We start from the raw sequence: 72,089 nt of genomic DNA, 5'->3' as shown, positions 1-72,089 counted from the left end.
TCCATCATTTTTATTTCTGCTAGGGTACTGTGACAGTTAACCTTGATAGTCAATTTGATTGGATATGGAATCAATTAAGATAACTGCACAAGTATGTGAGTACATTTTAAGGAAGGATAAAGTGATGGGAAAAGACTTTCCCAGCTTATTTGTACATGTCATTATTCATTTGCAATGAAACATATTGTTATATTTAGCATGAAAATGCAATTCTATAACCGACATCATCATCATCATCTTTATTATTATTATTACTGTCATTATTATTTTTTATTGTTATTATTATTGTATTCTCTCTAGCACTTTATAAAATGCTTTGCATGTAAAAAGCGTAAAGAAAGGGATGAGATAACAATTTAGATGTAATATGAATAAATTAATAAAATATATTTTTAAAAAGCATAAAGAGCAATTAAATAGGGTTTATTATTTAAGAAGCTTGATAGATACCTCCAAAATATTCTTAGTCTACTTACAGAATAAAATTGTAAATGAACATGTCACTACCAGCAAATACCAGTAGCAAGACATTAATGAATTTCCAGGACAGAAAGAATCATTTTTACCTGGAAAGAGAAAGACTCAACAGATTTCCAGGAGAAAATTATCACATAAATTTATCCACACTCATATTTGGATGTGCCTTACCAGAAATCAAAGAATGCTAGAAATTAAAGATATTTTTTCATTATCTTATTTTACACATTGTGAACTTGGGATTGATGACGAAAATTATTTTTAAAATGTTATCTTAGAGACAAGTATTCTTTGTAGTTTTTAGAGATAGGGTTTCTCTATGTAGCCATCCATGGCTAAGCTTAGAGGTTTGCCTCTGCCTCCCAAGTGCTGAGATTATAGAGGTGTACCTCCACTGCCAGATGAGATTATTACTTTAAAACAACATGACACCAAATGCTTTTCACATTGAGAAACAATGTGTTTTTCATATAGTCAGTCAGAGATACTCTTTCTAGAAGGTCCATCTACTTGGGAAAGCTTGTCCTATTGAAGGTTATATGTTAAATCTATAGCTATTGCCTGTGTGTGCACTTTAGGTCTAAGACAGGAAACAAAATGTGCAGATTTTGTATCATACAGAAAACCGTACACTTATCCAATCAAGTATCTACTAAAATAATTGTGAATACATTGATTTGCAACATTTATATTTTGTGTTCTTTTAGTCACTGTTCTTTTGCTGTGAGGAAACACCATAACCAAGGCAACTCTTATAAATGACATCATTCAAGTGGGGGCTTGCATGCAGTTTCAGAAGTTTATTCCGTTGTTGTCATGGTGTGGAACATGGAAGCATGCAGAGAGACATAGTACTAGAGAAGTAACTGAGAGTCCTATATTCCAATCCACAGTCACCTGGAAGAGATAAAGGAGAGAGAGAGAGAGAGAGAGAGAGAGAGAGAGAGAGAGAGAGAGAGAGAGAGAGAGAGAGAAAGTGAGAGAGAGAAAGTGAGAGAGACAGAGAAAGAGAGAGACCGGGAGACAGAGACAGAGACAGAGACAGAGACAGAGACAGAGGAAGGGGAGAGAGATGCTTAGACTGGTGTGGACTTTTTGAAACTTCCAAACCTACTACCCTCAGTAACACACTTTCTCCAACAAGTCCACATCCTCTCCAACAAGTTCACATCCTCTCCAACAAGGCCACACCACCTAATCCTTCTAATCTTTTTCAAATAGTGAAACATGTTGAGTAAGCACTCAAATATATTAGCCTAAGCCCACCATGGAGACATTCTTATTCAAACTACCAAAGGTTTAAATAGATATTGTACTCTTTGAACATTATCTTCTTCCAGTCAGTGATGGGCATCCATTCCCAAAGTTCCCAGGGCACAATGTGTTTTATTTTATTTTATTTTTATTTAATTAATTTATTCAGATTACATCTCAATTGTTATCCCATCCCTTGTATCCTACCTTTCTTCCCTGCCTCCCTCTTTCACACTATTCTCCTCCCCTACGTATGTGACCTAGGAGGACCTCCTCCCCCACTATATGGTCATAGGCTATCAAGTCTCATCTTGATAGCCTGCTTATTCTTTCTCTGAGTGACACCAGGCCTCCCCACCATGGGGAAGTGGTCAAATATGAGGCACCAGAGTTTATGTCTGAGTCAGTCCCCACTCTCCACTCAACTGTGGAGAATGTCCTGTCCATTGGCTAGATCTGAGAAGGGGTTTGATGTTTATTGCATGTGTTGTCCTTGTTTGGTGCAGTAGTTGGAGCAGAACCCGTGGGCCCAGCTCCGTCCATCAGGTGTTCTTCTTGTTGGTTTCTAGGACCCTCTGGATCCTTCTATTTTCCCATCCTCCCATACTTGTCTCAACTAGAGTCCCAACAGGAGGTCCTCAAACTATCCCAATCTCCTGATAAGTGAAGATTTTTGTGGGCCATGCCTCTTGGGTTAGTGTCCAATTATAAGTGAGTGTATACCATGTGAATCTTTCTGCTTCTGGGTTAACTTACTCAGTATGATCATTTCTAGTTCCTTCCATTTGTCTACAAATTTCAGAATTTCCTTGTTTTTAATAGCTGAGTAGTATTCCATAGTGTAAATGTACCACAGTTTCTTTATCCATTCTTCTGCTGATGGACATTTAGGTTGTTTCCAGATTCTGGCTATTATGAATAAGGCAGCTATGAACATGGTTGAGAGTATGTCCTTGTGGTGTGTTGGAGCATCTTCTGGGTGTATTCCAAGGAGTGGAATAGCTGGGTCTTGAGGAAGCCATATTCTCAGTTTTCTGAGATAGAGCCAGATAGATTTCCAAAGTGTTTGTACGAGTTTGCATTCCCACCAGCATTGAAGGAGTGTTCCCCTTTCTCCACATCCTCACCAGCATGTGGTATCACTTGAGTTTTTTATTTTAGCCATTCTGATGGGTGTAAGATAGAATCTCATAGTCCTTTTGATTTGCATATCCCTGATGACTAAAGACTTTGAGCATTTCTGTAAGTGTTTCTCCATTGTTCAGTATTCCTCTGTTGAGAATTCCCTGTTTAGCTCTGAGAGCCATTTCTTAATTGGGTTATTGGGTTTGGTGGTGTTTAATTAATTGAGTTATTTGTGAATTTTGGATATTAGACCTTTGTCAGATGTAGGGTTGGTAAAGATCTTTTCCCAGTCTGTGGGCTGTCACTTTGTCCTGTTGACAGTGTCTTCTGCCTTACAGAAGCTTCTCAACCTCATGACATCCCATTTATTGGTTGTTGATATTAAGACCTGGGCTGCTGATGTTCTGTTCAGGACATTTTCTCTTGAGTCAATGTGTTCCAGGCTCTTCCCTACTTTTTCTTCTAACTGATTTAGTGTCTCTGGTTTTATGTTGATGTCTTTAAATCTTCTGGACTTGAATTTTGTGCAGAGTAATAAATATGGGTCCAATTGCATTTTTCTACATGTAGACATCCAGTTAGACCAGCACCATTTGTTGAAGATGCTATCCTTTTTCCATTGAATAGATTTGGCTTCTTTGTCAAAAATCAAGTAACCATATGTGTGTGGATTCAGTTCTGGGTCTTTGATTCAATTCCATTGATCCACCAGCCTATTGCTGTGCCAGAACCATGACTTTTTAATTATTTTTGCTCTATATAGTATAGCTTGTGATCAGGTATGGAGATTCCTCCAGAGGCTCTTTTATTGTACAGGATCATTTTAGGAATTCTGTTGTTGTTGTTGTTGTTGTTGTTGTTGTTGTTGTTGTTGTTCCTGTTGTTGTTTTTCCATATGAAGTTGAGAATTGATTTTTCAATGTCTTTAAAAAATTGTGTAGGTATTTTGATAGGGATTGCACTGAATCTATAAATTGCTTTTGGTAATATGGACATTTTTACTATGTTAATTCTCCCTATTCATGAACAGGGGAGATCTTTCCATCTTTTGATGTCATCTTCAATCTCTTTCTTCAGAGATTTGTAGTTTTTTTCATACAAGTCCTTCTCTAGCTTGGCTAGAGTTACTCCTAGATATTTTATTTTGCTTGTGGCTATTGTGAAGGGTGTAGTTTCCCTAATTTCTTCCTCTGCACAATTGTCATTTGTATATAGGAAGGCTACTGACGTTTTTGAGTTAATTTTGTATCCAGGCATTTTGCTGAAGGTGTTTATCAGCTGGAGGAGTTCTCTGGTGGAATTTTGGGGGTCACTTATATACACTATCATATCATCTGCAAATAGGGATAATTTGACTTCCTCGTTTCCCATTTGGATCCCCTGGATCTCCTTTTGTTGTCTTATTGCTCTGGATAGAACTTCAAATACTATATTGAAAAGATATGGAGATAGTGGACAGCTTTGCCTGTTCCCCAATTTTAGAGGAATTTCCTTGAGTTTCCATTTAATTTGATTTTGGCTATTGGCTTGCTGTATATACCCTTTATTATGTTGAGGTATGTGCCTTTTATCCCTGATCTCTGCAGAACTTTAAACATGAATGGATGTTGGATTTTATCAAGTGATTTTTCTACATCTAAGGAGATGATCATGTGTTTTTTTTTTCTTTCAGTTTGTCTATATGGTGGATTACATTGATGGATTTCCATATATTAAACCATCCCTGCATGCCTGGAATGAAGCCTACCTGGTCATGGTGAATGATATCTTTGATGTGTTCTTATTTTCATTTTGTGCATATTTTATTGAGTATTTTTACATCAATGTTTATGAGAGAAATTGGTCTGAAAATCTCTTTCTTTGTTGGTTCTTTGTGAGATTTAGATATCAATGTGACTGCGGCCTCATAGAAGGAATTTGGTAATGTTTCATCCATTTCTATCTTTTGGAGTAGCTTGAATAGTATCAGTGTTAGCTCTTCTTTGAAGGTCTGGTAGAATTCTGTGCTGAAATCATCTGGCCCTGGGCTTTTTTTTGGGTTGGGAGACTATCAATGATTGCTTCTATTTCCCACAGTATGTTTTATAAAACTAGAATCATTCATATGTCTGGTCTTAGGTTATAAAAACTTGAAGAGTAATTAGGTTCATTCTACTTCTAGGCCTCTCTCCTGACAAGTGCTGGAAATTTGTCTACTGTTTACAATGGAGAGGCCAATATATTTGATATTCTGTTGCCAAGCATTTCTTTTTTTCTTCAGAACTACTTCAAGCTTTATATTATAGGAATACGAAACTTAGAAAAGGTCAGAGTTGAGAATAGTTGTGTTTACTATTGTTTTCTTTTATATGTTTTAGCAATTTGGCCACATTGAATTTGATAGTGTTAAATTCTGCTATGCTTGCAGATAGGAGTCAATCAGACTTGTCCTCTGAAAGGCTTCACCCAGCTGTGGTTCAAAACAGATGCTGGGACTCACAGGCAAACAATGGGCAAAGCATAGGGAGTCTAGAGGAAAAGTGTGTAGGGGGAGGAAGATAAAAAGACATAATGATGACAAGAACTCCACAAGAAGACCAACAGAGCCAATTAACCAGTGCCCAGAGGAGAATGTGGAGTCTGAAGCACATGGTACAACCAAGGACCATGCTTGGGACTGGACCTAGGTCCTCTATATAGATGTAGCCAATGGGCAGCTCAGGCTACATATGGGTTCACTAGCAAGGGGAACAGGGGCTCTCTGACATGGACTCTGTTGCCTGCTTTTTGATAACTTTCCTCTGATGGGACTGCCTTGCCAGGCCACAGGGGAAGAGGATAAACTCAGTCCTGATGGGAAATGATGAGTTGGGGTGAGTGGATAGGGGGACTCCCTTTTTTGAGCAATAGGGCATGGAGAGGGAGAGTAGGATTGGAGTAGATAAGTTAGGGAGCTACCATTGGAATGTGAAGTGAAAAAATTAATTAATTAATTAAAAAATCCTCATTTGAGCATATAATTTACACATTTTTAAAGATTTTAGATGGAAGAGTACTGAAATATGGAAGGTTCCAAAATAGAAGCTATTGCTCTCATATTGATAGCAAAACCATCGACCAGTAGCAGAAACTCATTTTCAGAATATATTGGCCTTCAAAGGATGTTCTAGACCCAGCCCTTCACAGTATACCAAAAACAATGAAAGGTCACAAATATTTTTTCAAATATTGAATATTTCAAGAGCATTTAATGATTATATAGAATCAAATGAAAAATTTAAACTTACACTAATATGGCTTACACTCAGATGGCTCCAGTTTAAGTCAAGTTGATGACAAAATAACAACAATAAAAGACCAACAAAGACAACGGTACCATTTACTTCAATAGTAATTTTAGAAACACATAAAACCCTGGAACAACACATTCTTGTTAAAAGTCAGTCCTTACTTGAACAACTTTCCACAATCCATAAGAAGTCATAGTATTATAATATACTATATTATACTATACATATTGGAACTTTAGATTGTGTTCAGAGGCTTCTTTTTCTATATCAAACATCATATTTTCTTTGTTTTTCCATTTTATTTTTCCTTTTATTAAAAATAATTCTTTTCTCATGCAATATATCTTAATTACAGTTTTCCTTTCCTCTTCCCCATCCAGTTCCTCCCTACCTGCCCTCCCATCCAGATCCACACCCTTTCTATCTCCCATTAGAAAAGAATAGGCTTCTAAGAGATAACAACAAAATATAGCAAAACAAAATATAATAAGTTAAAATAAAAAATCATCACATTGATGTTGGACAAGGCAACCCAACAGACACAAAAGCCCCAAGCGCAGGCACAAGGACCAGAGACCCACTCATTCACACACACAGGAGTTCCATAAAAATACTAAACTGAAAGGCATGATATAAAATACATAGAAGACCTAGTACAGATCTATGCAGGCCCTGTGCTTACTGCTTCAGTCTCTGTAAGTTCATTTGAGCTTTGCTCAATTATTTAGGGGGACTTGTTCTACTGGTTTCCTCTATCTTGTTTCTCTGGCTCTTATACTCTTCCGTGGAGTTCCCTAAGCTTTAAGGAGAGTGAATTGATGGAGACACCCCATTTAAAGTTGTATTCAAACTTCATACTTTCAACATAAGCTATATTGGTTTGAACTTTATTCATTTCCCCCTCAGAACCAATCTGTACTATGGATTTAATACTTGAGAAAACCCCAAAATAATGTGGCTCAGCTTTCTGTATTTTCATTTGGCAAAGGTGATTTCAAAGACGATCAGTTCTGAGTAGTTTTGATGGTTTAGCTGTAGATCCTCAAGAATGGTTACTGAGCTATCATTTAAATACATTAATTACACACTAAAGAATGCTAAGTATGGTTTGAGATTATAAGTATTTGTTTTACTTTATTTAAAAATACTAATGATGTGAGTACAACTTTATATTTATAGGAGAGGAAGAGTATTTCAGAAGTTAAGAACTGAATTTTACACTACACATTTTCAAAATTAGGGTTCAAAGCTAAAATTACCTAGAGAGCTAATTCCACTGCACTAGTTATTTGTTTAACTTCCTTTCATTAATAAGAAAATAAATTTTTATTCTGAATTTGAAAGTAGGAGTAAGTGTGATTATGCATACGATCCAGTTTCTCTAGTATTCCAATAGGCCAATTCAACAATTAAAGCCATTCATGAGAAGAAATGGTCTTCTAGCCTATTTGTTCTATAAGAAGTCTATAGTCTCATTGTTAATGAACATGTCACTACTTACAAACTCCAGTTGTAATACTAGTGTATATATAATGAATTTATGGGTTTGTTGGAATAGTGTTGTGAGATTCTCCTAATCTAGTAAAAATAAGTATTTGGCCCTAAAACTGTAATTTCCATGTCTATCTATATAAGTCAAGTTTCTATGACCATGACAAATACCTGGCATAATTAATTTGCAGAGATAAGAGATTTATTTTGGGCTGCCAGTTTAAGAGGTGTTAGTTTATGATCAGTTAGTCCACTTATTTTTAGTGCTATGACAAGGCACCTCTTATGGTAGAAACATATGACATAACAAAATTACTCATCTAGGGGCCATAAAGTAAAGTAAAAATAAAGTGTCAAATACCACATACCTTATCAAGTACATATTCTCAATGATATAAAGACCTCAAACTAGTCCCTACCACTTAAAGTTTCCAAGGCATCCAAATAACACTTATCTGATAACTGTGCATCCAAGGCATGGGCTTATGTGTGAAATTTTAAGATTTACTCTAGAACACTGCTACCATTCTTCAGCCCTGTATCTTCTTGCCTATAGGCTACAGCAATAGTCTTTAATTCTCTCCTCTTCATTACTTCGTAAAACACAGTCTGATTTATCTTCTTTAAATACTTTTTAAAGTTTTCAGTTACCTGACCCAAATTCTTTAATGTTATCCCAGTTTATCTAACTATTGGTGCAAGGGCTAGCTGGGTGTAGTGCATGCACATGCGTATTATGCTTGTGGATGTGGAAGCCAGAAAACATTTTCAGCTATCCTGCTCTCTCATCCCCTTGCCTTATTCTCTTGGTACATGGTCTCTCATTGAACGCGTAAGTAGACTAGTAGCCAGCAAACCCCAACTGCCTTTCTGTCTCAGCAACTCATAGTATTGATACTATAGGTGCATGCCCAGAACTTTATGCATGTACTGTGGGTTCAGACTTGAGTCTTCTGCTTGTTTACATTACCCACTAAACTATTTTCTCACCTCATTTATTTACTCCTTTTAAAAATTATTATACACATTGTTCATGGCGCTGTTATGTAAAGACATTTTCATACACGTGTGTATTAGACACAAAATACACTCTTCTCTGTATCTTTTTATTGCCACACTCACCTTCCATTAGTCCTCTCTATTCCCCTTGACAGTTTCATACTAGATAAAGCACATCATCCAGTACTAATAACCACTTGGCTCTCATTTATTCTGATTTTATTTACTATTATTCCTAAATGTAAGCCATTGAGTTCAGTGAAACCTGTGCACTTTCTCATCAAATCACCATGCAAATGTATGATATACTAATCAGTTCAAAAATCTCTGCTTAGTTGAAAGGCTTAGGCATTTCCTGCACATCAATCTTCATTTTTTTTTTTTTTGCATTTTCACCCACTCCCACTCCATTTCATTTCTGAGATCTCAAAACATTTACAAAGATATACTATGTGGTATACCTCATAATATGTCTCATGTCTGTGGTAACTTAACCTTGCTTGTTCTGTAATTTGTTCTCCTCCAGCTAGTAAAAATCTTCCCCCCATGAGGAGATCATGCTGTATTTCTTTCCTAAAGCAAAGTTGCTTACATATAGTTCACACTCTATAAATATTTGCTAAATAAACAAATGAACAAACTCAGTAAAGAGGCAACTTTCGACATAAAGGACTTAATATTTCCAAACATAGCTCATACTACAAAGTAGAAAAGAGATATTTGGAAAGTAGCTTGTGGCTCTGGCAGTCTTTTTTGTATATATTGTGACTGTTCTGATTTAAATTGGTTATAAAGTAATTCAAAGATTTAGTACAGCATCAGTGTTCCAGTTCATACTTTTCTCTTCTATATTTCCTGTGAAAAGAGATAAGGACTTAAAATACTATTTTAAAAATCATATGTACATACAGAATCTCCCAAATTCATGGCTCTCACTTCCTTCAACCCTTACAAAAAGAATCCCTGTCAGCTTCCACAGAAGGATGGCTGAAGGGTAAAATAAACATTCAAATTTGCTTCCAACTTCTTTTACCTAAAGTTGAAAACCATTTGCTTGAGTTTTGGTTTGTATAATATTTCAAATGGAACATATTTCACTTGGGAAATGTCTGCTTTTTAAAGTTGTTGAAACATTTTTCCATTTTGAAGTTCTGTTTTGCTTGGTTGTCCCTCCCCCACTTTTCTATTAATACTTTGTTTCTGAAGTTGTAGCAAATAGTTTACAGGCCTAAAGGTAATGCTCCATGAATATATGAAAAATAGGTTTTGTTTTTTAAGAGTTAACATTAAATTCTTTGTATTTCTATTAAAACATGCTAGTTTTGTCTCATTCTGTAGTGTGTTTGTGTGTGAGAGAGAGAGGGGGGCCAAATATTTTATATGCAATGGATTACGTATTCATTATATATTCTGACCTGAATGTTAATAATTAAAGTATTTTAAAAGACATTTCATTGATTAATAAACTGCACTGTGAAACTGTGAATGCTGTGACAAGGAAAACGGCCTCCTTAATTTCCTTAAAACACCATGCTTAACAAAAGGTGTTCCTGTCCACTTTTAAATATATGCTGAGTAGAGTGACAGTTGCAGGCATGTTCCTGTTAGCTTTTTTCTTCATCCAACAAATTAAAGAGAAATAAGCTGTTTCAGGAGACAACAAAACTATTTTCTTAGCTCCAAATTCAGGGAAGAATATGGAATGACTTAATATTTAGCCAACTCTAATGTTCAGTGAAACTGTGTTTTATAAAATAAATACACACCAGTAGTAAAATAAATCACCTTTCAAAGAGTTTAAAAACAACTGTAAAAAGTTTTAATCAAAGACCTTTTATAATTTTTTTTCTTATATTTGGTGTCCTCGCGTCCCCTTGTGGTCAAAACAGGAAAAACACTGAAAGCTTTTGAAAATTTAAAATGGCTTACTTTGTAGTGTATTTTACCCTGTTCTTGTAAGTTTTCTTCAAGTACTTTATAAATGGATAACATAATAAATGTGGTATAATTTTAAATCATACTTTTTCTCATATGTAAATTTTAAATCTTTCATTCTTTTAATATTATAGAGAAAAATAATTATAGCTGTAGTAATCCATAATAAATTATGGCATGAAATAATCAAGGAAGTCAGTAAGACAAACTGATATACTCCTTCCCATTTCTTGATAAATAACATTAAAATTGTAATAATTACAACATATACAAGGAGATGTCAGTGCACCATGGATAGGATGACAGAACAGTTATACTTCCTAAGCTTGCTTTAAGAGTGCTTGTGAAGACTTGGCTAAAATCTATCTGTGTGCATTAGTGGAGCAGAAATTGTGGACAGGAAGAACGGCTGGATGTGCATGAGAACAAAAATATAAAGAGTATGATGTTAGTTACATAAACTGAGGCAACAGGTCATGGAAATTACTCTTTCGATGTTATTTACTGTAGAATTCTGTATTGAGCCATTGAACCACGTATAGAAATAAATAAAAAGAAGAAATCTGTTCTCTGCGAAAACCAGTCATGGGGAATCCACAGCAGATTAACGTATAAAAATCTGGGACTATGTAGCCAGTAAATCCTACTTTAGTGTTTCTAGCCAGTAAATCCTACTTTAGTGTACTGCACTTAACAACAAATATTATCAATAATAATCACTGTGCAGTTGCTATATGAGGAAATAATTAATGATTATTCAGTAACCTTTTTCATATGAAGTAATTAATGATTATTCAATAACCCTTTTCTTTTTTTAATTAATTTATTCATATTACATCTCAGTTGTTAGCCCATCCCATGTATCCTCCCATTCCTCCCTTCCTCCCACTTCCCCCCTACTCCCCTCCCCTCCCCTAAGTCTGTGTCTGAGGGGGACCTCCTCCCCCTGTATATGCTCATACGGTATCAAGTCTCTCCTTGGTGACCTATTATCTTTCCTCTGAGTGCCACCAGGCATCTCTATCCAAGGGACATGTTCAAATATGGGGCACCAGAGTTTGTGTGAAAGTTAGATCTCCTTCTCCACTCAACAGTGGAGAATGTCCATCGGCTAGTCCAGGTAGAGGTTCGAGGTTTACTGCCTATTTTTTCCTTGGCTGTTGCCATAGTTTGCGGAGGACCCCAGGGCCCGGACTCGCCTGTAGTTTTCCAGGACCAGCTGGATCCTTCTATTTCCTTTCTCCCAAGCTTCTCACACCTAAAGTCTCAATAGGATGTCCTCCCCTCTTACCCACTATCCTGGTAGGTACAGTTTTTCATGGGGACGTACACCTTGGACTAGTGTCTCGATATAAGTGAGTATATACCATTTAGCTCTTTTTGCTTCTGTGTGAACTCACTCATTATGACAATTTCTAGTTCAATCCATTTGTCCACAAATTTTGGAAATTCCTTGTTTTTAATAGCTGAGTAGTATTCCATAGTGTAAATGTACCACAGTTTCTTTATCCATTCTTCTATTGAGGGACACGTAGGTTGTTTCCAAGTTCTGGCTATTATGAATAAGGCAGCTATGAACATGGTTGAGCATATGTCACTGTTGTGTGGTAGTGCATCCTCTGGGTATATTCCAAGGAGTGGAATAGCTGGGTCTTGAGGAAGCCCTATTCCCATTTTTCTGAGAAAGCACCAGATAGCTTTCCAAAGTGGTTGTACTAGTTTGCATTCCCACCAGCAATGCAGGAGTGTTCCTCTTTCTCCACACCCTCGCCAGCATGAGGTGTCAGTTGAGTTATTGATCTTAGCCATTCTGATGGGTGTAAGATGGAATCTCAGTGTCGTTTTGATTTGCATTTCTCTGATGACTAAGGAGGTCGAGCATTTCTTTAAGTGTTTCTCAGCCATTTGATATTCCTCTGTTGAGAATTCTCTGTTTAGCTCTGCACCCCATTTCTCTATTGGGTTATTTACATGTAGAAAAATGCAATTAGACCCCTATTTGTCACCATGCACAAAACTCAAGTCCAAGTGGATTAAAGACCTCAATCTAAAACCACAGACATTAACCCAGTTAGAGGAAAAAGTGAGGAAGAGCCTTGAACTCACTGGCACAGGAGACAACTTCCTGAACAGAACACCAGCAGCCCCAGCTCTAATTCCAACAATTAATAAATGGGACCTCATGAGGCTGAGAAGCTTCTGTAAGGCAGGAGACACTGTCAAGAGAACAAAGCGACAGCCTACAGACTGGGAAAAGATCCTCACCGACTCTTTATCTGACAAAGGTCTAACATCCAAAATATATAAAGAACTCAAGAAATTAAATACCACCAAATCAATAACCCTTTTCATATGAAGTAATTTGTTTCAAATATGGATCCCTATGAGATTTTCAACAAATTACAGAAAATTTTTCTTATCAATAACAGAATGAATTTGCAAAGATTTTTTTATAAATTCATTTATTTATTCACTTTACATGCTGATTGTAGCCCCTTCCCTCCTCTCCTCCCAGTCCCACACTCCCTTTTCCATACTCCATCCCCTATTCCTCAGACAAGGTGAGCCCTCCTATCCATCCACCCCACTTCATCAAGTCCCATCAGGACTGAGCTAGTCCTCCTCCCCTGTGGCCTGCCAAGGCAGTCCCATCAGGAGAAAGTGATGAAAAAGCTGGCAACAAAGTCTATGTCAGAGATAGCTCCCACTACCCTTACTAGGGGGCCCAGATAAAGACCAAAGACTGAGTTGTGGATTGGCTTCATCTTTGTAGAGGACCTAAGTCCAGTGCATGCATGGTCCTTAGTTGGTGTTTCAGACTCCAGACCCCTCTGGGCCCTGGTTAGTTGATTCTGTTGATCTTCTTGTAGAGTTCTTGTCATCTTTAGGTGTTTTTTTCCTTCCCTCCACTTTTCCTCTAGACTCCCTATGGTTTGCCTGTGTTTGGCTGTGAGTCCCAGCATCTGTTTTGAACTGCTGCTGGGTGGAGCCTCTCAGAGGACAACTATGGTAGTAGGCTCCAGTCCTGTTCTCTCTCTTCAACTGCTTCCAGTGTTTATTTGCCCTTCTGAATGAGAATTAAGAATTCTCCCTAGGGTTCTCCTTGTTACTTATCTTCTTTAAGTCTGTGGATTGTAATACGATTATCCTGTATTATATGGCTAATATCTACTTTTAATAGACTTAGTGTCTCTGGTTTTATGTTTAGGTCTTTAATGCACTTAGACCTCAGTTTTGTTCAGTATGATAAATATGAATCTACTTGCATTTTTCTACAAGTAGACATCCACTTAGACCCCCTTCATTTGTTGAAGATGTTGTCTTTTTTTCCATTGTATGGTTTTGGCTTCTTTTTCAAAAATCAAGTGTCTATAAGTGTGTGGTTTTATTTCTAGGTCTTAAACTCAATTCCATTGATCCACATGTCTGCTTCTATGCCAGTACCATACAGTTTTTATTACTGCTGTTCTATAGTACACCTTCATATCATGGATAGAGATACCGCCAGAAGATTTTGTCATTGTACAAGATTGTCTTAGCTACTCTGGTCTTTTTGTTTTTCCATATGACATTGAGAATTGATCTTTCAAGGCCTGTAAAGAATTGTGTTGGTGTTTTGATGGGAATTGTTTCGAATCTGTAGAATGCTTTTGGTAAGATGGACATTTTTACTTTGTTAATGCTACTGATCCATGAGCATGGGAGATTTTTCCATCTTCTGACATCATCGTCAATTTCTTTCTTCAGAGACTTGAAGCTTTTTTCATAAAAGTCTTTCAAATACTTGGGTAGAGTTACCCCAAGATATTGTATAATTTTTTGTGGCTATTGTGAAGGATGTTGTAAATATATAATTTTTATGTAATATAAATATACATAAGTATATAAATATAAAAATATTCTTAATAAAAATCTATCTTAATTTCAACTGAGGAATTGGTTTTGTTTCTTTACATTAAAATGCTGACAACAGAATTCTTGTATGTGTGTCTTATGTACAGCACATTTGTATAAAATATAGACCTCAAATGTAACTGCACATTTATCATTATTTGTACTGTGAAATTGCTTTGTAAATTATATATATATATATATATATATATATACATATATATATATATATGTATATATATATATAATACAAAGTATAGATTTCTAGTATCACCAGTAATGTATAAAATGCTACTTTTTGTATATTTACACTTGCTATTATCTTTGAGTTTTTAAGTGCTATTAATTTGATGTCATTTATTTTCTACAACTTAGCCTCCATTATAATCCTTTGTGGCCTTTTCACATTTTACACATTTCTGCATTTTTGTCCTGTAAATTCAAATTTCTGTACACTTATATTTGGTAACAATTAACAGATTAGTTAACATCTGCTAAATAATTATTGAGTGTTTTATGAAGTATACCTTTATTCATATTTTAGTAGCTCCTTTCAAGCTCCCAACCAGAAAAAGATCTTACAAAGGATGATCCCTAGGGGCGAATATTAGGCAAAAGGCTCATCAGAAAGACACCATTCACACCATCAAGGGCCTATCTTTAACTAACTGAATAGGATGGTTTTGATATTAATTTGTTTGGGTCAACTAAAAGTTAAGTAAAACTGTGTATTATTTAAAAATTAAGAGAAAAGAGAATGATCTTGTTTCTTAGATTCTTGAAAATCTCCTGATTGGATTTTTATTTACTGAAAAAATTCAAGATATTGAGGTCATCTTTCTTATCACTAGTTTTTACTTATCAGAATTGAAGTTCACCACACTCTACATGGCTGGGTCTTAGACACCTTACTGACACAATGAGGGAATGAAGAAAGGACAAGCACACAGCCTCATGTACATAAAAACTGAGATTAGAGGGGCTGTCCTCACTTTGATGGAGTGGCACCTACTACTCAACAATTCAGAACCTCAGCATAGGAAATGGAGTTAGATATTCACAGTAGGAGGTGTCTATAGGGGAAGAGTCTCATGATACTCCTGCGAGAAGGAAGCTGTGGTTGATGCATTTTGTATATTCTGCTAACACTCACATGTAGACTAGAGGAGGGCTTTGTAAATTCTCCCATGGCTCTGAGACGTTGGAGTACTTGTCAATTATACACAGTCACTTAGGACTTCCAATATTCCTTACATATTCACCTGGGGCTTCCTTCATTCCCCCAAAGAAACTGGCAATGGAATTTGAAGTTATTGTGACAACTTTGCTGCCCACTGAGACTGAGATATAATTTTAAAAGTTCATTTTCCTTTTGATCAAACAAAATCTTTGTTGTCACTTGAATGTACACTTTTCTTGATTTTAATTTAAGAATACCCATAAGTGTGTACTCTTTGTATTGTTATTCCTTCATTTCACATCCAAATTTCTGACTGGATTGATTTTTATGACTGTATATGTTTGACTTATAAATCTAACATTTAGAGAATGCTTATCCCTTCAATGTGTTAGTGACAAATCCATAACCATGACATTGCTTATCCACCTCCAAAATGGAGCTTGAAATACCTTATTATTTTCATGTGTGCCTAGAGTAATATTTTTGCACACATTAGTTGATTCATAAATGTGATTGAAAATTTGAATGAGTAGGCTCACGTTGAATTGGCAAGTTCATATTTAATTGGTAAGTTAATATTTTCCTTGAAAAAATACCCAATCATTGATTTTATTTGAAAATAATAAAAGATCAGAATGACTCTCTGACAAGTTGTTCATGGAAGTACCATTTGAACAGCATCACCATCCAGCTCCATATTAGACAGTGTATTTCATAGAGTATAAAAAGTACTCCTCCAAAAGGAGTGCACATTTATCAAATGAAACAACATGGGGAGCCAGAAGTCTTGGTTTCTCCTCTGAGCAATTATGGAGTGTGCTTGGAAGAAATTAGTATAAATTTAGCTGAATGGGCCTTATTCTCCCAAAGCCAAAGACTGAATCATTGAGCAATTGAGAAAGGAACAGCTTTTAAAGTATAGTGGCTACATTAATGTGGTCTGTACAATTATCTGTCACCTGGGGCAATTTATTCAGAAAAAAAACTTACTTATATTACTAACGCTGTTATCCCTACTTATATTTCACCCCAACAGCATATAGAACTTGATAAGTTCTTGTGGATTTTTTTTCTCCCTGGAATGAAAGGCGGTGAAACTATATGTTAGTTTGTCTCTTCTGTGGTTCCTGGGAAACTATTGAACAGAAATTCACAAGTTTAAGAAGCAGTGGAAGCTTAGTTTAGTTATCATGTGAAAAAATTTGACAATTTGGGAGGTTTGGAGTTGTAGCAGCTTGAAAATGATGAAAATGTTAAAATGCTGCTCTTTCTCCTATCCTTCTCTGTGTAAGCATCCTTTTCCAGCTGCATTCTTTAGTAACTAATTCATGCAGTATGGTTTGCATGGAACTTTAAAGCAATATTTTTCCTACTGCTATTCCTTACATTTTCATTTGTGGCCTCAATGATCTATGTAGGAAATATTTACTTTGAGGCTTTGGTTTGGCTCAAAAAATGCCAAGTGATCAAACCCAAGCAATGTGTTCATTGATCTCAGCAATGGAATCTTTGAGTGTAGAATAACGGACAGTCAAGCTGATCCAAGAAAGATTCTAAATTGTGTTTGCAGAATTTAATGACCCTAATGCTCTTCTGTTTCTAGAAGACAGGTAGAAAGTTTAATTCTTTCTGAATTCCATTTTTCCCTAGAAGTGAAACACTGACTGAACTTATTAGTACCCACAAAGTCTTCCTGAAACAAAATAAACTTATAATAGGTGGTAAGAAATATGCCCTCAGGACCCTCTGTTCCATGCTGTCTCCTGCTTATTGCCTGTTTTTTCTATTTCTTACTGAATTTTATTTTCAGTACATAGTCACAGATATTGATCTTACAGCTATATTCTTGGTGGCTTTTGTTCTCACAATAAGAAGAGGGTTAGTTTTAAGATATATAAATACATGATAGGAACTGAAGTACATGGGACAGAGCCATATTAATATAAGGACATTTGTAATCATTTGTAGTCTGTAGCTTTGGAACTACCCTATATGCATTTTTTTCTGAGGCCTGTCCCACAGTGACTTACATATCACCTATGTGATAATTTTGTCTACTCAACACTAAAATAAACACCGATTTCTTCATGCACCATTTAGACAAAAACACAAATGTACAAAGCAAATGTATAAAGAAAAACATACAAAGCAAAATGAAGCCTTTCCTGTAGCAGTGTACATTTTATGAATATGAAATATTCTGTAAACATTCTAATATGAAACTACTAGGGGAAATATGAGGGGAAAGAAAGAGGTGGGGTGATGAGAACAGTAAAAGGTAGTGGAACTAAAAAACCACAAATATTTATTTTCCCCTGTGGAATCTAGACTTAAACACACACACACACACACACACACACACACACACACACACACACACACGGCATAAAAAATAACAAAAGGGAACTGAGTACTATTTGAGACAATAAGACCAGGAAAGGAGCAATGGAAGGAGGAAGGGAAGGAGGAGGAGGGATGGCAGGAAATACTGGACGGGCAAATGTAAGCAAGTTACTATGATATACTCTGATGAATATATCATAATAAAACATATTATTTTGTGTACTAACTGAAGTAAATAAAATAGGCTCTAAAGATAAGTTTTTCAATTAGAAGTATTAAATTAAAATAGTTGAAGCAGATTTCAATGAGACTATTTACTGTAACCTTTATCAAACTGTAGAGTCATGTGATTCTTCTCCAGGGTAAGCATATCAGATATCCAACATATCAGATATTTACATCAGGGTTCATAACAATAACAGAATTACAGTTTGAAGTAACAACAAAAGCAACTTTATGGTTGAGGTCACCACAATGTGAAGATCTATTAAAGGGTCGCACCATCAGGAAGGCCAAGAGCCACTGCTTTACTGACTTCTGCTGTGCAAATTACTCACCAGTAGCTTTGACAAGTAGACACTAAATTTCCATGTCAAGTTACATACAATGGATTCACTTTTATCTTTAACACCTTGATTCACAACACTCCTTCCAAGTCATCATACTTTGTATTCCCCCTTGAGATAATGGCTTTAACAAAGGGGACCCTATAAAAGAATATTGTGCAAAGGAAACAATACTTTTCTAATGTGAGTAAATATTACACTGCCTTATTAACGAGGTGTTTCTTGGTAACCTACTATAAAAATGATTTTGGTGTTGCCAAAGGATCTACATACTAGGACCTTTGTTCCTAGATTAGTACTCAGATATGGAACTTTAAAGAAGTGGCACCTAGAGGTGTTTGCTGAGGGCATTATACTTGGAAGTTTCAGATAGTTCTCTTCAGACACCTTGGTAGTTGATAAGATGCTGCCTGTGTAAATATAAGAATCTGAGTTTGAGCTTTAGCCCCTGTGTAAAAAAAAAAAGCCAAGTTTGGTGGTACATCTATGTAACAACACCACTGGGGTAATAGAGACAGCCAAACATCTTAGGCAGTCAGCCTAGCCTAATTGGTGAGCTCAAGCCCAATGAGATATCGTATCTCAAAAACCAAGTTAAATGGGTCCTGACGACCAATAGATTGCAACACACACACACACACACACACACACACACACACACACACACACACACACACACACGAAGCAAGGCTCACACAACATCTCTCTCCAATTCTCTCTGGGAAGTTAGAGATATGAGCCCTTGCTCCTTCATTTGCCACTGCCATAATGTGCTGTTATCCATTTCCCTGACCAGAGACCAAACCAGCAATGCTTTCCTATTTCTGGCCACAAAACTATGAGCTAAATAAGTCTTTTTCCTCATTAAGTAGCTTGCCTCAAATATTTCATTCTGCTAACAATAGCTGACTAACACAGCATGTGAAGACTAGCTGATTTTCATGTGGAAGTTTAATATGTTGATGTCTCCAACGGCCTAGATTTCCATGCATATTTTATGGCTCTTTTTAAAATTATTCAGTTGATTTTTCATTTTAGGTCCAGGTCACTGTACAGCATAAAATAATAGTAAATTTGCACTCATCTTATATAAGTAAGCATAAAGTTCATGAACTTGTTCGCACATTATTTCATTCTCCGCCTGCAAACTCAATTACCACATCTACTTTCTCTTAGGCTTCACTGCCTCATTACTTCCTATTGATATATTCTCACGCTCCTGCTGCCTTCTTTGCCTTCACATGTCAAACTGTGCAATAAAAAATGCAAGTCCCATGAGTCTGAATTTGTTGCCAAAACCCTAATGGCGAGGTCCAGCAGACATCAGAATCCTGGAATTTTCCAGGGTAGCTCTCAAGTCAAACATGATTAAGAAATTGGATTCTGTACTGCTGCAGTGGCCTGGCTCACTGTAGAAGCCACATGAAAGGAGGAACTAAAATATAAGTAGAGAAAGGGAGCTTCTATGCACTGGCCATCATGTATACATTAATTAAAGTTGTAAGAATTTTGTTGGAATGCTTCATAAAGGCTCTGGAGGTAGGTCAGGGAAAGAATGACTTGCTAAAATGAAATAACAAAGGAAAAATGTCTTTCCTCCATACTCTCCTGAATTCCTAAGCTTTTGACTGCAGGTGTGTGAATCCCAGCATTTGATTTAAAGCACTTATGTCTTACTTGCAGCGAAGTGCAAAGTATTCTGGAGTTTTTCAAAAAAGGATAAAAAAAAAATGCTTGCCTAGTGTAGTCCGTAGCAAGAATAGAAATAGAGAGTTTATCTTCAGTACCTCATCTTTTTTTTTTTTTTCAGATATCCCTCTTGGCAGCCGATCCTATCATGTTCCGTACTTCCTCAGTTATGTTCCTCTTCTGTCCATTGAGAGTTATGATTCAGACTTTTTAATCACAGGCTTTGGACATGTTAAAGTCATCTTGCCCTACTTTCGAGTGTCCAACTTCTATCCCTCATTAAATATATCAGACATAGTTGTCTCTGAGTGCTGTTCTCCAGCACCAGCCAATTCTATCGACAGAGAAACTTATGAGTGGTCCACTGGCAGCAAAATAATTCTTTCTTGACTTTCTTTAAAAATAAATTTATCACATTAAAGATTTTATGATGTAAGTCTATGACATAAATACATGCATAATGTGCTTCCACTATCACAAATATGTATTTCAATATTTTTATCATCCCAAACAGAAACACTGTAAGCCTTAAAAAGTCATTCCCATGTCACCCTCCCGATATAGTTCAGGCAACCAACATTCTCTTTGTGCCTATGTATTTTACTTTATATATGTGAAACCATGCAATAAGTGACCTTTGGTTTCTGGCTGCTTTCAGTTTATCATTATGTTGTCAAAATTCATCCATGTTGGAGCATGCATCACTACATTACTATGTTCAATGGCTGGAAAAGATTTTGTTGCATGAATTTTATCACATTTTGTTTATCTATTCCTCAGCTTTATATTTCAGTTATTTTTACTTTTGGTTACTGTAAATAGTGCTATAATGAATACTTACTTATAATCTATTTGGAGCACCTATTTTTTAATATTTTAACTCTATGTCTGAAACAATTTCTGGGCAATATGATACTTATATGTTTAATTTCTTGATAAACTGTCAAGAAGTAATTAGTACATTACCACTAACAAAGTATGAACATTTCAGGTTCTTCACATTATTTCAAGCTGCTATTTTGTTTTCTACTTGGTTTAACATGGGTGGAAAGTAGTAAGTCACACTTTTTAAAAATTATATTTACCTATTCATTTGTGTTGGGGATTGGGGAGCACATTCCATAACCCTCCCCTGGAGATCAAAAAACATCTAGGGAGTCAGTTTTCTCCTTTCACCATTCAAATCCTAAGGATCAAACTCAAGTTGCCAGGCTTGTTGACAACTGACTTTTCCTGGTGAGCTATTTAATCTAGCCCTCAGTACTTTTGATTCAAATTTCTCTTGTCACAAATTAAATTTCATATATTTTCATCTATTTCCTGGTAATTTAATGACCATATTTGTATCAAATTCATTTAGATAATTTCCTTATTTTAAATTTTTCATATAAGAGCATTTTTCTAAGAACTTGACATAGATGATTTTGGAAATTTTTTTCTTATGACATAGCTTTCTGTTTTCCCTCTTATTAGTTTCTGTCTTTAGTTGAACAAAAAAACATAATTTTGATGAAGACATATTTTTTCCGGTTTATTTTGTTGTTTATGATTTCTTTCATAAAACATTACAAAATCCAAGTTCGTGAAGACTAATATCTTGTCATTTACAGTTTCCTATCTTCTATAGTAAATGTTCATTGAGGTAAATGTTTAGTTCTATGTCTGAGGGAAGGATTTAACATCATATTTAATATATGGGTATTCAATTATCCTAGCAGTTTTTCTTGAAGCGACTATTTTTTCTTGTTGAATAAAAATTGCACATTCATGAAAAAAATTTAGACGAATGACACAAATAGCACAAATAGCATTCACCTATGTCCCCACAAATTAAAAAAAAACCTGATTCATGGTTCTTCTTGCTTTATATAGTTTATTCTATATCTGTGTAATAATATAAATATATATTTAAAAAATTTAAAAAAGGAGTGCAGAGAAGGTGTGAGTCATCAAGGTGAAGGGGGGCTCTAATAAGCAGCATAGAGTGAATGAAGAGATAAAATCCAGAAACACTGATTGATAGACTTACAAGGAAGAAAAAACAAACAAACAAGCAAAAACAAAAAAACAGTGTAGATACCCGAACAAAGTGGAACATAAGGGAACGAATCTCTTTTCACATGTACTCAGTCAACAAAAAAAAAAGGGAAATCTCCAGAGGTAAACATAGCCTAAAAAGCATCATAAGCCAGAGTCACAATCTGAAGTAAATTTTAATTAGGGATCAGGAATGGTTGCGCCACACTCTCTATTAGAATAGAATGAGAGAGACTATTCTGAGAAACGTTCTGCAATCAAACCTCCTGTAGATGGAGTAGAACGCTAAATGCCTAAAACTCATCCATCCACCACCACAACTAAGCAACCATCCTGGGAATCATAGAAACCCAGAAGGAGCTGACCTGAACAGAAACTCATTAGGCACAAATATACTCAAAGAACGGTTACAGAATGCTGGTGGAGAGACAGTCTGTGCCTTAGTAAGCTGAGAAAATTCAGCTGCAATGGTAAATACAATCCAGACACAGCCTTTCTTAGAGCCTAGGACATTGAACCTTGTGAATAGAAAGTGTGATCACCTAGGACGGAATATATTCCCAGGGAGGTTGAAGACTGTGCTCTGAGAGAACCCATACAAAGGACTGAGAGGGCTGACTTCTGTACAGAAATTAACTCAATGTGGAAAACATAAAGAAGTTACTGTGCATACAGACCATTCTAGCCTGACCTGTTTGAACTCCCAAAGAGAAAGGACATGCAAACAATTCTTGTGTGAGCTCTTGAGACCTACGCAGCTGTTCTCCCATCAGCAGAGTTAGCTCCAAAAGACAACTCAAGGACAGCGGAACTTTTCCAAGTCTGGAAAAGAATATTTGCTTAAGATAAAATATGTTTGTTTCACTCTATTTTTATGGCTATTCTTTAATCTCCACTTTTGTATTGTTTCTCACTTGTTTTAGTTTTGACTGAGCTTGATTACGTTTTGTGAGTGTTCTTCTTCTGCATATATGCTAGTGTGGTCTATCATTCCTTTTACATTCACCAATGCAATTTACTTCACATTTTTACTTCCACTTCTTATTTTTGCACACTTCCCTCACAATTTTACATAAGTATGCATTTTATTATGATTAAAATTTTTGCTTTTATATTATTTTATCTTTTATTTTTGAGATTATAGTAGATCATTCCTCCTTCCCTTTCCTCCCTCTAAACACTTTCATAAGCTCTTCTTTGCTTTATTTCAAATCCATAGTCTCCTTTTTCATTGTGATACATGCATATATGTACACACACATACTCATATACATTCCTAAATATAACCTTGCCGATTGGTATTCTCTCTCTCTCTCTCTCTCTCTCTCTCTCTCTGTGTGTGTGTGTGTGTGTGTGTGTGTGTGTGTGTCTGTGTGTGTGTCTGTGTGTCTGTGTCTGTGTGTCTGTGTGTGTATGCTTTCTGTGCTGACCATTTGGTACTAGATAACCAATTGGTGTACTATTTCCCGGGGAAGGCTACTTGTCTCAGATTAAAAACATGGCATATGTACACAATAAAGTTTAATCTGGCCATAAAGAAAAATTAAACTATATTTGTTTTAGTAAATCAATTTAAATGAATATTATCACATAAAACAAAATAGCAGAGGCCTTGGGGGAGAAATACTATGTATATTTTTATATTTAGGACCTATATTATACGTGCTTAACAAAGATATGTTTATTAAAATAGGAAGGAAACTATTTGAGGCAAAATGAGAAAGAGCAGGAGTTCTAATGCGGAATGGTTTTGTCAAAGTATGAAATGTAATATATAATGTAGTAGACATTATGGAACATGTTATGAAACCATTTTTTGTAGAGTGAATGCTTAGTAATAAATATATAAATAAGGAATATTTAGGAGTTTAATGGATACATCTGGATGTGTCTGTGAGCCTGTCTCTAGAGATGTTTACCTCCTGATGGCTCTAACTTAATGAGTGGATTAATCCTTTAAGAGATCCATGATATGATGGGGGAAAGTAGAAGGGAAAAGCTTAGTTGGAGGAAGTAGTTTACTGATGCCTGTGGGACTCTGCTGGATAAGGTTGAAATCTGACTTCTCCCAATAGCCAGTTTTGCTCTCAGTCTATGAAGTCAGACTCCATTTTCTTAGTGGTCTCATTCCACCTGATCTGGATCCTTTACTGATAAGAAATTTCAACAAGCACGGGGAATTCCTGGAAGTACCCCACCCTGTGATGAGATCCTAGCCTCCAGCAAATGACCTTTAATTGTACCTAGAAGTCATCCCCTCACACTTAGGATAAGTAAGTACTATTTTATCCTTCCTGTGATAAGGCCCCTTGTTACTGACTGTAAATGAGACACTGTACCACTGTGAGTAGATTTAGAATTCTGAAACCTTTAGCCCTAATGAATTAGACACATTTACCCTCAAACCCCTCCACACTGCTCAAAGTTTATAAATAAAGGCTGGCTGGCATGCTGGGCTCTCTCTGTCACTCTCTGTCTGTCTCTGTCTCTCTATCTCTCTCTGTCTCTGCCTGTCTCCGTCTGTCTGTCTGTCTGTGTCTGTGTCTGTGTCTGTGTCTGTGTGTCTGTGTGTCGGTCTCTCTCTCTCTCTCTCTCTCTCTCTCTCTCTCTCTCTCTCTCTCTCTCTCTCATATTTGCCATTCCACCATCATGACCATCACTGCCTCATCAATATTTGATTCTCAAGTTTGTTTTTTTGTTGTTCTTATCCTCTCCACATTGTTTCTTCAACCTAATAAAACCTTATGCTAGAGTTCTGTTCTTCTTTACCATTATTCTAACACAAGCTTTAGAGTAGACTGCAAGAAAAATTAGAGATCATGTGATAAGCTTTATTTTTCTCAAAGATTCAAGTTCCTCATGTCATAACTATTTTGTATTTATTTAATACCTTCAATGTGTACTCTTATGTATTTTGTCTATCATTGCTAATTATTTTCACTGAAAATTTTTATCTACCAGAAGTTACTCTGACATACTGCTAAGTGGAAACTTGTCCTCCCTTCTTACTCTATTTTTAGATGACAAATGAAGGTCAGATGATTTAACTGATTAGCTTACAGCTCCGGAGATACTGAAAGAAATAAAAAAGAAGTTAATTTTTTTCCACTATACTAGACTGTCATTTTCATTTGTTGGTGTTATCACTAAATAGCAGTGAAACTCATAGTTTTGCATATTTTATTATGATCTATTGTTTTTTCTATTCTGTTTGTTGATTAGAGTAAGTTCAAAAGCCACCTATGAACTTAGGCATATTTGTTTTGGATGTTCTGGCTCAAAGGCCAATATCAGTCTTGTTATCCTATAATCTATGGTCTAATATGTACTCTGTGAAGTTTGCATTTAAAGGATTGAATTAGTTTTACTTTCGGAAGTTATCATTCCTTGAATTAGATATATGCTAGGTTTCTAAGCTGTTTGAATTCTTTTCTTGTTTAATGTTAATATAATTAATAATTTGAACTGTAGTACAGAGCACATATTATTCAGAATATATCAATTTAACATTCATTGGTGTTTGTTGCTCTTGGTTAAGGAATACAATTGGGGAAAATCAAAGATAAATCTGATATGAACCCACCCTTTACTAACTTACAATTCACTATCCAAATAAATCTACTAAAAAGAAAATAAACTTCACTATAATCAATTAGGTATAAAGCAAATGGGAACTTTGAAAAGGTATTCATATGAGGCTGAAATTATCAGCAGCATTTTACAATAAAAAGAAAATTAGACAAGGGCATTGAATTGTTATTTAATAGAGAATAGGAGATCTGGATGCTTCCCAGTACAAAACACTTTTGGTAATGCTCATATTGAGAACTGCAAAGTTACTAATATATATGGTAATGAGAAAATACTCTATTAATTGAACATTAATATTAAAAACATCAATAGATTCATTTTCTGAGAGAGGATCTTTTTATATGTAGCCATGGCTAGCCTGGAACTCTCTGTAGAGGCTGTCCTCAGACTCAAAGATCTGTCTGTGAGTACTGGGATTAAAAGTGTGTACCACGACACCTAGCAAGAACAAATGTATTGATCCAAGTTTATACCAATAACTCATGTTTACAAATTCTAAGAACCCTACAGGGAAGCTTATTTATAAATTAATTATAACTCTTATTATGTATGAAAAAGAGCTCTCATTTAACTTTAAATAATATGAAAGGTGATTTTCTTTTAATGTTTTCTTCAAACTACTAAAAATTATACAAGACTTTTATTGTTCTCATTTTATTAACAAAAGAATTTACTCAATGATGTTACATAAAATTTGGCTCGGGTCATATTTCTACTACTTGGAGGTTCTAAGGTTAGCCTTGTTTAAAGCAGCTTTGGGCCCTTAATTGCTCTACTGTGTTGTTTTGCTGTGGGTGAAGATGGAGCTTCTGGTTGACCTCTGAAATCTATCCAATTTCTCTTGTTCAAAAAGAATTATTTTTGCATTATGTGTATGGCTGTTTTGCCTGTATGTCTGTCTGTGTACCACATGCTTGCAGAAGCCAGAAGAGAGTAATGGATCACCTAGAACTGGAGTTGCAAATTGTTGTTTACTGCCATATGGCTGTCTGGAACCAAACTTGGGTCCTCTGGAAAGACAGCCAGTGTTCTTAACCACCAGGAAATCTCCCCAGGCCATATCCAATTCCTTGACCTCTTTTCAGACTTTCCCTCTCTGATTTGTCCTTTTACATCACCACAAATTTGGATGACCTCTTTGTTTTTGGTTTTTGTTTTGTTTGAGTTTATTTTTTTTCTTTTTAGTTTGAATACTTAGCAAATGAACTGCTTGGAGCTTGAGTCATATTTCCCAGTGAGAAATGCCTGATTGTGTGCTTCCATGCACAGTTTAGCAATCTCCTTTGCGACCTTTGACTTTAATCACACTCCACCAGTGCTCGAGATCAAACAAGAATTCAATGTTCCACCCAAACATAGAAAATTGGCACCCATGAGCCCCATAATTCAATGGTTTTACCAGTTCTAACAGTGTTCAAGGCAAATTGTATTTACCCTAGCCAGAAATTCCATCTAATGGCCATTAGATTTCCAAACCAATTTACAGCATGATTCTCTAAGTTAGAGGCAGATATAAAAGAATGAAATAATGTTTTTTTTCTGTGTCTCTCTCTAATTCAGACTTTTAAGAGAACAACTTATTCATGAATAGTAGCATACATGTTAGAGATGTTTTTTAATATCAGATAAGATTTATCCTCATTCAGCCAACTGAATTGGTGGTGGTAGTAGGAAATGGGTATGAATGGGAAATATAACAATTCTTTGTATAATACATTATCCCTTTGGTATCCAGATTGACTCACACTGATTTGAATTTCGGCACCTTTATTTTGCACAAAAAATAACATAACTGCTGACAAAAATTTAAATGCAGACATAAATTTTGTATGTGAATTTGAAGAGGGTACTTAACTGTTTTTATTAAAAATTTTCACAATTTTAGACTGGGCGAGATGGCACACGCCTTTAATCCCAGCACTCAGGAGGCAGAGACATTTAGATCCCTGTGATTTCGAGGCCAGCCTAGTCTGCAAAGTGAGTCCAGAACAACCAAGGCTGCCCGGAGAAACCCTGTCTTGAAAAAAAAAAATCACAATTTTATAGATGTCCTGCTTACTCTTATTCCCCCTCTCCTTTATTTCACTCCCACTCCTGTCCATCCCCATTCTTTTGTAAAAGTTCTTTTCCCACATTTTCCCACATTAGAAACCTAATTTATTAGTAGATGGCAATGTTTAAGAATAAACATCATTCTGTCTACTTAACTCTAAAAAGATTCTTTGCCCTTGTGCTGAGTAGTCTAATAGACATATATATTATTCCTGACATGTCTTGTGTAACCTGCTTGTTGAATTCCTGTTCCTTCTATGACAAGGTGAGTATAACACAGGAAAAAATCGTATAGTAAGTGTTGACCTGTTACATCTAATAGAAGACTATTGGCATTTGGAATGGTGAACATGTCAATCTTTAATGTTTATTTTCCTTAAAGCTATCTAATTTCTTCTCGTTGTGTGTAAGAGCAATGGGAGTAGCACCAACATACTTTTTCATCTTGTTATGTTGTGATTTCTTTGGTAGATCTCCCTGAGTGAGAGGCTAAAAAGATTATTTATTTATTTCTACTCTGTATATTAGAAATGGACACATGGTTTAAGTAATGCTTACTGAGTAAACAAAGAAATTATATTGTTTTGGTTAGGATTTCTATTGCTGTATAAACCACCATGACCAATAGCAAGTAGGAAAGGAAAGAGTTTATGTTATCTTACCAATTTCAGTTCACACTTAATCACTGAGGAAATCAGAGCAGCAATACAAGGCCGGAACTTGAAGGCAGAAACTAAAGTCACAGAGACCCAATGTTTGCTGACTTTCTCATAATGGCTTGTTCAGCCTGCTTTCTTATATAACACAGGCCAATATTTAGGGTGGCACCACATTCTGTGGGCTGGACCCAAGCACATCAATCATTAATAAAGAAAATGAAATGCAGGCTATCAGCAGACCAACCACAAGGAGATATTTTCTCAATTAAGATTTCTTCTTCTCAGATGGCTCTAGTTTAAGTCAAGTTGATGACAAAACAACAACAATAAAAGACCAACCAAGACAATGGTACGAATTTTAGATATTACTCTACTATGTACTGAAAAGATATCATATTATGATATACTGATGGAACACTGAAGTTTTGTCCATTCATTAAATAATCACTTGATGAATAATTTGTATATATAATGCTCTCTGATGGGAGCTAGTAGCACAATGTTTATTGACACCCATTCAACATTTTGCATATTCATGGATTTATAGGTGGCAAAAGCTGACTTTTGTATATAATCCAATAATAGATGCTATATTAAGTAGTGTTGTGGACTAATGTTGATCTAATGGTATAAACCACCAATTTAAATTTGCTCCTGTGTTAACCAATCAACATGTGATAAACATAATTCTCATCACACTTTATCTAGCATACTATTTGATGTAGTTGACATTGCCTGTTATCCAGTCTTATTTTTCTGTTTTTCAGGAAGACATATAATTACATCATTACCAAGATGTATTTAAGTTCTTTGGGTTCTTATACCTGTGTTGTTTACTATCCTTCCCTCTATGACAAGAATTCCTTCCTTATGTTCTGTATTAGAAGTAATTTTCAGAAAAGGAAACAGAAAAAGTTCTCGTTAAGTCAGAATGCAGTAAATCATGATGGATATGCTAGCTGGGCTCTTTATATTAAGTTTAAGTAGTGTTTTCTTTCACCTTTACAACTGAGTGTTGGCTCTCATGTAGCATGGTTAATATGCTAGCTCATTAAATTTATGTTTATAAGAACCTATTTGATAAATGTTCTGTTTTAGAACTTAAGACACAGGCATTATAAAAATAAGAAGAAAAATTAATCTGAAGTAAAGGTTTATTTCTCTGCCAATTTCCCTTACTTGCTCCTCTGTGTTGTGGTTTGTAAAGAGTATGCAAATCTATATCAAGAAAAGCATTTTTATTCCCCCACTGACCCTTAACCTGTTTCAACAACTCAATCAACCACCAATGACACCTACCTGTTTTTCCTAGGTTCAGTGACATTGTCTGTTTTCAAGAGTGAGATGTCCTTTTGCACTCAGTATGGCCAGTGTGTTTATGGACCATTGTGCCTTTTGGATTTTATTATGCCTGGGCAATTTTTCAATATTTTATGAACATGATTTTTTCAGAACGTTCCTGGATTGAAGCATGATTGTATATCTGCAAAATATCTTAGTCTACTCATGACAACACTGTCCAGATGGTCCTGGACTGCATCCAGTAGACTCAGATTTGGGCCAAAAACTGTAGAAGCATGAATCTTATGAAGTCCAAGTCAAGTTCCTGGTATATGTAATCTCCTCACAAGGGATTGGGATGGACTTCTGGAAAATCAAGTCAGTACTGATTAGGACACACTTGTAATTATATTTTAAAAGAAGCTTTCAATAATCTTTCACATTCCTTGAATAATTACATTAGATGCATCCTCCCATTTTTGGCCCTAATTGTCTCACAAGCCAATCATCTGTGGGAGACATTTGGCATTCCAATGATGTTCAGATTTCCAGGAAGCTTTAATAGAATTAAAACACATTTTCTTTCTGCTCACATTCTGATATTGTCCTTGTTTTCTATTCTTGCCTTTAAAGATAAATAGATTACATTACTATGTCATCCACTCTCTCCATATTGGAGAGACCCACTCCAGCTACGTCAATCTGTATATCTTCTCCTTCATAGATAATGTTACAAAAACAGATTTCTCTTTGAACAAGATTCACCACATTCAGTAAATACAAACACAAGGAGTTCTTCATTGTATATGACAAATTCAAATATCTCAAGATATCATTATTTACATGATTCCCAGCTACTTCTCACCATGTTAACTCAAGTCAACCACCAATCCCCATTCTCTAAACCTAATCTGGTTAAGGTTATGTTGAAAATTATATGGACAAACTTATGGTGTCTTATCATTGTATGCATGGTCCTTCATTGTTCAAAAGAAGTGCAAAATTATGTGTACATATTAAATGAAATGCAGAGTTATAGATCATATACAAAATAACCTTTAGTGTATACAGTGTAAATTGTTTATATCTGGGTAATCATTAGGTGTGTTATTTCACTTACTAATTGTTTTGTTTACATTTTTATTTTTCTCAAGAAATTTTAAGTTTCTAATTTTTATGTTCCTATTTTTCTGTTGTTTATTCAAGAGAAAATGCTTTAATTTCCATATATTTGTGTAAATTCTGAAGTTCCTCTTTATATTGCCTTTTAGTTTTATATCATTGTGGTTATAAATGATAATTTGTAGAATTTTGACTTTTTAAAATTTAATAAGTTCTTGTGTTCTAAAATGTAATCTATTTTAAAGAACATTCTTTGTGTAGCTGCAAAGAATACTCTGAAGTTTTGGCTTAATGTTTACATACCCATTATGTCTGTTTAGTCTACCGAACAGTTTATATTCAATAAATTTTAGTCGAAGGTTCCTACTATTTCATTGAAATGTTTCTCTCACTATAGGTTTATTACTATTTCCTTTATTTAGCTGTTCCAGTGCTCAGTTTATATTTGTTTACACTAGTCGTAGTCATTTGATAAATTTATCACCTTTCCATTATACAATGATTTCCTTTGTCTCTTACAGTTTTTATTTTCACTTAAATACCATTTTGATGACACAAATATACCTATTCTTGTTTTGTTTTTATTTTAGTTTACAAACAATATCATTAGCTACCTTCATTTTTCATTCTATGTGTCTTTAAAGAGAGTTTATTTGGGGCAGCATGGAAGCTGGTCTGGATTTTTATCCATTTAATATTTGACTGGATAACTTAATTCATTGTCACTCAAGTGTAATTAACGATAGGCAAGAACTTACTGCTACCATTTTTGTTCATTGTTTTCCATATTCTTTGCAAATCTACTCTTCTACTGCTTTCTGGTTAGGTGATTTCTTTTATCAATATGTTTAAGTTTTAGAGTGTCCATTGTAGGCTTTTATTTTGTGGTTATAGTTATGATAGGTTATATTCATTTTCTTTCAAAAAATAAAAACAATCTCTAAATTTTTACTCTATGTTTAAGTAAACTTTGTTTTTCATATAAGAATTTGAATTATTTATATTCTATATCTAACAGGTCAACATAATGTATTGTTTTACTAATTTTCAACTTCAAGTTTTCATACTAAGGATATATGAATATCACATTAGAATATTCTGATATCACTGTGGCCTTATTTTTACCAATGAGTTTCTAGATGTTTTTGTATCACTTATCACTGTCCTTTTCTTTAGGCTTGAAGAATTCAGAATTTATTATAAGACTGAGTTTGTAGTAATGGATTTTCTTGGCTTTTGCTTAGCTGGAACTTTTGATATTTCCTATGCATCCATGAAGGGTAGCTTTTTCTGTTATAGAATTCTTCATTGTCAAAACTTTACCTTTAGCATTTCCTATGTATCCCACATGTAGTTTCCTTACTTCTTGCAAAGCAATTTTTTTGCAGATGGTTCTTTAAGTTTATTCTTCCAGGTAGGCATGATGGTTCATGCCTGTAATCCCACCACTCAGGGAGGCAAGGAACTCTCTTTGAGTTTGAGGCCAGCCTGGTCTATAAAGTGAATCCAGGATAGCCAAAGCTGCACAAAGAAACCTTTTCTCAACCACTGCCCCTCAATTTTATGCTTCCAATGGATGAACAGTTGCCAGAAAGTCCTACTTAATCTTCTTGTCAGTCTGTTTTGCCTCTTTCCCTGTTTAATTTCTATCTTCCCTCTGCTTTGAGGACATTAAACTCCTTATGCTGTTATTCTTTTTCCATAGAATTTTAACCTTTTAAATATAGTGTACAAAAATTAGAGTGTCTCAAGACTTCATTCTCAGTGTTCTTTCCCTATTAGATTAATTTCTCATAAAAATAGCACTCTGTCATATGAAATAGAGGTGTCCATATGCTGTCTGATTTTACATTTGTACTTCCAGTTCTCAAACTCCAGAATCTTAAAGTCTACTACCTAACTGATAATGGAATTTCAACATATCTTAGGAAAATTTAACTGATTGTATGACAATCTAAAACACACATTAATTAAATAACTGGTAAGAGGGAAATACCAACTTCACTTTTTACTGTAAATCCCCAAGTTTTGTTCACTAGAAATATAAACTCTATGATCCTGACCCTCCCAGTTTTGCAGCTCTAGATTTTTGGTTGTTCTTATAAGGCTTTTGTGTATGTTGATGTGCTGCTGTGAATTAATGATTAAATTTTTGTGAAATATTATATTTTTTCTGCTCTGCTTCATTGTGCAGGATTAAAAGTCTATACGAAGAGTGGTGGATTAAAATGACAGCTGAAGCCAGGCAGTGGTGGCGCATGCCTTTAATCCCAGCACTCGGGAGGCAGAGGCAGGTGGATCCCTGTGAGTTTGAGTCCAGCCTGGTCTACAAAGCGAGTCCAGGACAGCCAAGGCTATGCAGAGAGACCTTGTCTCGAAAACCAAACCAAAACAAAAAAAGATGTATTTAAAATGACAGCTGAGCAGAATCGTGCAGCAATTAACTATCTATGTATATACCAACTTGAGCAGTTATTCAGGCACCACATTTCTTTCATAAAATTTAAGAAATTTCTATTACTGAGGAAGCTGAGTCAAGATAGCACACTGAAGCTTACTGAGGAGCTATTCTAGCTGAATCTCATCCCTGTGCAACAACAGACCAAATCTTAGAAAATAATGTGCACAGAGTTCAAGGAAGACACTAACATCACTCTCTACCTGCCACATGCATCATGCATGCACAGACAGGCATACACACACACACACACACACACACACACACACACACACACACACACACACACAACTATTTTAAAAACTAAGAAATGGAGGGTGGTTTTATACAACAACAAAGAAAAGATCCATTGAAGAAGACAGCATGGGAGGAGTTGCTATAATAAAGAAATACTTAAGGACTAGAGAAATATGTCTAAGCCTTAGGCATAAAAACTTATACAAGCTCTACTAAGGTAAAGTGCCAGTCTAGGCAGAGTCAGATGTCTTGTGGCCTCAAGTCAATTCCAATGGGCTGAATCACATGATTGAGGCAGATGGTTACAGCAGGCAGGGCAACAAACCTAACAGGTTGCTTCTGAAACTGAAAACTCACCTGCATCAAGACTTCAGTGAGTCTGATCCTAGTCCATTTATTCCCAACAAATTTAAGCACAGTATAATTTAGAAAAGTTTCCTGGAATAATACAATCCCTGGTGCCTAAGGAAGTATAATTATATCCAAACTTGACTCAGAGTGCATGTCATTTCCTTCAAAATGATGGATTATAGAGATATGCTACCTGTCCTAGCTCAAGGGCTTATGGAAGGATCTGGCCTGATCTCATTCATTCAGATAAAGGTCATTTGGGCTATAAGTCACCTCTGGTCCTGTTTGTGGGACTTGATATGACCTGGACTAACAGATAATGTACATCACAATTAATCACTCAACTTTCTAAACTGTAAAAACAATCCTGCATGCTTAACATTCCTTGTTTCTCTGGAGATCTGTGGGTACAAGAACCTTAGTTCTGTGTTCCCAACAGGAGACTACCTCTACTACCCTTTCCTGAACTGTGGACAGCAGAGTAGAGAGGTGGAGAGATATCATAGGCTAGTTGAAGCTTATAAGTGTATCCACTATGATGTATACTGGTACCTATGTACAAACAAAATACCAGAGCTTGCAGATAAAGCCTCTAGACCTACCCAAGCAATAGGTGGAGATCTGTGTGCTAGTGGGTAGACTTATATTTAAACTATTTACTATGTTATTGCTGTCTTTGGAGTAGTCCTGGTATATTGTCCAAGACTCTGTCAGTTCTTTTAACTGCGAGGTTCAAGTTCATTTAGATTAGCACAAGACCTGAAAGCTAAAGTACTATTAGAACCCTTTGTCCAAATTAGGATAGGCAAGGCATACCTAGCTTCATGCTCATAGGAAGAGCGTCTGTACTGAACCAAACATAATATTTAGGGTCAGTGGTGATTAGCCAGAGATCTTTGGAACTTTGGGAAGCAAAGCCTCTGCAACTTATCCTCAGGACTGTGATAGTCCTGGCAACAAACAGACCACTAAGGTAGACTTGAGATTTTGCCAGCACTTTTGCCAGCACTATTGCAAGTTACAGTATGCACTTAAGATATACATGAGGCTATGTGAATACTTATGGCTGTGAACTTCAGATAAAACTTAGGCTGGGGATGCTCTTCGCTAATATAATACTAACCTTGACATCATAGTATGGAGAATAGGAAGCTCAATATTTTCCTTGAAAGTTAATATCAGGATAATAAAAAGACTGGGCAGATGTCAGTGAGAGCCATCTGCTGATCAGTGCCTACAGACTGATCCTTGGAAACCACACCAGTGTTAGGAAAACACACTACCCTTTCTAATGGAATTCTACTTAGGCTAGTAGTATCTGGGGCTTTTTGGACACTTTATCTTAGCAATAGGCAGGTCATGGTAATATGGGCCTGGAACCCATGAGAAACTCATACTAAGATTCTGTTAGTTTTAGTGGACTGTTGTATGGGACCCGACATCTACCCCCTTCATGATGATTCTTTCTAAAACAGATTAAAAATCTGATTATGCCTTATTATAGACTGAAGGACATATGGAAATCCTTCACAGCATGGAATTATCTTTTTAGATAATCTCCCAGGTCACAATGAGGAAAAAACATTGGAAAGATTCTATTCTGTCATGGAGAAATACAATGCAGAGATGAAAATTCAAATAGAAATCTTTGAACTCAAACTCATACTAGGCAAAGCTCAAAATGCAGCATAGGTTATCAATAGAAAATATATCACACAGAAGAGAGAACAAGAGGTTCAATATAAAAGTACAATGTGATCCAGCAATTCAACTGTAGGGTAACTATCCAAAGGAAATTAAGTCAGATGTTTGAAAAATATCTGCATTCCTATTGTCAAGAAATGGAAACAATTTAAATGTGAATCAACTTAAGAATGAATAATGCAAATATGGTACCTATACAACAGTAGACCATGACTCAGCCTCAAATATAATTAAATCCTGTCATTTGTAACAATATAAATACAAATGGAAATCATTGTGTTTAGTGAAATAAGCCAAGAACATGAATGCACATATTGCATAACTTCACTCGTATATGGAATGTGAAAAAGTTGATCTCATAAACTTGCTAGCACAATATTGATTGCCAGAAGCTTGGGAAAGTGTGAGGGGCAGTCAAAGGATACAAAACTACAGTTGCATACAAATGAGAAGTTCTAGTGTGCTATTGCATATCATACTGAGTACAGATAATGCTTGTCTGCCACATATCGCAAAAGCTGAAAGAAGAGATTTTTAGTATTATTTTTGCCACAAAGAAGTAATACATATTTGAAGAGAAACATGTTTACTTGATTATACAATGTATACATGCATCAAAGTATATAACAACACTTTATTAATATGTATTATGTTTTTGTTGTTTCAGAAACTAAATTTACAATAAATAATATGAGAGCTGTTTCTGTCAGTAAAGCCTATATAGTCTATTCAGTGCTTGATTTGCTCATAAAGAGCATGTAGTATGTCATACACGTCACCTGAACATAATAAATACAAAGGTTGTTAAAGCATGTAATACTTTTTTACAGTTGCATAATATTGAAAGTGCTGTTCTATGGAATATGATGGGTGCAGCTCTGAAACCAAGGAATGTAGTACTCTGACTGACAAGTTCAGTGTTGAGGCAAATTTGAAGAATTTTAAAAATAATTTTCCATATTTGTACTCTGTTTCAACATCAACAAATGTTTGTATTTATGACCACACATACAGAATAATCTGAATTGTATGATACAGTATCATTTTCATGCTGGTTCAACATATGATGACAAATTTTTTCGTTTCCTATTTAAAGTTAAAGTTGAAGACATCTGACTTTGATAGATGTATAAATTGGGTGACATTATTAAGATTATTGCTCCTATGTTTTTTCCCAATATTTTCTTAGATTTATTTTATTTTGTATAATGAGTATTCAGCCTACATGTATGCATGTACACCACAAGCATGCCTGTTGCCCTGGAATTGGAATTATGGATGTTGTGAGCGCAGAATTTAAACCTACTCTTCTTCTACAAGACCAATAAGATAGCCCTAAACCACAGAGCTACTCTCCAAACCATTGCCTGTTCATTTGAAACTACGTATTACTTTTGTTATAGCCTCTGAAGTGTGCTCATAGGGTCATCATTTGTATTTTGTTCCACATTTCATAGATCACAGTCTTTGAGTCCATATAGTGAGAAATGTCATCTTCTCCATCTTCCTTGACCATAGAATGGAGGATGTGAATGAAATCAACACACTGAACATAGAATTCATAACAAAGAAATGATTAATATGGTCTTTGTGATCAAATTTATAGAGAGTTTTCTCTTTCTACAGAGCCATACAGTTAAATTCAGAATAATCGTGTGTGAGTTAAGCCTTCACTAGCAAAAAAAAAAAAAAAAAAAAAAAAAAAAAACCTCTGAAAATAATTTTAGCAAAATGAAACATAAAGGGAACCTAACAAGAAGAAAACTACCAAGAATTCCTAAAACTGATGCTTTTAGACCAGAACAATCTATGAAAACAAGAAAAATCAAAATTATAGCAACTGCTTTTTTAAGCACTCACCTGACTAGAAGAATTGCTGGTGGATAATGTGTGCTCGTCACTACCACAGCTGCTACTATAATCTGTAGCATGTTCTCAATCTGCCTTCTGACATGTTGTTTTCCTTGGTGCTTAAACTATAAGGAAAAGGGTTTTTTTTTCTTTTACATTTTTTCTCCTTTATTAATTTATTCTTGTTACATCTCAATGGTTATCCCATCCCTTGTATCCTCCCATTCTTCCCTCCCTCCCAATTTCCCCTTATTCCCCTCCCCTATGACTGTTCCTGAGGGGGGTTACCTCCCCCTCTATATGATCATAGGGTATCAAGTCTCTTCTTGGTAACCTGCTGTCCTTCCTCTGAGTGCCACCAGGTCTCCCCGTCCAGGGGACATGATATTGGCACAGGAGACAACTTCCTGAACAGAACACCAACAGCCCAGGCATTAATGTCAACAATTAATAAATGGGACCTCATGAGGCTGAGAAGCTTCTGTAAGGCAGGTGACACGGTAAAGAGAACAAAGCGACAGCCTACAGACTAGGAAAAGATCTTCACCAACCCCACATCTGGCAAAGGTCTAATATCCAAAATATATAAAGAACTCAAGAAATTAAATACCACCAAACCAAATAACCCAATCGAGAAATGGGGCATGGAACTAAACAGAGAATTCTCAACAGAGGAATATCAAATGGCTGAGAAACACTTAAAGAAATGCTCAACCTCCTTAATCATCAGGGAAATGCAAATCAAAACAACGCTGAGATTCCATCTTACACCCATCAGGATGGCTAAGGAAAAGGGTTTTGATTGGCTCAGATTAAGTGACTTGCCAACTCACCCAATCTGTTCACTTTTCACATTCGAGACATGGAATTAAGCAGTAGTAGTTGAACAGAGAGGCTTCTTGCTGGTACTAGACAATAGGCAAGTGTTGACTTTTCAGACATAAAGTAAGATGTTATTAGGAAGGGTGTAGCTTCCTGGAGACAACTCTTGCCTCCAATGTGACCAATATCTATCATAAGCCATCTTTAATACCAACTGTAGGCTTCACTCCCAATGCCTACTATTTTATTCTGATGCTCACATTTTGTTTCATGTTATAAACTAGTCTGTTATTCTGTAAGTCTTGGTATTCACAGAGTAAAGAATATTAATCTCATCACAGAGATTGGGGTAACTTTACATAATGCATTTCTGTGGAAGTGTGAATTAATAATGTACTGTTCAAATGCTGACATCTTCTTCGTGGATTTTCACAAAAAGCATTCACAAAAGATTTCACCGTACCCAAGCTGAACCTTCCGATAAAAGTGTCAAGTTGCCTATAATTTCCTAAGTTTTGAATTTTCAAAGTATGCCTCTACCTTGCTATAAATTAGAAATACTATTACTTCAATTCTCTCACACCATTTTACTACAGCATTTTCCAGCATAATGGACTGTATATTTCCTTGCATTCGTTGTCCTCAGTCTTCTTTGTGTTTGCTTTGATTTTATTATATTTTTGGTAATAACTTTATTTGGTAATAACTTTAGCAATAAAATTAACAACCTGATTTGTCTGGGGACTGAATTCCTAGATCTAGTACCTGGTTGTTTTTTAAATCAATAAATACAGTGCTTAAGTCATCTGACCCAGTGAGTTACATCAGTTTTAACTTCCTTAGTCATGATCACCCTTTGCCCTGTGCTTCAGGCCAGAACAAGGCCAAAGCAGTATGTTGAGAGACTTTTGTTGTTGTTGTTGTGCTTGATTTGCTTTTGTGTGTGCGTGGTTCTTTGTTTTGAGCTCTTAACCTAGGCAACAGATTATAACTGCATTTTGCTTTGTTTGTGCTCTCATCCTACACCACCCCCGCCCCCCAGCGCGGCCCCACAAGCCCCTGGACCTGGCCTAGTCTGGTCTTTTGCTGCCCTCTAGTGGCCAGCAGTTACAGCGTCCCTAGAGTTCTCTATAACCTGGGAGGATGAAATACCGTTTGAGAAAGATGCTCAGGACTTTTCAGGTTTTTCTGTTCTATTCCTGTCAACTAAAGCTCGTATACACGCCTAAATTGTATGTATTATATTAAGGATATAAGCAAAGTTGACAAAAACGGACCCAGATTTAAAAAAAAAAAAACAAGACCTTCCGACAACTCTTTCTGCTGGGAATATCTGTCTCCAGTGAGGTTTCATCCTTGTGGGTTATACAGATTGTGGGACCTCAGAGGACATCATATTTGATGAAAATAACAAAAGAACAAGACAAATACTAGGAACAAAATATGTAAATGTAATTATATAAGTACAATAAGAACCTTGTTTCTTCCTTCTTTTAGAGAGGTAAACCAAATTGCTTTTGAATTTACAAAAATGGGAATATATTCATTGACATTGAATTGAGTTATGTTCTTTCCATTAACTTTATCAATAGCCCCAAGAATGTCTTGGTATACAGATACAGATGGTCAGGGAGGAGAAATGGAGAAAGGGAATTAGGGAGAGAGGAAGAAAGAGTGAAGAAGGGAAGGACGGGCAGAGGAGTGAAAAGGAAAGGAAGCAAGAATAAAAACCTTCTCTTCACCACTTTGACTTTTAGTTCTCATGGTGCTACTGTTGTCACCACCACAGCTAGCATCCTCACTTGATGGTAATGAATGGATTAAAATTAACTTTTTAAAAGCAATGTATTGTTTTAAATGCATTTCATTTAATCTCCACAACATGCTGCTGAAACAGATATTATTATTGTTGTGAGGTTTAATTTTCATAGGAAAATATCAAAGCTTAGCGAAGCAGTGTGCCTTTTCTTAATTATATGACTACTAGTGGGCAGAACTCGGATAGAGACACCACCATTTACTTATAGATGTGAGCCTCTTAGCATCTTCTGTAAGAATTTAATTTAATTTCTTCCCTTAAAATTTGTATTCTCTTGATCTTGTCTTATTGCTCTAGCTAGAACTTGAAGTACTATATCGAAGAGATACGGTGAGAGCAGGCAGCCGAGAGTGGACAGCCTCGTCTTGTCCCTGATTTTAGAGTGGAATTGCGTTGAGTTTCTCTCCATTTTATTTTATGTTGGCTATAGGCTTGCTGTATATTGCTTTTATTATGTTTAAGTATGAGTCTTGTATCCCTGATCACTCTAAGACTTTAACCATGACAGAGTGTTAGATTTTGGCAAAGGCTTTTTCTGCATCTAATGAGATGATCATGTGATTTTTTTTTCAGCTTGTTTATATGGTGGATTAAACTGATGGATTTTCATATGTTGAACCACTCCTGTATGCCTGAGATAAAGCCTTCTTGATCATGGTAGATCATGTATTTGATGTGTTCTTGGACTCAGTTTGCGAGTATTTTATTGAGAACCTTTGCATCAATGTTCATGAGTGAAATTGGTCTGAAATTCTCTTTCATTGTTGAGTCTTTGTGTGCTTTAGATATCAGGGTAACCGTGGCTTCATAAGATGAGTTTTGCAATGTTCTTTGTGTTTTTAACTATTCCACAAACTATTTTGTGGAACAGTTTGAGCAGTATTGGTATTAGCTTTTCTTTGAATGTCTGGTAGAATTCTGAGTTAAACCATCTGGCCCTAGGCTTTTATTGGTGTGAGGCTTTTGATGACTGCTTCCTTAAGAGTTATAGGACAGTTTTAACTGTTTACTTGATCTTGATTTAACTTTGGTAAGTGAAATTTATCAAGAAAATCTCCCATTTCCTTTAGATTTTCCAATTTTGTGGAATACAGGCTTTTGAAGTAAGACCTAATGATTATTTGGATTTCCTCAGTGTCTGTTGTTATATTCCTTTTTTCAAGTCTGATTTTGTTAAGTTGGATACTCTCCCTCTGCCTTTTATTTAGTTTGGCTATTGTTTTGTCTATCTTGTTGATTTTCTTAAAGAACCAGCTTTTGCAGAAGATACGATAGCATACATAAGTGACTTCAAATATTCTACCATAAAAATCCTACAGCTAATAAACACCTTCAGCAAAGTGGCTAGATAAAAGGTTAATTTAAAAAATCAGTAGCCCTCCTATGTACAAATTACAAACAGGCTGAGAAAGAAAGTAGAGAAATTATATACTTCACACAAATACATAGCCACAAATAGTATAAAGTATATTGGTGTATTCCTAACTAATCTAACCAAATCAAAGACCTACAATGACAAGAATTTTAAGTCTCTGAAGAAAGAACTTGAAGAAGATATCAGAAGATAGAAAGATGCCCCAGGCCCATGGATTAGTAAAATTAACAGTAAAAATGACAACCTTACCAAAAGCAATTTACAGATTCAATGCAATTTCTATCAAAATACCAACACAATTTTTATAGAACTTCAAAGAACAATTCTCAACTTCATATGGGAAAACAAAAAACCAAGAATAGCTAAGACAAATCCTATACAACAAAAGAACTTCTGGATGTATCTTCATTCCTGACTTCAAGTTATACTATAGAGCAATAGTAATACAAAGTGCATGGTACAGACGTAGAAAGTGACTTAGTGATCAATGGAATCAAATCAAGGACCCAGAAATAAACCCATACAATAGAAAAAAGACAGCATCTCCAACAAATGGTGCTAGTCTAACTGGATGTCTACATGTAGAAAAGTGCAAATAGATCCATATTTATCATGCTAGAAAAAACTCAAGTCCAAGTGGATCAAGGACCTTAACATAAAACCAGATAAACTAACTCTATTAGAAGAGAAAGTGGGGAAGAGCCTTGAAATCATTGGCACAGGAGACTTCATCCTGAACAGAACACCAACAGCTCAGGCTTCAAGATCAACAGTTAACAAATGGGACCTTCTAAAACTGAAAAGTAAAGCAAAGGGCACTGTCAAGAGAACAAAATGATAGCCTACAGATTAGTAAAAGATCTTCATCAACTCTACATACAAATGGCCAGTACCCAAAATATATAAAGAACTCAAGAAATTAAACACCAACAAACAAAATAATCCAATTAAAAATTGGACACAGAACTAAACAGAGAATCCTCAACAGAGTAATCTTGAATGGATGAGAAGCATGTAAAGAAATGTTCAATGTCCTTAGTCATCAGGGAAATGGAAATTGAAATAACTTTGAGATTCCATCTTATACCTGACATAATGGCTAAGATAAAAAAAAAAAAACTCAAGTGACAGCACATGCTGGAGAGGATGTGGAGAAAGAGGAACACTCTTCCATTGCTGGTGGGAGGAGAAATTTCTGTGACCACTTTGGGAATCAAACTGGCACTTTCTCAGAAAGTTGGGAATAGTTCTATCTCATGACCCAGCTATACCACTCCTGGGTATATATGCAAAAGATGTTCCAACATAGAACAAGGACACTTTATCAACTATATTCATAGCAGCTTTATTTGTAATAGTCAGAATCTGTAAACAACCTAGATGTCTCTAGACCAAAGAATGGATAATGAATCTGTGGCACATTTACACAATGAAATACTATTCAGCTATCAAAAACAAAAAAATGAAATTTGCAGGCAAATGGATAGAACTAGAAAAGATCATCCTGAATGAAGTAACCCAGACCTAAAAAGAAAAACATAATGCACACTCACTTTTAAGTGGATTTTAATCCATATTGTACAGGATAAACATACAACAATGCACAGACCCAAAGAAGGTAAGTTACAAGGAGGATCCAAGGGAAGATTCTTAAACTTCACTCAGAAGTAGAAATAGAATAGACATAAGTAGTGTTTGAAGAGAGAGAACAAGATCGGAGAGGAAATCCAGAAAGACATGAATGTGGAGATCATACCTGGGGAGAACATTGGTCAGAGGACAAAAGGCCTCTAGAGAAAAGAGAAGCTGTGTGCTGGGGCATCTCTGTGACAAGCTGGAGATCTAAGTCAGGGTTGGCTCCTGTTGGCTATGGGAGAGAATCTAGCATAGATCCTAGTGGCAGGAGCCGTAGATACTAAAGAGAACATTCTTTAACTAGACAAGTCTCCTAAAAGAGGGGATGGGACACCAATCCACCCACAAAAACTTTGACTCAAATTCACCTTGCCTACAAGATGTGCGGGAATAAAGATAAACCAGATAGAGCAGAGATTAAGAGACTGTCCAAATAATGCCTGGCCCAACCCAGGACCCATTCCATGGGAGAGAGCCAACCCCTGACACAATTAATGATACTCTGCTATGCTTGATGGCAAAGAACCTAGCAAAGTTGTACCTTGAGGGGCTTCACCCAGCAGCACTTTGAACCAGACTGTGAGACTCACAGCCAAACACTGGGCAATGCATAGGGAGGGTTGCACAAAAGTAAGGGGATGGAAAAAAGGACTTGGAGGAGATAGGAGCTCCACAAAACCAACAGAACCAACTCATCAGGGCCCAGGAGGGCTTTCTGAGATTGAAGGATTCCCCAAGAACCATGCATGAACTGGAACTAGGATGTCTACAAAGATGTAGCTGATGTCTAGCTCAGGCTTTATGTGGGTCCTCTAGTAAGGGGAACACGCGCTTTCTCTGAAAGGGACTCTATTGCCAGCTTTTTGATCACTTCCACCTGGCAGGACTGTCTCACCAGACCACAGGGAAAGAGGACACACTTAGTCCTTATGCAACTTGATAAGCTGGAGTGGAATGGAAATATAGGTGAGGAGAGATGGGGTTATGACCAGAATGTAAAGTAAGTAAATAAAGTATTTAAAAAAGAATTTAACTGAACATAATATCTCACTAGGAAAAGCAGCCTGTTACAGTCAACTCCACATATTTGCAAATTCAAAATTGATTTATCAAACATATCCAACAGTGCTGTTCGGCTCATCTCATTTCTCCTCATTGTTTTATATATTGTGATTTTCCCTCTGTTCAAAGGATCAGCTAGCAGTTCTGAGAGACTCCTGTTCACCGAGTCCACATTGGAGTATTCTCCTGGGTCTGTTAGTTTTCTTTTCCTCCAAACCTAACACCATCATTTCAGAAACAAAAGTTAATAGTTCAAAAGTCTCCATGTGAGTGATTATTAAAGACTCAGGGCTTGGAGGCTTGGAATGATAGTGTAGATTGGGAGAGAAATTAATAGAAACAATGTAATTTTGGTCATGGAACAGAATCAGAAAAGTACTGGAAAGAATCGTATTAGTTTGGCTACATCTTTGTCTATCTTGCTGATTTTCTCAAAGAACCAGCTCTTAGTTTCACTGAGTCTTTGTACTATTCTCTTTGTTTCTAATTTATTGATTTGAGCCCTGAATTTGATTATTTCCTGCCATCTACTACTCTTGTGTGTGTTTGTTACTTTTTGTTCTAGAGATTTTAGGTGTGTTTTAAAATTGCTAGTATAAGAACGCTCCATTTTTTTTAATGAAGGTCCTTAGTGCTTTGAACTTTCCCTTTAGCACTGATTTCATGGTGTTTCATAAGTTTGGGTATGTTTTACCTTCATTTTCATTGAACTATAGAAGTCTTTAATTTCTTTCTTTCTTTCTTCCCTGACTCAATGGTTATTGAGTAGGGAGTTGTTTAGTTTCCATGAGCATCTAGGTTTTTTGTTGTTTCTGTTGTTGTTGAAGCTCAGCTTTAATCAATGGTGATGTAATAAATCATAATCATGTAATAAATCATGTAATAAATCATCACCATCATAAATCATGATGAATTAATAAGTTAATTCAATTTTCTTATATTGGCTGAGGTTTGCTTTGTGACAGACTGTATGGTTGATTTTGGAGAGGGTTCTATATAATGCTGAGAAGAAAGTATATTTCTTTGTGTTTGAATGAACATTTCTATAGGCATCTATGGGTCTATTTGATTTATGACCTCTATTAGTTTCTGTCTTGATGATCTGTCCATTAGTGAAAGTGGAGTGTTAAAGTCTCCCAATATTAATGTGTGGGGATTAATGTATGATTTAAGCTTTAATATTATTTCTTTTTCGCTGTTCACCATCTGGCAGGTGGCCTGGATTCCAAGTCCAGTGGGCTGGTCCTGGTATTGCTTGCTGCTTAACAAAAATGGACAGACCTTGAGGTCAAAGGTCCTGTTTTATCTCAGGAATGGCTAGAGCCCTTGAGGACAAAGCCTGTGAACTAGGCTGGGGCTCCGGGTCTCACCATTAAAAGTAGAAAATGAGTTTCCACTGTGTGCTACAGTTTAGATCTTCTAGAATGAGATTGCTGGTATCAGATGGCAGTGGAGATTCCAGAGATCCACAAACCTTTGATGATACCAACAGTGTTACAGCCCTTCATGCTGAACATGAGAGATGAAGCAGGCAGAAACCCAAAACCAGCCAGAAAGCAATGAAATGGTCAGTATCAGATGGAAATGGAAACTTGGGAGTTCCAATGGCCTGCAATGATATCACAGTGTTATACCTCTTTGCTTAGGCTGCTGTACTAAGCATGGGATGGGATGTGGGCAGACATCACACCAGGTAGGTCTGGTGAGACGCAGGCCCGCCAGGTGTTTCTCTGCTGATCAGCATTGATTTTGTCATGATGGAGCAGGCAGTTCTGCACAACTGTGAACAGCAGGTCATGGAGTTCAGTAGCCCCTGGTGATCCATAAGCTCAGCACATGTTTCAGGAGTCCTTCCTTCCCTGGAATAAAATGATGAGTCCAAATGTTTGTGGTAGAGTGAGAAATCAAGCCAAACTTTACTCAAGAATCAGGGATTTATTAACCTTGGGCAGTGGGGAGGGGTTTGGTGGTGAATGTGTCTGATTCATTTGGGTTAGGGGTGCTACACTATTTAATCTACATGCCTTGGTACAGTACCACATTTATATGCAATAGCATGGAGTCCTATCACAAGAAGGAAATCATAGTATTTAATTATCCTATAGGTAAAAGAAGAACTTCTAGGTACAATTAATGATCATTTGCTTATGGCTAGGATCTTCTTAGCATAAGATGGGTACTTCCAGGAATTCCCACATGCTTGCTGAACAAGTTTCTTGTCAGGAGAGGGCCCAGGCCTGTAATCTTCCCTGAGGGCCAAGTAGAGCTCCTTTGGGTCCCAGATAAGAGAAATAGAGAACCCCACTGAAAAAGGAGGTCCATCATAATAGACCAAGCTCAGGTGACTATCCAGATATACCAGACATTGACCTCTCCAGTAGCATCCCACACTTTTACTAATGTGGGTGGCCTTATATTTGGGACATAGATGTTGAAGACTGATGTGTCTTACTGATGGATTTTTCCTTTGATGAAAAAGAAGTGTCCTTCCCCATCTCTTTTTATTAATTTTGCTTGAAATTCTATTTTTATTAGATATTAGGACAGATACTCCAGCTTGGTTCTTGGGTCTGTTTGCTTGCAAACCTTTTTTCAGTCCTTTACTCTGAGGTAATATCTATCTTTGTGGATGAAATGTGTTTCTTGTATGCATCTGAATGTTGGGTCCTATTTACACATCCTTTTGTTAGCCTGTGTTTTTTATTGGCGAGATGAGTTCACTGATGTTGAGTAATATTATTGACCAATGATTGTTAGTTAGCTCCTTTTATTAAGATGTTGGTAGTAGTAGTAGTAGTAGTAGTAGTAGTAGTAGTAGTAGTAGTAGTAGTAGTAGTAAGTGTGTGTGTGTGTGTGTGTGTGTGTGTGTGTGTGTGTGTGTGTGTGTGCTTGATTCTTTTGGTTTTACTGTTGTGAAGTTATTTATATTCTGTGTTTTCTTAGGTATAGTTGACCTCTCTGGATTGGAGTATTATTTCTAGTATCTTCTATAAGGTTGGGTTTGTACATAGATATTGTTTAAATTTGGTTTTATCATGCAATATCTTGTTTTCTCCCTCTATGGTGATTGAAAACTTTGCTAGGTATAGTATTCTGGGCTGACAGCTATGGTCTCTTGGGGTCTGCATAACATCTGCCCAGGCCCTTCTGGATTTCCTAGTCTCTGTTAAGAAGTCAGGTATGATTCTGATAGGTTTGCCTTCATATTTTACTTGGCCTTTATTCCTTGCTACTTTTAATATATTTTCTTTGTTCTGTAGATTAGTGTTTTATTATGTGGCAGGAAGAATTTCATTTCTGGTCTAATCTTTTTGGTGTCCTGTATGAGTATAGGCATCATTTTCTTTAGGTTGGGGAAATTTTCTTCTATGATTTTCTTGGAAATATTTTCTGGTCCTTGGAGTGAGAAATCTTCTCTTTCTTCTATTCCTATTAATCTTAGGTTTTGTCTTTTCATTATGTTCTTAGTTTCTTGTTTGTTTGTTTGTTTGTTTGTTTTAGATATTTTGTGTTGGGAATTTTTCGAGTTAATATTTTCTTCAATATAAGTATCAATTACTTTAATTGTGTCTTCCATGCCTGAGATTCTCTCCTCTATCTCTTGTATTCTGTTAGTGACACTTAACTCTATGGCTTCTGTTCCCTTCCCTAAATTCTCCATTTCCAGGATTTCCACAGTTTGTATTTTCTTTATTCTATTTCCATTTTCAGGTCTTAAATAATTTTATTCATTTTGTTTACCTGTTTGATTGTATTTCCCTGTATTTCTTTGAAGGATTTATTTATTTTCTCTTTAAATGTCTCTATCATTTTCATAAGCCTAATTTTAAGGTTGTTTTCTTGTGTTTCAGCTGTGTTAGGATATCCAGAGCTTGTTGTCACTTTGCCCTGGTATTTGTTGATTGTGTTCTTAAGCTGGCCTTTAGCCATCTGGTTGTCCCTGGTGTTGAGTAGTTGTTCCTGTTGGGTTTCTTGGGCCTGTAAGAGGAGCTCTAGGTCATGGGCTGGGGGCTGAATTTCTTCCCATAGCCTACAGCTCTGATTTGTTGGTTCTGTCCCAGTTAGAATTATAGGCAGGGAGTTAGAGTATGGGATTCTAAATTGTGTGATCTAGTGAATTCTTGAAGGATTCCAAAGGACAGCTAGTAGAGCCGTGAACCATAGGCTAGACATGTCTCTAGAATTCAGAGTCATCTTCAGAAGGGCCAGGGTAGTTGGGAAGTCAAAGGATGGTACCATGCATTTTTGGCAGTCAGAATACTCTCCTCTCTCTTGGGTAACAACAAAGGATGCTATCATTTCAAATTAAGCAGCACTGCAGCTTGTTCACTCAGAAGACACTACACTGCTGGTGCTCAGGCTTATGTGGATGCTGCCATCATTGAATGGGGACCCTGCTTGGCAGGTTTTCACAAGGGAACCAGTATAAACATAGAATGGAGGTTCGGACTTTGTCACTGGCATCTAGCAGTTTTATTCCGGGAGGCAGGAGGATTCTGGTGTCTGGATGCTCAAACTGTACCTTTCTAGAACTCTGGAGTCATGTTTGCATCAGTGGAAGTTACCAGCTGTCATGCGCCTAGGACCATGTGTGACACTTATAGCCAGATGTCATCCATCCACTTAGAGCCAGAGGCATCCTGGGTTTTGGATGCCTCCTCTTGTCTGGGAAAGTGTTTAAGTCAGCAGTCAAGTCACTCACTTGTCTACAATATCTGATCTTTTCCTACTCAGATATCACATACACTGGGAGCTACCATCTTGGAAAGTACAGGTTGTATATTTCTAAGTATGTATCCATTTCTTCTAACACAGATAATTAATTTGTGTAGAATACATTTAAGAAATATTTTATCAGCCAGGTGGTGGCAGTACATGCCTTTAATCCCACACTTGGGTTAGAGACCAGTCTGTTTTTCAACGTGAGTTCCATGACATGCAGGGCTACACAGAGAAGCCCTGTCCTAATAAAAGAAAAAGACAAAATTATTTTACAATCATTTGGGTTTATGTCATATATCTTCTCTTTCACTTTAATTTTATTTGTTTGAATATTATCTTTTCTTCATTAGCCTGTTACAGGCTCAATGATTTTATTTATATTTCAAAGAAAACACAAGTTTAATTCTGTATAATAAAAGCAATACTAAGAAAAAAGTTTACGTAAACAAACAGAAAGCATTTCTATTTTTAAAACCTCCTCAGCTATGTGACTGAAGTAACTAGAAAAATCAAGAAAAGTAAGCTCAAATTTAGAAAGAAAGGAATAACAAAGCTTACTACAGATGTGGGGAGCCCAGCCCCAGTGAATAAATCTCTATCAAAGTTTCTTCATCTATGGCTCAGGGACCATCACAGAATAAGGAAAATAAAGCCTGTAATAGCCAGAATACTAATAATGTTGGGGAACAGTCTCTCCTAGAAATGGACAAATAAGCAAGAATTTGAACAATATTAATATCAATAAACATGATAGTATAGAAGAGGTAAATTTTCACATGGTCACACCACGGGACAAGGAACTAGAGGCAACTGAAGACTACTGAAAGAGGAAGAGTTACTCTTTTCCAGAGACGAGTTCCCTAGTTGCTTGTCTAGGACAGGGTGGTCATCCCTGAAACCACATACTACACATTCTAACAAACAAAAAAACAGACTCAGCATGTTGTATTTTGTGTGTGTGTGTGTGTGTGTGTGTGTGTGTGTGTGTGTGTATTTAGATATAGCAATAATAATCAAAGAAAATGCTATCAAATTGAAAATTGGTGGTTAGCATAAGACAGGGTGAAAACAGGATATCTTGGAGAAGCCCGACAGGGAGAAGTGATCAATGTGTAGAAGCCAAAGTCCATATCAGAAGTAGACCCAACTGCACATATTATAGGACCCAGTTGGAATCTCAGTGTTGTTTTGATTTGCACTTCCCTGATGACTAAGAAAGCTGAGCATTTCTTTAAGTGTTTCTCAGCCATTTGATATTCCTCTGTTGAGAATTCTCTGTTTAGTTATAATTGGATTATTTGCTTCATTGGTATCTAATTTCTTGAGTCCATTATATAGTTTGGATATTAGCCCTTTGTCAGATATAGGGTTGGAGAAGATGTTTTCCCAGTCTGTAGGCTGCCATTTTGTTCTATTGACAGTGCCATTTGCCTTACAGAAGCTTTTAAGTTTCAAGAGGTCCCATTTATTGTTGATCTGAGAGCCTGAGGTGTTGGTGTTCAAGATGTACAGGGATAAAAGTAGACTAGAGACTGGGGGAATGTACAACCAATGCCTGGTACAACGTGAGACCCACCCCATGGGAGAGAGCCAACCCTTGACATTATTAAGGACACTCAACTGTGCTTGCAGATGGGAGCTTAGCATAGCTGAGTACTGAGGCTCCACCCAGCAGCAGATTGAACCATATGCTGTGACTCAGAGCCAAACATTAGGTGGAGTATGAGAAAGCTTGTGGATGAGTGGAAGAAATAATAGAAGGACATGGAAGGGACAGGAGCTCCACAAGAAGACTAACAGACCAACTAACCTGGGCTCTGGGTGTGAGGGTCTTGTTGAGGCTGAAACAACAACCAAAGGCAATGCATTGACTGGACCTCAGTTCTCTACACAGATGTAGCCAATGGGCAGCTCAGGCTTAATGTGGGTTTGTTAGTAAGAGGAGTAGGGGGTGTTTCTGATGTGGACTCTGTTGCATGGTTTTGGATCACTTTCCCCTGGTGGGGCTGCCTTGCCAGGTCACTAAGAAAGAGGATGTGCTGAATGCTGATAAGATTTGATGTGCTGGAGTGGGTTAGTGGGAAGGGACTCCCCTTTTCTGAGGAGTAGGGGGAAGAAGGTGGGAAGGTGGAACCAGGAGGAGAGGAGGGATAGGGTTACAATTTGGATGTAAAGTGAATAAATATATTTCACTTAACACATAAATATATGTTTTTAAAGGTCTCAGAAAGTGATTGAGTGTGTGTTTTTGTTAATGAGTGATTAGTTCACTGAACTGACCTGGGCTTTCTACTGTCTTTGATCATGAAGTCAGATTCTACTGATTTTTGCCATAAATATGTAATGTCTTGACTTTTTGATCATGAGGCTTGGAAATTGGGAAGCATGGTGTACTTTACAAAGCAATAAAATTTATGAGAGCAAGTAGTTAAAGTTGTTTTTGGAACACTAAGAGCAGAATTTTAGGTCATTTAAAAAATATTTTCTATAAATACTTTGTTCTCAGCCTCCTAGATTTGGAGGTAAGCTAGAATGCAGCCCAGGAAGCTCAGAGAACATGGGCCATAGCTCAGTAATCAAAGACATCAAAAGAAAGCCTGGTAGAAGATTCATGAAACTCTGGATGTGGGTTGACAGCAACCAAGTGAGTTGCACTGGTCTTCAGTGAAAAAAGATCTGGTGCTTGTCACTTGACTTTATCCAAAAAACAGAGGAAAATCAGATATTGGGTTGTTAAACACAAGATGTTATAGTACAAAGAAAAAGGAGTTAATTTACATAGGCTAATAAGCTTGACCTAAGAATTATGAGTAATATTGAATATGTTTACCAATGAGACAGTAGATATTCAAACAACAATTGAGAACCAAGTATTCATTGCTTACTAATTCATCAGTAGCATGTGAAATTTGGAGTCTTTTATCCCTTATTTACCATTTTTATTTTGTTTAAACTTCTAAATATTAAATTTTTCTCAAGTGTATGAATATCCTCAAATGTTAAAATTTTTGCAATAAATTATAAATTTATAAACTATACATCATAAAGGTTGATGCTAAAAGTTCTGGAACTAGATTTATTGATTGCCAAAGGTGATGGATTAGGAAAGAGAGTGCCAAGAGAAGAAGCTAGGTGGTTTTCAGGAAAGGTGGTTCACCCATTAAAAAGGGTTCATGGGCCACATGTCTAGAAGTAGGCTTTTGGATTTTCAAGTTGTGGTAGGCCTTGAGTTTTTTATAAAGCTAACTTTTAATTAAAACATTATTACTTTATTATCTCCCTTTCTTTTTTGTGTCTTAGATACATTTTGTTGTTGTCATTATTTTTGCTGAAAAATACCATGACCAAAAATAACTTGGAAGCAGAGAGGGTTTATTTCACTTTACAGCTTGTAGCTCATCATTTAAAGAAGTCGGGGGAGGAACAAAGGCAGAAATCTGAAAGCAGGAACTGAAGCAGAACCCATTGGAGGAACACTGCTTACTGTTTTGTTCCACACGATTTGTTCAGGCTGCTTTTTTATATATCCCATGACTCCCTGCCCAGGGTGGCACATTTACAGTGGGCTGGGCCTTCACAAATATGTGAATAATGATGCCTGGAGATATTAAGAAATACATCAGTTTTAGGTCACAATATTAAAATTACAATAGATGGATATAGCAGATAGTAAGTTTAATATAACTCATTTATATGTGGCATAGAATTGAGGACAAGACAATTGTACCACTTGCTCTTGGGCACAGGAAGGGATAAGGACTATGAGATGTCATCCTCTTGGCACAATTCAGTGGCTATAATCATGTACTCAAGGCAACTGCAGTTATTGTTATTTGCACTAAGCCTGTATAAGACTGGCTGTGTCCAAAATCAGTCATCGATGAAGGAGAGGCTCATAGAGCTCTCACTTATTAGCTGTTGACAAATTCTAAGGGCAGAGGAGTCACTGTCTTCATGTGTCCAGTCACTGCTCATCCCACAAGCCTCTACAAACAACTTGTAAAATGAGGGTTCGATAGGAGTAGTAAGATAGATTATTGGAGTGAGAATTCTCAGTATGCATTATACACATCTATGAAAATGTCAAAAACAAACTGAATGGTAATTACATAAAATAAAAATAATGAGGGACACTGCCTGGTATTACCCAAGTCATCTGTTGACTTATTTACCAATATTCTAAATTTCAGGACTCAGGAAAAGCAGAATTACAGTGCTATCTTGGAGATATTGGCATCTCTTTTTTACCTGAATGACAGTTGCAATATTGAGAGATTGCAAGAATTTCAATTCAGAGTAAATGCCTTAACTGGGTTGCAATTGTCAGCTGTAGTCTAATTTTAAAAAGAGTAAAGAATATTTATTATTTAATGTTGTCATATTCCAACCAGATGACCAACCATGTTCATGTAGCAGGTTATGGAGGCATCTTACCATCCTCCAGTAACACACAGAGCCTGTACATCTCTATATAATAGGCATCATGACAGATCATGTAGATATGAGTGAACGTTTCAGGTATAACAATTTACTGTGGGACAAATTTACACTCTTCTTTGCTACAGTATACTTAATATGGCTTATTGTGCATGAAAAATTATCTTTTATTCTTGTATTATTCAATGGCTACTTACCTCTTATGTTTACTTTTATAAATATACATGATTATTAGCATAGATAGAAGGAGTCTGGAGGCTCTATAAAAACATATAACAATTTGATAATGGCTATATGAAAGGTGTATAACTATTCTCGCAGTATTTCCCCTCATATATGTATGTCACCTGGACCATAATGAGGAAGATATATTTTCTTTTTCCCAAGGCAGGGTTTCTCTGTGTAGCCTTGGCTGTCCTGGAACTTGCTCTTCAGACCAGGCTGGCCTCAATCTCATAGAGATCTGCGTGCCTCTGCCTCTCTGGTGCTGGGATTAAAGGCATTAACCACCACTGAGGATCTATGTATACTTCTCTGTATAGTAGTTGTAGGAACACAGTCCAAGAATAGAGCCAAGTGAGAATTCTGAGTGCTTGTGAGAAACTTCCAAGATCTAAGACAAGAGTCTTATGACTCTCAGTTTCTTCAAAAGCATAGAACTGATCTTGAAATGTGTTTTCAGGCCCCACCCAGGAGTAACAGATACAAGTGTTTTCTTCCAATTACTTACTATAACAACTGACTGTTGTCATTTGTTTCTGTCTTTATGGAAAGCATGTTTCTGACATGTATGGCTTCTCTCCTACTTGTGGCTTGTCCTTGTGATTGGACACTTTCTCATGTGATCCTCTTTTTTAAACTTAATTGATTTATTCAGATTACATCTCAATTATCCCATCATTTATATCCAACCATTCATCCCTCCCTCCCGCTTTCACTCTATTCTCCTCCTTTATGTCAGTGACCGAGGGGGACATCCTCTCCCACTATATGATCATAGGCTATCAATCCTCATCTTGGTATCCTGTCTATCCTTTCTCTGAATGCCACCAGGCCACCCTACCAAGGAGACGTGGTCAAATATTGGGCACCAGAGTTTGTGTAAGAGTCAGTTCCCTCTCTCCACTCAAATGTGGAGAATGTCCTGTCCATTGGCTAGATCTGAGTAGGGGTTCGTTGTTTACTCATATATTGTCCATGGTTGATGCAGTAGTTTGAGTAGAACCCATGGGTCATGTGGTCCTCTTAACTCTAAGAGTATTAATTGCCTGGTGCTCTGAGTGAAGTTGAATGTTCCCTGAGACTTTAATCAGCCTCATTTATTGGCCCCACTTTCACAAATCGTACCACCTGTAGAACAGTGACAGTCTCAACTTAGAACCCTGGGAAGTGGTTTCATTCCTCTGGTTTCATTGCAATTGACATGAACATGTTAGTTGAATATAAAGGATTTATAAAGATGTGAAAACTGAAGAACGGACAGCATTTTTTGGTTGAACAAGAAAATAGAGGATATTTAATTCACAGGGTGTGCATTAAGCAAAGTTTTTTAATGACTGAAAGTGTCATTCGAATTTTACTGGCTTTGAATTCTAATAAAGGAAAAATCAGGGAGGTGAACAGAAATATTTTATAGTAGTAGTAAGAACTTTAAACTACATTTTGCATGTCGACGGTTTCTAAATTCATTTGGAAAGCTGTAGACATTCCAACAATACTGCCTTAATCACAAATGAATATTTGTTTTCTGTTAAGAGTATTGATTCTAGGATCTCTTACTATGTTAGCGGGAGTTTTACTATTGAACTACATCCAAGGTCCTCAGTATTTTTCAACATAACATTTTTATTGATTCTCTGAGAATTTCACATCATGCACCCCAATCACACTCACTTCCCAGTCCTTCCATGTCCATCAGCTGACCCTTGTGACCTCCTCCACCAAAAGAGTAAAAATCAAAATGAGAGTAAAAATAAAATAAAAAAGAACACGTTAATTCGTATTATCTACTCACTGGAGCATGGTCAAATCCTCAGTGGCCTGCCCCATAACTAGAACTAAGTCCTTCTTCTCCACCATCTCTACCAGAAACCATCAATTGTGGAGAGTTACAGTTCAGCATCTCCTTCACACCTTTAAAGAGTTCTTCTCAATGGCAACCTGTCTAGGCTGTTAATTTGGGAGGAAAGATAGAACGGACGTTTCAGTTCTGACAGAAGTCTTCCATGCCTTACTTCTCAACTGTGCATCCGCAGTCACTGATATCACAGCCAAGGTAGCCTCCTTCCTCTTCACAGTCAGGAGGAACATGGATCATGGGCCTCCATGGCGTTTCTGGTGAGAAGCCAGATCAGAGACATGGCTCCCAGCTGCGGGATGACCATGGACCCAAAGCTCTCTGAGCCAGCCTGAATTATCAGCATGGTCTCGGGTGGGCAACACAGGCCGCTCACAGCAACATGGGTTCAGGCGGCAGCTAAGACCAGGGATATCCCCATGGGCCTCAATGACAATAGGAGCCACGGACATAAACATAGACTCTGGCGACAGAAGGACCTAGACATGACCTTCAGTGGCAGCACAGACCTGGACATGACTACGGCCTCAGGTGACAGCATAGGACATTCAGATCAATATGACCAAGGTCCTAATTTTACTTTCTATTTTAACATAGGTTCTCAGTAAGTATCCTAGGTTGACTGTGAGCTTTTGCTTCTCTTGCCTCAGCCTCCTAAGGAGCTAAGCTGTGATTATAGAGCTCTGCTACCATGCCTGTGGAGGAATGATGAGTGTTTAGCCAATTAGCTGGGCAGAAGGACAGGAAGTGGAAGGCGGGACTTCCTGGGAGGGGAAAAAGTTTGCAGGTTGAGGGAGGACAGGAGAACTTTGAAGAGGATGAAGCGAGAAATTGTGTAGCACCATCTTAGTGGCAAGTGCTTGGCTTATATGTACGTTATGAGGTTTTGAGTAGTTTATTTATTTATGGGGTAGAATTGTTTTAGTTAGATTCTGCCCAGCATGTAGTACTGACAGTTTGAAAGTACACTTCAGACTCTTTATTGTTATTTAGCCTTCTTAAGCCGAACAGATAGAAATTTAATGTAACACAAGCCCACCAACATTCATTTCTTTTTATTTTAAGTCACTTTTTGTTTGATTAATTGTTTTGTCATTCTTCAAAGTAAAAATTCCCTTGCTTGTCAAGGCATGTGATGCTTAGTACTGGTTGTTAACTTGGCAGGGAATGTCTGTGAAGGAATTTCTACATTTGGTTCTTGACATGGGAAGATCCATGCTCAACGTAGATAACAACAGTCCAGGAATGTAAAGGGATAGAGCTAGGACTAAAATACATTTCACTGATCTTTTCATTTTTTGCATGATTACACACACACGCACACACACACACACAAACACACACACACTTTCTTAATACTGTTGTCAGATTTGACAGTTACCTACTCCTTATGAGTATAATGTAGCATTTATTTGTATTCACTTTCTTATCTGGATCATTTATTCCATGGAATAAAAAGGAAAGTAACTTCTTTCATGCCATGTTCATAACTGGTTCCTTATCTCTCTAAGCCTATGAAATTTCTTTGTATAATAGCACAAATGAGTAGTAATATTAGGGAACAGCATCTCTGTAACACATCGTGTGACTTCAGTTAACAAAAATACCCAAGTTAAAGATTTCAGTTAACTAAAATTCCCAGTTCAATAATGCATAAAATAAAAAAAAATACGTTTTGATAGTTTTACAACTTTCTAGAGTAAAAAAATCTAGATATATAATTGAATGGTAATAATGAAATGTTTTTAATTTTAGTTGAATGAGGATTTCATACAGCATGAATTTCATTTACCTGAACAATATCATTGTCTACACTAAAAACATGACAAACAAAAAGATCTGACCTTTGTTTTTATACATTAAAAAAAGAATTGCATCACTTTCCCCTTTTCTTTATTTTAGTCCCCTTCAGGTGCCCTCGCTCAAACTCCTTTGAGTTTCTAAAATGAAAGCCTCTTTTTCTTTGACTATTGTCAGACACATGTATGAATAAGTATGCACAAATATGTAAATACAGCCTATTGAGTCTGTTTCTGTTGTTTGTGTGTATGTGGCTTTACGGCTGACTGCTTTGTATTGGGTAACCAAATGTTGGGCTCATCTCTGGGGGAGGTTAATTCTACCTCTCTCACCAGTTTTCAGGTGCTTTTTTTGTCTAGAGGTGGCCCCATGAGATTTTTCTCCCTTCTGCATTATCATGTCTATTGACACAACCATTGTTCCATTCTTGCTTATGCAGATATTTCCAGGAAAAAATGTTTCATAGAAGACTTCTTGGTATTCTGGCTGCTATAATAATTCTGGCCCTGTATAATGACATTCCCTAAGCCATAGATGTAGGAGCTGTGATGTAGCTGGATCCATGGGAGCTGGGCTTTTCACAATTCATTGATCTAGTTGTTGTTTTACGTGATGATCTCCATTTGCTGTAAAGAGAAGTTCCTTTAATGATTGGTAATAGTTACACTTATGCAGCAAAGGTAGCAGCTCATGAATAAAGGGAGGCTGAGCGTACATGTAATATGCATAAGAAAAAGCATCTTGAAAAATTAATAATCTTGTACAATAAAAGGTGCTCCGGAGGAGTCTCCATACCTCATCTCAAATTGTACTATAAAGCAATAGTAATTAAAACAGCATGGTACTGGCACAGCAACAGGCTGGTTGATCAGTGGAATTGAATCGAAGACCCAGATATGAATCCACACACATATGGTCATTTGATTTTCGACAAAGAAGCCAAATCCATTCGATGGAAAAGGGATAGCATCTTCAACAAATGGTGCTGGTCTAACTGGATGTCTATGTGTAAAAAAATGCAACTGGACCCATATTTGTCACCTTGTACAAAACTCAAATCCAAGTGGATTAAAGACCTCAACATAAAACCAGAGACACTAAGTCACTTAGAAGAAAAAATGGGAAAGAGCCTGGAACACAATGGCATAGGAGACAACTTCCTGAACAGAACACCAACAGCCCAGGCATTAATGTCAGCAATTAATAAATGGGACCTCATGAGGCTGAGAAGCTTCTGTAAGGCAGGAGACACTGTCAACAGAACAAAGCCACAGCCTACAGACTGGGAAAAGATCTTCACCAACCCCACATCTGACAAAGACCTAATATCCAAAATATATAAAGAACTCAAGAAATTAAACACCACCAACCAAATAACGCAATTGAGAAATGGAGCATGGAACTAAACAGAGAATTCTCAACAGAGGAATATCAAATGACTGAGAAACACTTAAAGAAATGCTCAACCTCCTTAATCATCAGGGAAATGCAAATCAAAACAACTCTGAGATTCCATCTTACACCCATCAGAATGGCTAAGATCAAAAATTCAAGCGACACCACATGCTGGCGAGGATGTGGGGAGAGAGGAATACTCCTTCATTGCTGGTGGGAATGCAAACTAGTACAACCACTTTGGAAATCTATCTGGTGCTATCTCAGAAAAATGGGAATAGGGCTTCCTCAAGACCCAGCTATTCCACTCCTTGGAATATACCAAGAAGATGCTCCAACACACAACAAGAAAATTTGCTCAACCATGTTCATAGCAGCCTTATTCATAATAGCCAGAACATGGAAACAGCCTAAGTGTCCCTCAATAGAAGAATGGATAAAGAAACTGTGGTACATATACACTATGGAATACTATTCAGCTATTAAAAACAAGGAATTCCCGAAATTTGTGGATGAATGGATTGAGCTAGAAATGATCATAATGAGTGAGTTAACCCAGAAGCAGAAAGACTCAAATGGTATATACTCACTTATATCTGCATATTAGCCCAAGGGGCATGTCCCACGAAAGACTTCACTTACCAGGAAACTGAGACAGAGGGGAGGACATTCTATTGGGACTCTAGATGAGAGAATCATGGGAGAATGGCAAAGCAGAAGGATCCAGAGGGTCCTAGAAGCCTACAAGTAGAACATTATGATAGGCAGATTTGGGCACAGGGGTCCCACTCAAACTAAGGCACCAGCCAAGGACAATACAGGCGGTAAACCTTAAACCCCTACCCAGATCTAGACAATGGACAGAACACTCTCCACAGTAGAGTGGAGAGTGGGATATTACTTTCTCACATACTCTGGTTCCTCAACTTTGACCATGTCCCCTGGAGGGGGAGACCTGGTGGCACGCAGAGGAAGGACAGCAGGTTACCAAGAAGAGACTTGATACCCTATGAACATATACAGGGGGAGGTAATCCCCCTCAGGAACAGTCATAGGGGAGGGGAATAAGGGGAAAATGGGAGGGTGGGAAGAATGGGAGGATACAAGGGATGGGATAACCATTGAGATGTAACAAGAATAAATTAGTAAAGAAGAAAAAAATGAAAAAAGAACAATATAGTTAGAACTCTCTGCATAGTACAGTCTTTTGCTACACTTGGAAACAGTTCTCTTAACTAAAAAAAAAATAAAATATTACATGCAACAGGCTCTCGTTGGCACTGTGTAAAACCTTTTAGCAAAACCGAGATTCACAAACCTGATTTCGTAACTATGATAATAGCTGTTAAATTTTCCATAATTTGCCACACGAGGTGGAACATTTTCTATTGGAAATTTAATAATTAAACCACTGTCCTTCCCAAGTAAGTCCCTTAGTGTAGTGTAAAGTTAATAGAAATATATACATATATCGGATGTTGAGGGTAGTCACTGAGGTGGTAACTGCTGTAGAAGCACCTAACTTGTTTATTCTAATAAAAATGTGTGGTTTGTTTTAATTTTAATAAATAAAAAAAAGAAAAATTAATATTCTTCAATATCAGCCTGTTTTCCTGTGATTTACTGATTTTGCCAAAAAATGGGCCAAAGTAAAATAAATAAAAACAAATACAGCAACGATAACTTTTAAAAAGGCACAGTGTATAATAAATGGGTTCCAATTAACTGGTACTTGTTTGTACTCAGATTGTTTCCATTAATTAACATTTTAGTAAATATAAGATTTTGGAGAGACATTTCAGTGTACATTCTTTGCTTAGAAGATTTCATTTTGTTCTACTTTTTGGAACATATATATCTTTTCTTAATTTTCCCAAGTAACATCACCTTACTTCTTCCTCCATTATGTGATAATATGACCTTTAGCCCCATTTTAACAGCTAAATTGTGTGTGTATTTGTGTGTGTGTATGCACATGCATGTGCTTGTTTCACTGGTTATTTGTTCCTAAATATATTTTTCTAGAATGCTAATTTTTAAAACAATGTAAAATATAATTATTTTAATTGTATATTTCAAATGATTTGCCAAAACTTCCAGAAAACATCATTAATGGACTTGAACACACATTTTCGTGACTACTAATACATGCTTATTTCCATTGACTTGACTGCATCTTTGTATTTTCTTAACCACAAAGGCCACATCTGAAATTTTACTTCATGTCTTTTAGCTCTAGTAAAATGATTTGTGCAAATAAAATTATTATAAAAATTAATTCAATTTAGTTAGGATGTTAAGAGCACCAATTCAAGAGAAAAGGAAACTGCAAATCAAAAGTAATTAGACGTGCACAAAATAGGCTGTTAGCACCCTATTATGCATCTTACAGGAACCTGTTCAGTTATTTTTGTCAAGTATTGCTATTTCAAGCATAAACAAAAGTATGTGTCATAATTTGATTATAAGTACATAATCTATGGAAGAAAAAAGTTCTTGCTGCAAAGACCGAGAGTTCAAATAAGAAAATTTATAAGTAAATGTTTTCATCACATATTAGCATTTACATAGATCTAATGCAAATTGTCACACATGCTGTGGCCAACACTACTAATACTGATGCAGTCATCACACAGAAATTCTACTAGTTCTTCCTTTTATGTGTTAGTCAGAAATATTTTTGTTCACAGTAAAGAATAAAAACTTTCTGTTAGTTTCCCAAGAGACATAACAAAAATGGTTTAAAGAAATACTGAGGCATTCTACTATAGAGCTGGCTCTACTTAACAACAGACATTCTGAACAGAAACAGTGTGGAGTTTTCCCACAATATGATTTTAATGTGTGTGACACAGATAAAGATACATAAAATCGCTTTCCTAGAAAGAAACCCTCAACTAACTCAGTTCTTTAAATATACAAGAAAAGATTTCAAAGTTGTATGTAGTATTTTCCTCATGGCCAGAAACACTGAAGTTTAGTTAGGAAACATGAAAATATAAAACATAATGATTTTTTCTATTTTAATCTTCTAAAGAACAGTTGTCAACCTGAAACAATTCTTTCTCTTGGATAGATCTATATTTATAAAATATATCTCACGCAGGTGATACATTTCTCCAATATTTTTAAGCAGTTATTTTAGTACCCTTTCACATCACTCAGGATTATTGTTACTTTTGATTATATTAGAATTAAGTTGCACTTTTAAAAATATGATTACCCACAGTTGCCTATGCCTGTGAACTTTAGTAGTGGGCCATTTTATTGAGGTCAGAATTCAAGACGTCTGAATATGTTACCTTTCTTTAGGTTACATTTCCTTAAGTAGCCAACATAGGGACAAATGCTACAGATCAGGCCAAGTCTAGAGACTTTCCCCTGCAGGTTTGCCTCATAGTGAGTTTTTTTTAATCGCTCTTCACTTCAACCACCTGTTTCAGTGTATGTTCCCTGAAATGCATAATTAATAAGAACTGGCCCCCTTTTAAGTAATAGACATAAGAATCTTATTCTCTGATAAAAACTTAATTTCAGATGACTTTCATTTTTAAAGAAATATTTGTCGAGTGATTTTGTGTAAACAATGCTGTGTTAACTTTAGTTGACATTATTGCATAACATCAATGGCTGTTATAAAGAAGAAGTACAAAATGTGATATTTATAGACTTACTAAATTCTGATGGACATACAGCCTCACTAATGAATATGCTGTACCTCCTCTCTTGTCTAAAAGCCTTAGGTAAGTCCTCCATCTATTTTAGCCTGTTTCTTGCTCTGGTCCCTAAATTCCTCTTAGTTTCATCCATTTCCTGTTGCTTTCCTTGATACTAACTTGTTTAAAAATATTTTTATTTTTATTTATTCTTTCATAATTTCAAACTACATTTTAATCAAATTCTTTCCCCTTCCTCAATCCTTCTCATATCCTTACCCACTCCCTTAGCTACCTAAATTCATGTTCTGTCTCCCTCTTACACACACACACACACACACACACACACACACACACACACACACACACACACAAAACCCATAGTGTAAAATTTGTGTTGGCTAACCACACCTAAGCATAGGGACTGCCATAGACTGTGTTTGTTACACTTAATGTCACTTCATTATAGACAGCTGATTTTTCTCTTACCTATCAATTGCAAATAGTTTCTTAGATAAGAGTGAGACTTTGAGCCCACTTTGTCTCCATGCTGCCATTTTGTCTTTTTTGATAATATGCAAGTCTTGTGCATGCTATCACCCTTGATACTAATTCTCAATGAACCATTTTCAGTCACAAATCTGATACCATCAAATGGGCACCAGGAACTTTAAATTTCCTTAATTTAGCACATAATTCTATATTTTGACTTGTATATATATTTGCATGGTCTCATTTTCCATATTTTACATATATTAATGAACTAGCCTGCCTTCATCTTAGGCTTCAAAGCCATTTTATAGTAAATGTAGTGCTTTCTCAGAAAATTGGGAAAAGGGATACCTTAAGACTCAGCTATTGCACTCCTTGGAATATACCCAAAAAATGGTCCACCCTACAAGGACATTTGCTCAACTATGTTCATAACAGCTTTATTCTTAATAGCCAGAATCTGGGAACAAGCTTGATGTCCCTCAGTCGAAGAATGGATAAACTGTGGTACATTTACACAATGGAATACCACTGAACTATTGAACAAAGAAATCATGATATTCTCAGACAAATAGATGGAACTAGAAACAATCATCCTGAGTGAGTTAACCCAGACCCAGAAAGACACGCATGGTATATACTCACTTATAATTGGATACTAGCCCAACATGGATGTCTTCTGAGAGTCTTCATTCAGAAGGAGATCAGCACAGATGCTGGGACTCGCTATTGGGACTCCAGGTAAGAGTTGTATGGGAGAATGGGGAGGTAGAAGGACTCAGAGGATCCAGGAACCCTACAAGAAGAACACCAAGGCTGGCGGATCTGAACCCATAGGGGTTTGCACAGACTACTGTACCAACCAAGGACAATGCATGCAGTAAACCTAGACCCCTTATTCAGATTTAACTAATGACCAACACATTCTCCAAGATTGTGTGGAGAGTGGAGACTGCCTCTGACATGAACTCTGGTGTTCCCTGTTTGACCACTTCCCCTTGGGGAGAGGCCTGGTGGCACTCAGAGGAAGGGGAAGCAGGCTATTTGGATGAGACCAAATAATCTGTGATCATATGGTGGGGGAGGAGGTCCCCTTCTGTCACAGGCCTAGGGGAGGGGAACAGGGTAAAAGAGGGAGGGACGTGGAATGAGAAGATACAAGTGAGGGGATAACAATCTGGAAGTAATCTGAATAAATTATTTTACAAGAATAAAAGGATGGTTATAAGAGATATATTAATTCTTCCAAGGGAATATTTAGTAACTATTGATTTTGATAGTAATAAAAGCAATACTCATAGTTTTAAGTACTGCATTTATTTAATGCTTACTGTCAGATATTTTGCAAAATACAATGTAACTGTAATACTTTATGAACACAAAGAATATGTAGTAAATACTTTTTAAGGAGAAATTTTACATTTAAACCTTATAAGACTTCTCAAAAAATTGCTGCTTATTGGTTTGTTATCTCTGTTTTACTCAGCTTCATTCTTTATGCAGCTCAAGCCCACCTGCTCAAAGATTACACCAAACATGTTACACCAATTTTTAATTGAGAAAATGCCTCTACACATGACCATGGTCCGCTGTTGTAAGAAAAAATTCCCAATTAAGACTCCTTCCTCCTAGGTATATTTAAGTTTTTTTTTAAGATGACAAAGATTGTTACATAAGTAATATTGGCTTTGAATGTTGTAGAACTATAGGAGATGGAGTCTTGCTGAAGAAAGTGGAGCACTTTGAACAAACCGCTAGACTAGACCCAGCCTCACTGTCTGCATGGTATTCTTTGACTGATTGCAGATGTAATGTACCTAGCCATATCTTTCTTTTGGCATCATCCATGTCCCTGTATAGTGGATCGTTTTCTTTCTTAAATTGGAAGCTAAAAATAAAGCTTTTCTTTCTTAAAACAAACAAACAAACTAGGCCCATTCTTATTTATGATTAAACTTGTTTCTCAAGGATTGGACTAAGCCCGCCTCCCCTATAAATTTAACTACAAATGTTTCTGTATTGCCTGTTCCAGGAATGTGCAAACATGTATTTGTTTCCAAAAGTTGTTCATAGCCATTTTGAAAAATTACCTGTGTTTCAAAAGTCTGTTATGACTACTTTGTTATGATGACCAGTTGTAACAACTACCTTCTGACCACCTTGCAGTCATCTCTTTGTTTCAGGAGGTCCTTATGACTAACTTGCTTTGTTTATGTTCTGCTTCTGTAACCCCGCCTATTTTGCACACCAAATCCCCCATTTGGAAACCCCTACCCCTGAGATATAAAACTTTTCCTTTCCATATCCAATGCTAACCTCTTGAACCCTGATTTTAGGGGAGGCAGTCTGTCTGCATAAAAATTTTTTAAAAGGTTGCTTTAATTAGTCGCTTGCTTTATTTAATTTGGCCATGATGATTTTTGTCAGTGGTCTTTGTCCTTGAATCTTTGTGATTAAAATTACCCCCTCCTTCAGGTATAATAAACACACAGGATTTAGGTTGCAATTTGATACGTAATATCACACTTTCATATACAACTATTTTACTGCTTTAAATGCCCTTACCTTTTCCCTTCTTTAAAATTTACTAGTGAGCACCATAATCCACAAGATGTTCAGATCACTTGCAGTGGTAAAGTCTTATAGCAGCCCCTGAATATCTTTATTATTATAGTTTCTACATAGAGTAGTGTTTATTATATTAATAGCATTTACTGAGTGCTGTGCTGTTTGGTGTATTTTTTCTTTCTTTCTTTCTTTCTTTCTTTCTTTCTTTCTTTCTTTCTTTCTTTCTTTAAGTTGTCAACTCCATTAGCACAGATATTTCGTCTCACTTGCCTTTGTGTTTTTCTGTATTTTCCCTATGGAAGGTACTTAAGAAATCTTCACAGCGAAGAGAACTTGGGGAAATGGAAAGAATGAAAGAAAGGGAGAAGAGAAAATAGATAATCTGAAAAGTACCAGGAGTGGAGACTAAATCAAGAGGGAAACAAGAAATACATGATCTGGGTAAGAAAAAGGAAAGCAGGAATAAGAGAAATAAAACCTGGAGAATACTTAGAGGCTTTGTACTGATTTTTTAAAAAAATGTTAATGTATTTAAGAATAATTAAAAAGTCATTTGAAATGACAATGCAAAAATTTTGTTATATCATCAATAATTATCAAGGTACATAAAACTTTAGGGAAACCTTATCTTAGAATATGACCATTGCTGTTTTTCTCTTTTGTGATTTATTCTTTAGCATGTATACTAAACTTTCTGAAGCTTAAATCTTCAGTTGTTTGTCAGTGAATTTGTAGAGCATAATTACACTCTTCAATTAAGATAGACTTTGTAAAAAACAGCATTATACTTTCCTTGATGTGAGTAAACTGTAATTTAATGCAAAAAGTTCTGCCATGTTACATTTTCCAGAGCTTTCATTCATTCTTGCTTAGTAATTACAAATGGCTTACAAATAAACACTTGGGATGATTTCCCAACTGTTCTGTATTTTCTTCTGTGACTGAAACTTCCATCACTGAGTCATTTAAGTGGTTTTGAAAGATTGTATACAGGTTCATTTTACAATGTATTTGAAGTTTGTAATCCTGCTTAAATACACAAAAATAGGAAGGATTAACAAACTGCTGCTTGGAAACCAAGAGAAGACAGAGAGAAGGGCAATCAGGACAGATCCTACAAGAAACGTGAAATCAATTGGTCAAAACGTGGAAGACTGTCAACAAAAAGAATATGTTATGGGCCCTCAAGGGTTTCTGTTTATGCTAGAGGGAGCCTAAAATAATCTGTGGTTTTTGATGCTTGATTTAGTTTTCCACAAGCCTAATTAACACCAGATTAAGTTCACTGCCACTATAGTTTATCCCTGAGATTGACAAATAGTTGGTGTTTATTTGCCTGCTCCTCAGAAAGACTGGCTGCAATAATATAACGACATATTTGATAACATTGAATGCAATATAATAGTGCTCATGTAAAGAAATTTGTAAGCTATTATAATAATTTTAAAGAACTAATTTTATAATGAAAAAAGTGTCCCAGAAATAACTAAATCATCTCGTGTTCTATTTAGGTGTGTTTAGTTAGAAGTGCAACCAAATCATTTTTTTATTTTTAGATTGTTATCCTTTCCTTTTATAAAATTGAATATGATGTCAAGTTCTTTGAATTCACAGCCAAGGGCTAAATCTTGGTGTTATGGAAAATGTATGCAAACATGTTTAGATATACATGTTCAGTGCAGTGCAATAGATAAGTACACTGTGAAATATTCTTCTTACAAATTTCTAGTCTTTTAGTTTTATGATCTTTTTAGGACAAAAATAATTCTCTAATCCTACCTCTGAAGTTGTTGATACAGATTACACTTCAAGGTCAAGTTGGAATTGTGCTACTTATTTGCTTTGCTTTGGATCTTTCAATTCAGTGCAAGAGTTCACAGGGACACAATAAAACAGATGTTTATGTATGTGAACAAACTGGAGGCCAGATTTTCATCTTGCTCCCTGAATGCTCTCTTGACTTCAAAGAGAGCTTTATATGGATAAATACGCAAAAGACTAGAGCTGGATAGGAAATCAGTAAGAAATGACATAATTTTTCATTCACAGAATAATATATGACATACACCAGGCATAAACTCTCAACTGCCACTCTTTTGAGACATGAAGGTTGAATAGCACAATCTAAAAAGTAATTGTTTAAATGAAATGATTTATGTAAACATAAATAAAAGTGTTCAATATTTCCTTTCTTTTTGCTTTCTCTGCATCTACCAATATGAGTTGCCATGGCTTCCCAACTCAAAAAGAAAGAAAGAAAGAAAGAAAGAAAGAAAGAAAGAAAGAAAGAAAGAAAGAAAGAAAAAAAAGAAAGAAAGAAAACAGGATAGAAAGACTCCTTCTTTTATTAATATTTAGCAAGTCACCTTTATGCCTCAGATAACATGTTTTATTCTATTATGACATGTTATTTATCCTTAGAAGTATAAGAAAGTACATGTACATTTCTTTCTAGCAGACCCCTGCAAATATTTCTCAAAACACAGCACAATTGGCCACGAAAACCATACCCACAAGAGTTCTCCAAAGCCATTTATTTCCTCCTACAGAATGGATCAAGTCACTTCTGCCACCTCTTCTAAAAGTATCTTAAAGCAAGTAGTTACTTAAAGCCAGGGGCTGCACTGCCACCCTGGGCAATTTTGCCAAGGCCACCTTTAAAGCCAGCTCCAAGACCTATAGCTACCTGACCCCTGACCTCTGGAAAGAGATTGTCTGTGTTCACCAAGTCTCCTTATCAGGAATTCACTTATCTTGTGAAAGTCCATACCAGAGTCTCTGTTCAGAGGACACAGACTCCAACTGTGGCTACCACATAAGGGTTTTTATACAAGAAAAATAAAATGAATTAAATCTGGAAAAAATAAAAATAAATAAAATATTTTTATGCATGGTTACCTGGAACTGGGTTCTAACCTTGGTCCCTATTTATCTTCTATTTTTTATAGTTGCTTCAGACAGAGACATACTGAACCTCTTGACAAAGCTTCTAGAACCATAAATGAAGATATCCTCCTCCTTTTTGAATGATATGTTGCCTAATCTATAGATAATTATAGTCAGTTAAAGAATTTCAAAGTAAAAGATAATAGAAATGTCAGTGTTCTGTTTAGCTTCAAAGTGTTTCAAATTTCACTTGAGTTACTGCATAACATCTTTGAATGATGCTCTTTAGGTTTCCTCTCATAAAATATATTGACTATAGAGATGTCATGAAGGTTAAAAGTGTTACTGGTGGCTCACCCACCAGAGATGACCATTTAGACACAGTGTATAGCCAATTGAAATTTTATTCCAGCAGACTGTGACTACATCCAGGCATTCTGAAAGTTCAATGTGGCTCCAAGTGTCCAGAACACAGATTTTTGAAGGTAAATAAATAAATAAATAAATAAATAAATAAATAAATAAATAAAAAATAAAGCTGTAGGGGGCCTACATAGGAGCAAGCAGTTTAACAGAAACTAAGATAAACTGTAAACTGAAAGGGATTCTGCACAAACAGGCAGAACTGAGAATAGCATAAAATAAGCAGTTAGGTGGAGAGGTTTCGTCACAAACAGAAGGTGAGCAAACTAGGAATTCTGATCTTAGCTTCCTAGAGTAGCACTGGGTAATTTTCAGTGGGATTCTGTGTCAAGGAGATCACATTCTAGGTAAACCTGGAATGGCCTCAGTAAGAATACAAGATGGAGAACAGTCTGTCCTAACTCTGCCACAAAAGGAGCTATGTTTAGTTCCCAGGGCCCATGTCAGGCACCTTATAATTGCCTGTAACTTCAGCTCCAGGTGGATCCAATACACAGAAAGTTTATGATGTTTTAACTTATAAAAAATAAAGTGACCAGACTTATGTTTATAGTTCAGTTAACACTCAAATGAGTGCACTAACATATGATAAACCAAATGAAGGCAAAAAAGTTTTGTTTGTTGAACTTAAAAAGACTAATTTATGTTTTTTGCTACTTAATCCTCTTTGAATAGTTATTATTCTACTATCATTATAGATTCATTTTTACAGTGAATTTCATATATAGAATAACATAAAACATGGCTGTTATATGTGAGTTCTTTTACTAAATGTGAAGTCCATGAAGTAACTCTAGTTATTATATATATATTTATAACTTTGTTATTAACCTTTGCAATCATGACATAATTTTTTAATGTTTGATTTATTTTTTATTTTAATTTTATTAATTTATTCAGACTACAACTAAATTGTTATCCCATCACTTGTATCCTCCCATCCTCCCTCCCTCCCACTTTCACCCTATTCCCCTCCCCTAGGTCTAAGACCAAGAGGAACCTCCTCCCCCACCATATGGTCATAGGCTATCAAGTCTCATCTTGGTAGCATGGCATAATTTTTTGCTAAGGTTTTTTGAATCAAAACATAATTTCAATTTGTAAACTATCTCATTGAAATAAATCTCCATGATTTTCATCATTCCCTGCTTACTTTACTATTTCTACATTATTATTATGATACAATTTTAACATTCTTTATAAGAGTTGTGTGATCTATGACTATGCCAGATAATCAACTCTTTTCTTACCCAAAGGAAAAAAGAATTTTTAAAAATATATTTTATTAATTTATTCATATTACATCTCAATTGTTATCCTATCCCTTGTATCCTCCCATTCCTCCCTCCCATTCTCCTCCTACTCCCCTCCCCTGTGACTGTGACTGAGGGGGATTACCTCCCCCTGTATATGCTCATACGGTAGCCTGCTATCCTTCCTCTGAGTGCCACCAGGCCTCCCCAACCAGGGATCATGGTCAAATATTGGGTTCATGTGAAAAAAGAATTTTAAAAGCCATTTCAGTTGCATAAAAGCATTATTAACAATTACTATAATACTGAAATGCTTATGTCCACTGCCCCTTTTCCAACTGAATTTCCTATTTATTGAACTAATACAGCAATTTATTAACTATTTCTTAGCAATATTCATCAAAAATACCGTAATAAGGAAGTCAAAGCACAATTTCATTTCTGCATTACTGGAAAGAGTCATCATGTAAAGGCAAGTTTGGGAACTAAAAATTCTAAAGGGAAAGTGTTTGTCTCTCAAGAGTAGAGACAAATTAGAAGATTTTAGAACTAATGATTAGCATATTTTGGGGTAAACATAAGAAAGATAAGAACATTCTCAAAGCAAGAATAGGTTCTCCACCCAGAGAAGAGAAGAAAAAATTATAGATAAATAAAATGATTTCAGATGAAAAATAAATGTGGGCAGAGGTAAAGGTTGAAATGAAAAGAAAATATGCCCAAATTTATTAAGTTTCTTTCATAAGAAAGATGTTCTCATTAATATACAGAATATGTGAACACCTTAAACATGAAATTTCTGTTCCTCTGTAATTTCAGTAGGCTTTCTAATGGCTGAATTAAGTTACTTTTTAATTTTGCTTTTTATCCTGCAAAATATCATGTGAAAATCTATAAGGACAGTTCAATTAAAAACATGGAATGACAGTGGCACTGTTTGATAAACTCAGTAGTTTTTTAAATAGTCATTAGTGGTTCCCTATGAGTTTATTAGAAAGTTCATTTTTTTTGCCTGAAGAGGTAGATCAGTAGATAAAGTGCTTGCTGTATATGCCTGAAACTACAGAAGCCGTGTGTATTGTAATCCTATCTCTGGGGCACAGAAACAAATTGATGTCTGGTGCTTGCTTGTTATTTATTTACTGTATTCATAGTATACATAAAAATGTTACTTGTGAATAGTATACTTCCAGATAAAGTTTGTTTTGGAAAATCTAAGTCAGCCACCATCTCGGGTCTTTATTGTTATGGAGATCATATTACTACCTTTTGATATATTCAGTTATATTCAATGAATTCTAGCAATAATTCTTGGCTTCTGTTTGAGCAGAGTTCAATTTTGTTTATTTATGTATGTATTTATTTATTTATTTGGTTTTTTGAGACAGGGTTTCTCCTTGTAGCCCTGGCTGTCCTAGACTCTTTGTAGACCAGGCTGGCCTTGAACTCATAGTGACCCACCTGCCTCTTCCTCCCAAATACTGGGATTAAAGGTGTGTGCCACCATACCAATCAAGTTTAATCTTTCAAAGAGACACTTCCACTGAAATGCCTGATGTGCTAGTCAGTTTGCTCTTACTATCCAAATATGAGTCAGGGTAATTTTACAAAGAAAAAAGTCTAATCATCTCATAGCTCTGGAGGTCCAAAGACATAGTTCTTCCATCTTAATACAGCTCAGCTCTGGAGAAGACCTCAACACAGAATGTTCCACAATAGTTGGAGCAAGTATGGCCAGAAAATGTAATAAGAAAAACATCAGGGTTAGTTTCTAGCTTTTGTAAGAGCTTGTTAGTAGGAGGAATAATTCAAGGTCCCATGTCCCAAGAGAAATTAGTATCTCAGAGTATATATATATATATATATATATATATATATATATATATATCCTTAATGACCTTAATTTCTCTCACAAGGCTTCAATTTTAAAATACCCTATGACCTGACTTTAGTCACACTGAGGACCAGCACTCCAGTATATGAACCCCTGAAAGACAAAAGATCTTCAGACTACATCATTTAGAGTAACATTATATAGCTACTATGTCTTAAAATATCTATGGATAGGTTCCTTTTCTTCTTTATACTCTTTCTGGCAACAAAAT

The sequence above is a fragment of the Acomys minous genome, assembly GCF_964271855.1.
Source record: "Acomys minous genome assembly, chromosome: 7".
Taxonomy (NCBI): domain Eukaryota; kingdom Metazoa; phylum Chordata; class Mammalia; order Rodentia; family Muridae; genus Acomys; species Acomys minous.
Note: the sequence above shows the minus strand (reverse complement) of the source record.